The 61,424-nt window shown below is 42.6% G+C and overlaps 3 protein-coding genes across 3 annotated transcripts; all 3 read right to left on the minus strand.

Moving 5' to 3' along the window:
* Positions 1-6,017: 6,017 nt before the first annotated feature.
* On the minus strand, positions 6,018-32,753 carry smim24 (small integral membrane protein 24). The gene is made up of 5 exons (XM_073069491.1): positions 32,422-32,753; positions 20,962-21,073; positions 18,064-18,105; positions 7,969-8,016; positions 6,018-6,759 (listed from the first exon to the last, which is right to left on the minus strand). Exons 1-5 carry the CDS (start codon positions 32,483-32,485, stop codon positions 6,696-6,698), a joined length of 330 nt encoding a protein of 109 aa, XP_072925592.1. The 5' UTR covers positions 32,486-32,753; the 3' UTR covers positions 6,018-6,695.
* Positions 32,754-33,114: 361 nt separating this feature from the next.
* Positions 33,115-42,225, minus strand: LOC140740339 (small integral membrane protein 44-like). Its single transcript, XM_073069492.1, has 2 exons — positions 41,978-42,225; positions 33,115-36,065 (listed from the first exon to the last, which is right to left on the minus strand). Exons 1-2 carry the CDS (start codon positions 42,183-42,185, stop codon positions 35,914-35,916), a joined length of 360 nt encoding a protein of 119 aa, XP_072925593.1. The 5' UTR covers positions 42,186-42,225; the 3' UTR covers positions 33,115-35,913.
* A 5,300-nt stretch (positions 42,226-47,525) lies between these two features.
* On the minus strand, positions 47,526-60,706 carry dohh (deoxyhypusine hydroxylase/monooxygenase). Its single transcript, XM_073068144.1, has 4 exons — positions 60,379-60,706; positions 57,431-57,507; positions 52,511-52,745; positions 47,526-50,248 (listed from the first exon to the last, which is right to left on the minus strand). The coding sequence occupies exons 1-4, from the start codon at positions 60,650-60,652 to the stop codon at positions 49,935-49,937; spliced, it is 900 nt and encodes a 299-aa protein (XP_072924245.1). The 5' UTR covers positions 60,653-60,706; the 3' UTR covers positions 47,526-49,934.
* Between the last annotated feature and the right edge of the window lie 718 nt (positions 60,707-61,424).

A 61,424-nucleotide genomic window follows, 5' to 3' on the forward strand; every position in this document is an offset into this window, starting at 1 on the left:
CATCTCCCACCTCCTTCATCTCCCAACCTCCATCTTCTCCCACACTTCATCTCCATCTCCCATCCTCAATCTCCATCTCCCATTCTCTATCCTCATCTCCCACCTCCTTCATCTCCCAACCATCTTCTCCCACCCTTCATCTCCATCTCCCATCCTCAGTCTCTATCTCCCACTCTCTATCCCCATCTCCCACCTCCTTCATCTCCCAACCTCCATCTTCTCCTACCCTTCATCTCCATCTCCCATCCTCAATCTCCATCTCCCACTCTCTATCCCCATCTCCCACCTCCTTCATCTCCCAACCTCCATCTTCTCCCACCCTTCATCTCCATCTCCCATCCTCAAACTCCATCTCCCATGCTCTATCCCCATCTCCCACCTCCTTCATCTCCCAACCTCCATCTTCTCCCACTCTTCATCTCCATCTCCCATCCTCAATCTCCATCTCCCACTCTCTATCCCCATCTCCCACCTCCTTCATCTCCCAACCTCCATCTTCTCCCACCCTTCATCTCCATCTCCCATCGTCAGTCTCTATCTCCCACTCTCTATCCCCATCTCCCACCTCCTTCATCTCCCAACCTCCATCTTCTCCCACCCTTCATCTCCATCTCCCATCCTCAGTCTCCATCTCCCACTCTCTATCCCCATCTCCCACCTCCTTCATCTCCCAACCTCCATCTTCTCCCACCCTTCATCTCCATCTCCCGTCCTCAGTCTCCATCTCCCACTCTCTATCCCCATCTCCCACCTCCTTCATCTCCCAACCTCCATCTTCTCCCACCCTTCATCTCCATCTCCCATCCTCAGTCTCCATCTCCCACTCTCTATCCCCATCTCCCACCTCCTTCATCTCCCAACCTCCATCTTCTCCCACCCTTCATCTCCATCTCCCATCCTCAGTCTCCATCTCCCACTCTCTATCCCCATCTCCCACCTCCTTCATCTCCCAACCTCCATCTTCTCCCACCCTTCATCTCCACCTCCCATCCTCAGTCTCCATCTCCCACTCTCTATCCCCATCTCCCACCTCCTTCATCTCCTAACCTCCATCTTCTCCCACCCTTCATCTCCATCTCCCATCCTCAGTCTCCATCTCCCACTCTCTATCCCCATCTCCCACCTCCTTCATCTCCCAACCTCCATCTTCTCCCACCCTTCATCTCCATCTCCCATCCTCAATCTCCATCTCCCATTCTCTATCCCCATCTCCCACCCTCTAACCTTACCTCCCACTCTCCATCTCCTTCTCCCAATGTCCGTTCATATCTCCCACCCTCAATCCTTATCCCCCGCAACTCCCATCCTCCATCCCCATCTCGCACCCTCCAATCCCTTCTCCCACCCTCCATTTTCAATGTACAACAGCATCTCAAAGAAGAATACAGAACGGAAATTAAGACATTTAAGAGTGATTGAGTTATTTTCCAATGAAGATAAAAATAACTAACTTCAGCAAGCTGCAGTTCTTTGTGGCATGATCTCAGTTTCTGGAGGCTGTTTTACCAGACCGTATACAGGCCTTTGTTGTCTCAGCCGTGATCTTGTGACTGAATAGAGTTAAACATTGACCATAACACTGAAGGAATGAGCTGTATCTCAAAGTTCAATTAATAATAATCTAAGTTTGATTCTTGGCAACTGAACAGCAAATCAGTGTGTTTTGTTTCAAACATGAACGTCTGCTGACCTCTGCTGGTTCTGTTCATAAATGCGGGTAGTTTTCTCGCCAACTTTACAGAATAGTTCCCCAAAATGTAAATAGATTGAGTCCACCCACAAATGTCAAAGGTCATGGTATCTATGTTGGCAACAGGTAATTCAACGTACAAATTTCAAACTCTGGCGACTCAAATGAAGACCATAGGGTAAAGCTCTCTTCTCATTGCTACCATCAAGGAGGAGTTACAGGAGCCTAAAGACACACACTCAATGTTTCAAGAACAGTTTCTTCCCCAATGCCATCAGATTTCTGAATAGACAATGAGTCCACAAAAACTACCTCACTATTTATTTCTTTATTTGCTCTCTTTTTGCACTACTTAATGTAATTTATTTTGATATTTATCAGAATCAAGCTTAATATCACCAGCATATATCGAGAAATTTGTTTCTTTGAGATAGTACATCACAATACAAAATAATAAAAAACTATGAATTACAAAAATAAATATATATTAAGTGCTTGTTAAGTAGTGCAAAGGGAGGGGAAAAATAGTGAGGAAGTGTTCATGGGTTCATTGTCCATTCATAAATCCGATGGCAGAGGGGACGAGGCTATTCCTGAATCGTGGAGCGTGTGCCATCATCCCTGCTGATGGCAGCAATGAGAAGAGGGAACATCCTGGGCGATGCGGTCCTTAGAGACAGATGCCACCTTCCTGAGACACTGCCTCTTGAGACCAACCCCTGCAAGAACACCAAATGATAGCTTTCAGCAATCAGTCCCGCCTCTCAATATTTGCAGGAAAATTCAAAATCCTGAGTTTCTGAGTATTTCTAGTCCCTGGACTTTATGCATAATTATCAAACAAAAGATAATCAGATTACTTTAAGATGATAAAATAAAGGACCGGCAGAGGCTGAGGGGCGATCTGATAGAGGTTGAAAAGATTATGCAAGGCCTAAATGGAGTAGACAGGCAGTATCTTTTCTCCAAATGTCTTATACCAGAGGGCATGTATTTAAGGTGGGGGGGGGGGATTTCAACGGGATGTGAGAGCAAGTTTTTACACGGAGAGTGGTGGGTGCGTGGAATGTGCTGCCTGGGGTGGTGTGAGAGACAGAAGCATTGGGGTCTTTTAAGAGACATTTAGATAGGCACATGAATGTGAGGGAAATGCAGGGATAAGGACATCACATAGGCAGAGGGGATTAGATTAGTTAGCCATGTGATTACTAATTTAACGGGTTCAGCACAATATTGTGGGTCAACAGGCCTGTTCCTGTGCTGTACTCTTCTATGTTCTATAAGACTGAGGAGCAGAATTAGGCCATTCGACCCATTGAGTCTGCTCTGCCGTTCCATCATGGTTGATCTATTATCCCTCTCAATCCTGCCTCCTGCCTTCTCCCCGTAACCTTTGAACAGCCTGACTAATGAAAAACCTATCAACCTCCACTTTGAATACGCCCAATGACTTGGCCTCCACAGCCACCTGTGGCAATGAATTCCACAGATTCACCATCCTCTGGCTAAAGAAATTCCTCCTCAGCTTGTACTCTGAGGCTCTGTCCTCTGGTCCTGGACTCCCCCACTTTAGGAAACATCTTGAGCCAAGAGCCTTCATCAGGACTGGAAAGGAAGGGGTCAGAAACCACGATAAGAAAGTTGGGGGAGGAGTACAAGCTGGCAGGTGACAGGTGAGACCAGGAGAGGTAGAAGATAGGTGGGTGATGAGGGGAGATGAAGTGAGAAGCTGAGAGGTTCTCTGGATTTCCAGCATCTGCAGAAACTCGTCCTGTGGGCTGAGTGTGGAAAAACAGGTCACTCATGAACAACCTTCCCCTCCCATCAGATTCCTCTCGAGCCTTCTATGGGAGAAAACTTCCATTCATCAATCAAACTTATTTATTTATGTAGAGATGCCATGCAGAACAGACCCTTCCAGCCCAACAAGCCACACTGCCCAGCAACCCCTTGATTTTAACCCCAGCCTAATCAAGGGACAATTTACATTGACCAATTAACCTACTAACCACTGGGTATTTGGACTGTGGGAGGAAACCGGAGCACCCAGAGGAAATCTACGTCTACATGGGAAGGAAGGTACAAACTTACTGACAGAACTGAACTCCAAGCTCCAGAACACCCTGAGTTGTTCAAGCATTGCGCTAACCACTACATTTTCCATGGCATCCCAAACATCTTCAATCCCAAGCTCATGCAAAGGAGACCAAACAAGGAAAGGATGGTAGAGTTCTTTATCTGTAGAACGTTAATGGACCAGATGGATGGTTATAAGAGTCAGATGGTTGTGTGGCCACCACTAATTATCTCCTTAATTACAGATTTATTTAATTACCTGGTTAAATTCAGCCACTGCAACTCTGGGATTCAAACTCCCTGCTCTAGTGTTGTAGATGTTGATCTGGTAAATCAGCCACTACACAAACATGTTTTCTGTTCGCTGACACGGTGACAGAGACAGTTAACAGAAGAATTCATTCACTATAAACAGTGAGACCTGTTCATAAGAAAATCATCTGGGATTTAATGGCAAGTCAGCCCATGAGGGGGATTGGTTTAGAGAAGGTTCTATTAAAGAGCTCTTTTTCACAAACTGATCCTGATACGGTGACTCTCATTGTAAAACTTTAAGAACAAATGATAATAATCACACACCCACCTTCCACCTCATCTGTTTGTCCTCCTTCTCCTCCCCCACCTTCTAATTCTGGCATCTTCCCCCTTCTTTTCCAGTCCTAACAAAGTGCCTCGTCCTGAAACTTCAACTGTTTATTCCTCTCCATAGATGCTGCCTGACCCCCCACCCCCACCGAGTTCCTCCAGCTTTTTGTGTGTGTTGCTTTTGTTTAGCCATTTCAAAACGTTGTAGCTCTGGACTGTGACTAGTTTGAGCCCTGACGATCTGATTCCTCCCTGTTCCTTGTTTTCTGCCCGTTAGCCAGCTCTCAATCTGCCCTGATGTGCCTCCATTCCTTGTCTCTGGAAGAAGGTGCAAAACCCACAGAGACAGCAGTGGGTCTGCACTGAATCTTGGTGGATGGTGCTGTGAGACACCAGGTCTACCAAACTGTTGATTATGTTTTTATTGCCTGACCTGCTGAGGTCCTCCTGCTTTTTGTGGGTGTTGCTTTTGATGGCTGTTTCAAGCAAATTGTTGGTCCAGACTCTGAATAGTTATGGCCCAGCAGTGAGTAACATCACCCGCTGGTGTCATAGCAACAACCTTGCATTCAACGTCACCAAGGCCCAAGAATTGATTGTGGACTTCAGGAAGAGTAAGACTAGGGAACACACACCAGTCCTCATACAGGGATCAGAAGTGGAAATTGGGACCAGTTTCACGTTTCCGGGTATCAACACCTCTGAAGATCTCAGCTGGGCCCAGTGTATCAATGCAGTTATGAAGAAGACACTACAGCAGCTATATTTCATTTGGAGTTTGAGAAGATTTCCTATGTCTCTGAAGACACTCACAAATTTCTACAGATGTACCATGGAGAGCATTCTAACTGGTTGCCTCACCGTCTGGTATGGAGGGGCCACTGCACAGGATCAGAGAAATCTGCAGGAAGTTGTCAACTCAGCCCAGTGCTTCACGGCACCAGACTCTCCAGGACACCCTCAAAAGGCAATGCCTCATTAAGGACCCCATCATCCAGGACAAGCCCTCTTCCCATTGCTGCCATCGAGGAGGAGGTACAGGAACCTGAAGGCAAACACGCGACGATTTGGGAACAGTTTCTTCCCCTCTGCCCTCAGATTCATGAGTGGACATTGAACCCATGAACATTACCTCACCATGTTTTTTTCTGTTTTTGCACTACTTATTTAATTTAACTTTATATATATATATATATATATATATACACTTACTACTGTAAATTACAGCTTTTATTTTTATTTACTGCAACGTACTGCTGCCTCAAATCAACAAGTTTCACGATGTAGACCAAAGGTATTAAACCTGACTCTGATTCTGATCTTTGACATTGACATTAATGCTAAATTATTTTATTTTATTTATTTAGAGATGCAGTACGGAATAGGCCCTTCCAGCCCTTCGAGTTGCATCGCCCAGCAACCCACGGATTTAACCTGAATCTAATCACAGGACAATTTACAATGACCTACCAACCTACCAACTGATTCGTCTTTAGACTGTGGGGGGAAACCGGAGCATCCCACGGGGTCACAGGCAGAACGTACAAACTTCTTACAGACAGCACCGTAACTGAACTCTAAACTCTAGAACGCCATGAGCCGTAACAGTGTCATGATAACTGCTATGCTAGCGTGGTGCTAAATTGGTGAACGTGAGACATTCAAGTGGTTTCACAAAGAAGGAGTTTATTTTTAATAACACTGAAACAACAATCCACGATTATACAATCAAAAGCAGAGAAATTAGATTCAGTAGAAACAAGTTATTCTTACTCTTTGAAAGATTAGCTTTTACATCAATGCATCATTGTGTTGTATTTCATTAATATTTAATAGATGCAAATTAACACCGAATCCCAAATTGCCATCCATGTGATACAAGCCTTATTCAAGTGGTCTCATTATTAGTTCAGATTTCCATTATAATTTATCAGTAGCGTTTTAAACAGCCACACCTCCTGAAAAGAATAACGCTCATCAGAAAGTAAATTCTGTTTTAAATGCTCGCTGGTCTCTTGCTACCTACACAGATTTTATATTTTTTTGCCGTTTGTGTGATATTTTCTTTTTTTTTTGCGTGTTGGGAGTTTGATGTTTCTCTTTGAAAGAGTACCATGGCTTTTTTTACTTTGTTTTGTGGCTGTCTCTGGGAACACAAATCTTGCAGTTCTATGCTGCACCCATACTTCAATAGTAGATGTACTTTGAATTTCTGAATCTTTGAACTTATTACAGGAATGGATGGGTAAAGGCTACCATCACTGAACAGTTCCTTTATATTTTCAGAGGAAAATAATCTTCTCTCATTCAATGAATTCATCCATCAGATTCCAGCGACAGCATCTCAGAAGTTGGTCTCTGTGCTCTCGGTCATTGTTGGGTTAGTGTGACCCTTGAATGCTGAAGTTCTAAATCAAGATACACATGAAGTTAGAAACAATAAATTACATCCCTTTTTCTCCCCAATCTTGTGTTCTGTACTCAGTTGTTGCAATGGCCTTCCTTCGCAAGTCCTTCTGCTAAAGTAATGTTAAAATTGTACAAGGCATTGGTAAGGCCAAATTTGGAATATTGTGTACAGTTCTGGTCACCGAATTATAGGAAAGATATCAATAAATTAGAGAGAGTGCAGAGACGATTTACTAGGATGTTACCTGGGTTTCAGCACTTAAGTTACAGAGAAAGGTTGAACAAGTTAGGTCTCTATTCATTGGAGCGTAGAAGGTTGAGGGGGGATTTGATCGAGGTATTTAAAATGTTGAGAGGGATAGATAGAGTTGACGTGAATAGGCTGTTTCCATTGAGAGTAGGGGAGATTCAAACGAGAGGACATGATTTGAGAGTTAGGGGGCAAAAGTTTAAGGGAAACACGAGGGGGTATTTCTTTACTCAGAGAGTGATAGCTGTGTGGAATGAGCTTCCTGTAGAAGTAGTAGAGGCCAGTTCAGTTGTGTCATTTAAGGTAAAATTGGATAGGTATATGGACAGGAAAGGAGTGGAGGGTTATGGGCTGAGTGCGGGTAGGTGGGACTAGGTGAGATTAAGAGTTCGGCACAGACTAGGAGGGCCGGAATGGCCTGTTTCCGTGCTGTGATTGTTATATGTTATATGGTAAAGTGTATATACTTGAGGATTGTCTTCAAATAACAGATTTGTTCTTTCCTTTTACATGGGAAAACTCAGTTTAAAAAATACTACTGGTCCACAACACCAATACCCCACAAGCTGAATAAACAGGTATTTCATGTTTCCCTTACTGTAGCAGAAGGCTGTCGGGGCAGCACAGTAGCGTAGTGGCTAGCACAACGCTTCATAACCTACCATTACTTGTAAGGAATTTGTACATTCTCCCTGTGGCCATGTGTCTTTCCTCCGGGTGCTCCGGTTTCCTCACACAGTCCCAAGATGTACCAGTTGGTAGGTTAATTGGTCATTGTAAATTGCCCCATGATTAGACCAGGATTAAATCAGGGGATTACTGGCCAGCAGGGCTGGAAGGGCCTATTCTGCACTGTATCTCAAGAAATAAGTAAGTCTTAAAATGTCACAAAAAGTTCTGTAACTGAACAAGAAGTTCTAAACTATAACAGAAAAAATATAAAGATCTAGATCCCTACCTTTTCTCAATGCTTGAGTTAGAGCTAGAGTCATCGTTTCCTGTGTTCCTGTAAAATTCAACAACATAAATGAAATACTTTGATCCTTCTGCGGGTATGTCAGTGATACAGGTACAAACCACATCTCAGTGTTGACAATGCACCCTCGCAGATGGCCAACACCAAGTTAGAAGAAAAAACAAAGAAAATGCAGTGAAATATAATTCAGAAGATGGGAAAACAAAATCAGTTGCTAAACTTGGGAATTAACTTACAGAATAGAGATAACCACAAAAAGGTCACTCTTTAAAACCAGAATTACTGAGACAGAGTCCACGGTACTGATAGCAGGATGCAGGGAGATCGCAGTGTGTCAAGCAGGATCTATGGGGATCATGGACCATTGGCATCTGCTCCTCAAACCCTGCACGCAGGACAATCTCACTTCACAGAACTTCATGCGGTCTCACCCACCGGGCATGTCTATCCTTTCTGAAATCACCCAGAGTTAACACGCAGAACTGCAATGAATTCAACAATCAAGGTTGAAGAAAATTTTTAAAAAACACAAAATGCTGGCAGAACTCAGCAGACCAGACAGCATTTATGGGAGGAGGTAGTGACGACGTTTTGGGCAGAAACCCTTCATCAGGAGTGAAGTAACATGGGATGGTCGAGGGGGATAAGAAGTGGGGGGAGGGATGAAGTAGAGAGCTGGGAAGTGATAGGCTGGAGGGAAATGGCCGAGGGGGAAGGTGGAGAATTATGGGAAATAAAAGAGAAGGAAAGGTAGGGCTGGGGGGAGATTATAGTGAGGGGGGAAAAGAGAGAGAAAAAGAACCAAACTGAAATAATAGATAGGGATGGGGGTAAGGGGGGGGGCAGGGGTATCAACGGAGGTCTGTGAGTTGAATGTTCATGCCAGCAGGTAGGAGGAGTGGGAGTGGTCTGTGGAATTGAAGTGTGCGGCCACAGGGAGATCCCGCCACTGCTGGAGGACTGAGCGCCGGTGTTCGGCAAAACGGTCTCCCAGTCTGTGGCGGGTCTTTCCAATGTATAAATGGCCACGTCGGGAGCACCGGATACAGTATATCACCCCAGTTGACTCGCAGGTGAAGTGGTGCCTCACCTGAAAGGACTGTCTGGGGCCTGGGATGGTGGTGAGGGAAGAAGTGTGGGGGCAGGTGTAGCACTTCTTCCGTTTGCAGGGATGAGTGCCCAGAGGGAGGTCGGTGGGGAGGGATGGGGGGTATGAATGGACAAGGGAGTCGCGTAGGGAGCGATCCCTGCGGAAAGCTGAGAGTGGGGGGGAGGGGAAGATTGTTTAATGTCATTTCCAGTACAAGTGTAAAGGAGAACAAAATAATTGTTACCCTGGATCCGTCAGATGGAGCACAAAAAAACACAAAGGATAAAGAACAGAATAATAATAAAAAGCTAAGTATATATATATATATATATATATATAGAGAATAAATACATAAGATTGCTCATATACATAGATTGATTGCATATCCATAAAGTGACACTAGGCTGTACATAAGGTGACTGATGGGAAGTAATACAATACAGGTGGAGTTAGTGGGCCTCAATGGAGTTAGTTGTTCAGCCTCACTGTTTGCAGAAAGTAACTGTTTTTTGAGTCTGGTGGCCCTGATGTGGATGTTACGTAACCTCCTCCCTGATGGGAGTGGGACAAACAGTCCTTGAGCAGGATGGGTGGGATCTTTCATGATGTTACTGGCCCTTTTCTGGCACCTTTCTGTATATTTGTCCTGGATGGCAGGTAGGCTGATGCTGGTGATGCTTTGGGCAGTTTTGTAGAGCTCTCCCACCGCTGTGGTGTGGTTTCTGTACCAGGCAGCGACAAAGTACAATAGTAGTGTGGGAGGAGGTGTAGCAATTGTTCTGTTTGCAAGGACATGCCCTGCAGCTCCTCCCTCACTACCATTCAGGGCCCTAAGCAGTCCTCCCAAGTGAGGCGACTCTTCACCTGTGAGTCTGTTGGGGTCATATACTGTGTCCGGTGCTCCCGATGTGGTCTCCTGTATATCAGTGAGACTCAATGCAGATTGAGAGACCGTTTCACCAAGCACCTATGCTCCATCCGCCAGAAAAAGCGGAATCTCCCAGTGGCCACCCATTTTGATTCCCCTTCCCATTTCCATTCTGATACGTCAGTCCATGGCCTCCTCTACTGTCACGATGAGGCCACGCTCAGGTTGCAGGAGAAACACATATTCTGCCTTGGTAGCCTTTTCTCAAACTTCCAAAAGGGACCTGTACAAAAGGGATGGGTTGCATTTGAATCTGATGAGGACTAATATCTTTGCAGGCAGGTTTACTAGAGATGTTGGGAGTCACTTAAGCTAATATGGCAAGGAATGGGAACCAGGATGATAGAGCTGAGGATGAACCAGCAGGTTTACAAGTAGATGATGGGTGTAACATGAATGTAAGGAAGGACATGCCAATAAATGGGTACAAATCATAGACAGAGCAAGAAGTTAAATTGTACCACAGAGGCAAAATTCAAAAGAGCGAAGGAGGCAGGACTGAAGGTGATGTATTTAAATGATTTATATACACACAACATTCGGAATAAGGTGGACGAACTTGAGATTGGTCAGTATGACATTGTGGGCATCACTGAGTCGTGGCTGAAAGAAGGCCACAGTTGGGAGCTTAACATCAAAAGATATACTTTTTGTTTTGAAAAGACAGGCAGGAAGGCATAGGCGGTGGTGTGGCTCTGTTGGTAAGAGATGGAATTACATCTTTCAAAAGAGGTGACATAGGGTCAGAGAATGCTGAATCTTTGTGGGTGGAGTTAAGAAATTTCAAGGTTAAAAAAAACATGATGGGAATCATATATAGGCCTCCAAGTAGTTGCCGAGATGTGGGGTTCAGATTGCAAGGGGAGTTGGAAAAGGCACGTCATAAGGGCAATGACTCAATTGTAACAGGGGACTTTTTGGACAAACCTTTCGACTAAACCATTTGGTGGTGAGGAGCTGACTTAAGATGTCTGATGCCATTTTTCTTCATGAGCTGTCAGAATTTTTCTAATGTGTAATATGGTCGGATGTCACTCACAATTTGTTCAGGTAAGCCATTTCCGGAGAAGACAGTCCTCAGAGTGGACACACAGTCTTTGTTGAGGTGGTTGACTTCAAATGAGTATCCACAGCAATCAGAAACATGGAGTCCATGAAAGGCCCAGCAAAGTCAATATGCAGTCTTTGCCATGGTGACGATGGCCACTCCCACAGGAGTAATAGTGCCTATGGGGTGCATTTTGAAATTTTTGGCATTCCGAATAGCTTTTGGTCAAGTCTTCAATCTGCTATCTATTCCCGGCCACCACACATTGCTCCGGGCAAGACTCTTCAGCTTGACTGCACTCAGGTGTCCTTTTGTGCAGATTCTCTAACACACAGGTGCACAGTTTAGGGGGAACCACAACACAAGATCCACATATCAGCGTTCTTCAACATACCGACAGTTGGTCTCACCTCCCTGAGAATACTGGAAACATAGGGTTACCATGTTACCAAAGAGGAGGCCATCTTTGCATGGTGATGTCATAGACTTTTGATAATGTTGGGGTATTCCTTGTTTCTCTTTGTATGTCATAATTTTATTACCAGCAACTGATCCGCCAGTGCTGAGTGGAACTCTTCTGCTGGGTCACAGTATGAAGACTTTTCTTCTTCAGTTGCCAATAGTGAGAGACGTGACAAGCCATCAGTGTTGCTGTGTTGTTTGGTACCCTTGAACTCTATGTCATAAGAGTGGGCTCCTAGGAACAGTGCCACATTATAAACGGGTAGCAGTCATCACTGGAATTCCTTTCTGGGACTGAAAATGGACACAAGGAGCTGGTGATCTGTCACTAGCGTAAACTTTTGTCCATAGAGGTAGTGGTAGATCCTCTTTATTCCCCATACTAGACTAAGGGCCTCTCGGTTGATCTGTGTGTAGTGCTGTTCTAAGCTCATCAGTGATTTTGAAGCAAACGGGCAGAGATGGGTCAGAATTGGTGAGAAGTTATCAGATGTTACTCATCCCTTTGTTTCCTTGAATGCTCTTTCACATCTTTCTGACCATTCCCACTTTGCAAGGACAAGACCATTATACTGGAACAATCCCTTGTGAGTGTTGATTGTGAGGAACTTCCTGCTTGACTCCCCATTCTCAATTTGCAGATAGCCTTGTGACAAGTCAATCTTTGAAAACCTCTCCCTGCATGCTAAAGGTGCAAAAATGTCTTCTATTTGTGGCAGGGGCGACTGCACAGTAGGCAGCCCCAGGTTGATAGATAGATAGATAGATAGATAGATACTTTATTCATCCCCATGGGGAAATTCAACTTTTTTTTCCAATGTCCCATACACTTGTTGTAGCAAAACTAATTACATACAATACTTAACTCAGTAAAAAATATGATATGCATCTAAAACACTATCTCAAAAAGCATTAATAATAGCTTTTTAAAAGTTCTTAAGTCTTGGCGGTAGAATTGTAAAGCCTAATGGCATTGGGGAGTATTGACCTCTTCATCCTGTCTGAGGAGCATTGCATCGATAGTAACCTGTCGCTGAAACTGCTTCTCTGTCTCTGGATGGTGCTATGTAGAGGATGTTCAGAGTTATCCATAATTGACCGTAGCCTACTCAGCGCCCTTCGCTCAGCTACCGATGTTAAACTCTCCAGTACTTTGCCCACGACAGAGCCCGCCTTCCTTACCAGCTTATTAAGACGTGAGGCGTCCCTCTTCTTAATGCTTCCTCCCCAACACGCCACCACAAAGAAGAGGGCGCTCTCCACAACTGACCTATAGAACATCTTCAGCATCTCACTACAGACATTGAATGACGCCAACCTTCTTAGGAAGTACAGTCGACTCTGTGCCTTCCTGCACAAGGCATCTGTGTTGGCAGTCCAGTCTAGCTTCTCGTCTAACTGTACTCCCAGATACTTGTAGGTCTTAACCTGCTCCACACATTCTCCATTAATGATCACTGGCTCCATATGAGGCCTAGATCTCCTAAAGTCCACCACCATCTCCTTGGTCTTGGTGATATTGAGACGCAGGTAGTTTGAGTTGCACCATATCACAAAGTCCTGTATCAGTTTCCTATACTCCTCCTCCTGTCCATTCCTGACACACCCCACTATGGCCGTGTCATCAGTGAACTTCTGCACATGGCAGGACTCTGAGTTATATTGGAAGTCTGATGTGTACAGGGTGAACAGGACCGGAGAGAGTACGGTTCCCTGCGGCGCTCCTGTGCTGCTGACCACCGTGTCAGACCTACAGTCTCCCAACCGCACATACTGAGGTCTATCTGTCAAGTAGTCCACTATCCAATCCACCATGTGAGAGTCTACTCCCATCTCCGTTAGTTTGTGCCTTAAGATCTTGGGCTGGATGGTGTTAAAGGCACTAGAGAAGTCAAGGAATGTAATCCTCACAGCACAACTGACCCCCTCTAGGTGAGAGAGTGATTTGTGCAGCAAATACGTGATAGCATCCTCCACTCCCACCTTCTCCTTATACGCAAACTGAAGAGGATCCTGGGCGTGCCTGGTTTGTGGCCTCAGATTCTGTATTATCAGCCGCTCCATGGTCTTCATAACGTGCGACGTCAAGGCAACAGGTCTGAAGTCATTCAACTCCTTTGGTTGTGGTTTCTTCGGTACCGGGACAATACACTACAATACAATACAATACAATACCGGGATGCTCACTTTGAAGCCTCTGCATATGCGAATAGCTCCACTTTTCCTTTTCTTGATCACCGGGACAATAGGTATGGCCCAATTACTCCACTCAGTCTTGGAGAGAATGCCAGATGCCTCCAAGCACTGAGGTTCAACATCCACTTTAGGACGTAGTGCATAAGGCACTGGATGCAGTTTATGGAATCTTGATGTTGCTGTTTCATCCGGTTCAATTCTGGCCTTCATGCCTTTGAGTTTACCAATCCCCTTCTCAAACACCTTCTCATCAGCATTAATCAGCTGTGCCAGTTTCTGGTTAGTGGTACTGTTTGGGGTGCAGATATCTGTTGATGCCACACTGAGAGCTTTGATTGAGTGCCAGTCTAGTTGGATTTTTCTCAGTCATTCACGTCCAAAATGTGCTGACCCTCCACTTCTCAATACATAATCTCTAGCTGCTGTGTTTGGCCTCCATATGTCACATTCACTTTCAATTTGCCTTTGGGGGACACTTTTTCTCCTGTGTAGATTTTTAGCATCACTGAGGTCTTGTCTAACTTAGAAAACAATCTATTGTAGTCAGCCTTTGAAATTATAAGCAAAGCTGACCCTGTATCCAGCTTCATTTTCAGTTTTACACCAGACACGTCTGTTGTGATCCAGATGATTTTATGATCTGCTTCAGTAATGCTCTGCAGTTCTAGGCATGGCAGCTCACCTTTATCGGACTCTGTATTGTCTGATTCAGTTTCACTTTCAGTCACTTTTTTTCTGCATTTGCTTAGTTTTGCATTTTAAGATTTTCAGTCTGTGTGGTTTTTTCTCTTTGGTTGAGTTTTTTGTCTGACTTACACACTCTCTCTATGCGACCTTGTCTGTGGCACTTTCTACAACTTTTTTTTGAACCAGCAGTCATTTGCATCATGGAAGGATTAGTCACATCAATAATATTTTTGGCTTTTTGCACCATTCAGGGATGTATTGTGCATTCCACATTCTAAACTCTTTTTCTGTAGTTCTGGCACATCCTTTTCAGCTGTCTCCAACGATATTGCAACAGTCAATGCCCATTCTAAGGTTAGGTCTATTTCTGACAGTAGCCTCATTTGAGTGCTTTGACAATGCAAGCCACATACAAGCCTGTCCATTAGTGCATCAGAAAATCTATCTCTGAAGTCCAGATTTAGGAAAGTTGGCACAGTTCTGCAATGTATTCAGAAATACTTTCATCCTTTTACTGGTTCCTTTTGTGAAATCTAAATCTCTCAGCTATTACTAGCAGTTTAGGGCTCAAGTGATTTTGTAAAATTGCAACAATTTTGTCCACGTCTTGTTTGCTGGTTGTTCAGGAGTTACTAAGTTGTGTAAGAGACTGTATGTTTTAGCACCCATTAAGCTAAGAAGCGTGGAAAATATATTTTCCTCATCTACATCATTAGCATTACAATACAGTTCATCCCCTCAATATACGGTTCCCAGTCCTCAATAGAACTATCAAATTTGACAACTTCCCCAACTAAGGCCATCATCACGTTATTTTCACTTTAGCTTTGCTAACTGTGTGCCTCTCGCTGTGTACTGTGCACTGTCACTCATGCATCTCTTTGTGACAACTTTCTCCATACTGATTCACTCTTTCCCCTCACTGCCCCTCTCCCTTCCTCCAAATTCTGTCATCTCGTAACTGTCAGTGCAGTTGGTGATATTTACTGACAGTCAGGTTCGTACTCGTCACCAGTTCATTGTGTCCATACAACTACATTCTATTTTAAATGGAAGCACTCACACGGAGGTGAGGTTAACTGGTATATTCACTGTGCAGAGTGAGAGGATGGCAGAACAATGTGTAAGAGTAAGTTATCTGTCAATAAGTAATGCTAAGGGGGTCACTGCACTATAAGAAATACAGCCATATATTACAGTAGGCTTCAGGAGAGGGAAACCAGAGGTCCATTAGCCAGTAATCATCAGAGTTAGAGAGGGTAAGTAACTTTAAATTCCTGGGTGTCGCTATCTCAGAGGATCTGTCCTGGATCCATCATATAAAGATAATTGCGAAAAAAGCATTTCCTCAGGAGTCTGCGGAGATTCGACATGTCATCAATAACCTTGGCAAACGTCTTTGGATGTGTGGTGGAAAGTGTGCTGACTGGCTGCATTACAGCCTGGTATGGGAACACCAATGCCTTTGAGTGGGAAATCCCACAAAAGTTAGTGGATTCAGCCCAGTACATCGCAGGTAAAACCCTCCCAACATTGAGCACATCTACATGCAACATTGCCGTAGAAAAGCAGCATCCATTGTCAAAGGTCCTCACCACGCAGGCCGTGCTCTTTTCTTGCATGGAGCCTCAGGACTCACACCACCTGGTTCAAGAATAGAAACTACCCCTCAACCATCAGGTTCTTGAACAAAAATGGATAACTACACTCATTCTACTTCCGATGTTCCCACAGCCAATGGTCTCACTGTAAGGACTCTTTACCTTGTTATTTCACACTCGTTATTTATTGCTATTTGTTTCTATCACCATTTGCACAACTGTTGTCCATTGACGCTGTTTAGAGTTACTGTTCTATAGATAAGCTGAGTATGCCCGCAGAAAAAGAATCTCAGGGTTGTATGTGGTGACATGTATGTACTCTGATAATAAACTTTACCTTGACTTTGACTTTAGCCTGCTATCCGGTATGTGTTTAGACTGTGGGCTGAAACCAGAGCAGCCGGAGAAAACCTACGCAATTACAGGAAAGTGTACAAACTCCTTACAGACAGCGCCGAACTGCAGAATGCCCCAAGCTGTAATATCACCGCACTAACCACTACTCTATCACGCTGTCCCTTGTTGCCAAGGGATATTGAAGTTCCAAATCAGCATACAGATTGTTACACCTGTGCCCCAACTCTGAGGTGCCAAAGGGTCCAAAGTAGCCCCCTCCTTTTTGAGAATCGCAAGATCGCTATTAATTCAGGTCAGGAGACCCAGGAAATGAGAGAGAGACGCAGAATCCACAGGGGGTTTGGAATGTCCTGGCCCCTCAACGATACAAAGCCACGGGAAACGGCCATTGTCTCTTGGAGACAGAATTGTGTATTGAGCACTGTGCTACGCATCGACGTCCTCAAGGAATGAGCAACGTGGGCTGGTTGGGGGGGGATGGCATCCTCCCAACCTGATTGACATCTGAGACCCCGTGAGTAAGGATAAAAGAGGGTCTGGGGAACAACCCCTTTCAGACGCACCAGGAGAACGCTAGAAATCCCGTGACAGCGTTTAATAGCGTCAGCCGGTGGAGGGCCCACGTGTGTCCTTTCCCGTTGCCCCGGGATTGAGGCCCTACCACGGAAGACGGCTTAGCTAAAGAAGAGATCACCACCGACGACATTTTCGAAGGATCGACATCATAAAAAGGAAAACAGGCAAGTTCTAAACCTCCGTCTCTCTCTCCAACCAAAAGCTGCAGCTTGAATGAACTTGAGTGACTTTTATATTTCCATCGGACATCAATAGAACTATTTCTTATTGATTATTATTATACCCGCGCTTTTAGATTTAGTATTGATGACGTATATTATCTGTATGTTTGCATTGATATTATTTTTGTGTATTTTTATCAATAAATACTGTTAAAAATAGTACCATCAGACTTCAACGGACCTCTCTATCTTTGCTGGTAAGTGACCCAGTTACGGGGTACGTAACAAGATAAAGTTCGAAACAATAAATGAAAAGAGATTTTCTGCCCCAAAAATATTTCCCAATCAATTGTTGCCCTGGGACTTCCTTGATAAGTCCTTCTTCTGATGTGGACAGTCTCCAAAAAGAAAGTAATCAGTTACTTTACTGGTGTGTGGAAGAAAATTTTGAATATGGGGTGAAGAGAGTAGTGTGGCGCTAAGCGTTGTGACCTTGTGGATAGCCTGTGTTTTTCAGATTAAGTTGCAAGCTTGCATAACTAAGATTATTGTGAAGGCCAAAACCCTCTTTAGAGTGATAATACAGCTGCAAAATAAGATCAGATATGTGAAGGAGCATAATGAACCAACTCGTTTGTTCTGTTAAGGTCATTCACACTTGTCTGCTACTAAATATAAGAGCAAGCTGATTTACCGGTAACACGTAGTTCCAGACATGTGAACTCTCCATGATATCACGCTAAAGTAAACAATTTGCCTCTTCAAGTCTGGTATCAAGCTTTATTTTTAAAAGTTCTCTGACAAGGTGAAAAGTCAGATATAAAAAAGCTTGGATTCTCATAGCAATGCCCCACTAATCGAATAAACAGGTTTTTCACATTTCTCCTATTTGTGGATAAGGAAGAGGTGCTGAATTTCCAGAAACAATCTCAGTATCACTGAGTATAACAAGAAAATATAAAGATATGTACCTTCTACCTTTGTCTGGGTTAGTGCCGTGCTCTTCATTTTCCCTGTTAGTGTAAAATCCAACAAAATAAATAAAATAGATCAGTCCTTCTGAAAGTATTTAGTGACTCGAGCAATCTCAGAATAAATCACATTTCACATTGATGACACTCTCTCAGAAGGTGTCATCAGAAGGTTCTCTCATTTAGAACAGGGGTTCCCAATAGATAGATAGATAGATAGATAGATACTTTATTCATCCCCATGGGGAAATTCAACTTTTTTTCCAATGTCCCATACACTTGTTGTAGCAAAACTAATTACATACAATACTTAACTCAGTAAAAAATATGATATGCATCTAAATCACTATCTCAAAAAGCATTAATAATAGCTTTTAAAAAGTTCTTAAGTCCTGGCGGTAGAATTGTAAAGCCTAATGGCATTGGGGAGTATTGACCTCTTCATCCTGTCTGAGGAGCATTGTATCGATAGTAACCTGTCGCTGAAACTGCTTCTCTGTCTCTGGATGGTGCTATGTAGAGGATGTTCAGAGTTATCCATAATTGACCGTAGCCTACTCAGCGCCCTTTGCTCAGCTACCAATGTTAAACTCTCCAGTACTTTGCCCACGACAGAGCCCGCCTTCCTTACCAGCTTATTAAGACGTGAGGCGTCCCTCTTCTTAATGCTTCCTCCCCAACACGCCACCACAAAGAAGAGGGCGCTCTCCACAACTGACCTATAGAACATCTTCAGCATCTCACTACAGATTCTTTATGTCATGGATCAATACCATTGACTGATGGGTTTATTTGTAACATGTACATCGATAATTCAAAATATATAGTGAAATTAATCATTTGTGTCAACAGCCAACACAGTCCGAGGATGTGTTTAGAGCAGCCTGCAAGTGACCCATGCATTCTGCACCAACATAGCATGCCCACAACCTAATCATCCCATCATAGGTCTGTAACCAAAGACCCCTGAGAATATACAAACTTCTTACAGAGCGCAATGTGACCTGAGCCCCAGTCGCTGGGTCCAAAATCCCTTTAGAGTCATAAAGTCATAAAGAAGTACAGCACAGAAACAGGTCTGTCGGCCCATCTAGTCCATGCTGAAACCATTTAAACTGTCTACTCCCATTGACCTGCACCGGCACCATGGGCCTCCACACCCTTTCTATCCTGTACTAACCAAACGTTTTTTAAATGTTCAAATCGACCTTACCTGCACCACTTGCACTGGCAGCTCGTTCCACACTCGCACCACTCTCTGAGTGAAGAAGTTTCCCCTCATGTTTCCCTTAAACTTTTCACTTTTCACCATTAACTCATGATCTCTGGTTGTAGTCCCACCCAGCCTCAGTGGGATAAGCCTGCATTTACCCCATCTATACCCCACATGATTTTGTATACCTCTATCAAATCTCCCCTTCACCTTCTACAGGCTAAGGAATAAAGTCCTAATCTATTGAATATTCCCTTATAACTCAGGTCTTCCAGACTGGACATCATCCTTGTAAACTTTCTCTGTACTCTTTCAACCTTATTTACATCTTTCCTGTAGGTAGGTGACCAAAACTGCACACAATACTCCAATTAGGCCTCACCAATGTCATCTATATCTTCAACATGACATCCCATCTCCCGTGCTCAATACATTGATTTATAAATGCTGGCTCTCTTTGCTAAGGGGATTGAATTTAAGAGCAGGGAGGTTATGCTGCTACTGCACAGGGTACTGGTGAGCCTGCATCTGGAGTACTGTGTGCAGTTCTAGTCTCCTTACTTGAGGAAGGATGTACTGGCCTTGAAAGTGGTGTGCAGGAGGTTCACCAGAATGATTCCAGAGATGAGGGGTTAGACTCTGAGGAGAGATTGAGTCACCTGGGACTGTGCATGCTGGAATTCAGAAGATTGAGATATCTTATAGCAACATAAAATTATGAAAGAGATAGATAAGAGAGGCAGGAAAGTTGTTTCCAGTGGTAAGTGAGACTAGAACTAGGGGACATGGCCTCAAGATTCAGGGCAGTAGATTTAGGACAGAAATGAGGAGGAACTTCTTTTCCCAAAGAGTGGTGAATCGGTGGAATTCTCTGCCCGATAAAGCAGTGGAGGCTACCTCAGTAAATATATTTAAGACAAGGTTGGATAGATTTTACCTAGTTGGGGAATTAAGGGTTATGGGGAAAGAGCAGGTAGGTGGAGATGAGCCCATGGCCAGATCAGCCATGATCTTATTGAATGATGGAGCAGGCTCAATGGGCCAAATGGCCTACTCCTGCTCCTATTTCTTATGTTCTTATGAAGGCCAACGTGCAAAACCTTTCTTTACAACTCTATCTACTTGCGATGACATTTCAACAAATTATGGACCTGTATTCCCAGATTCAAAAAATTTCGATGCAGAAAATTTATTTAAGATCTCCCACATGGATTACCATTCTGATCTTCCAGAGGACCTATTTTGTCCCTTACAATCTTTTTGCTCTTAACATACCTGTAGAATCCTTAGGATTCTCTTTCACCTTGTCTGCTAAAGCAACTTCATGCCGTCTTTTTGCCATGCTGATTTCTTTCTTAGGTGTCCTCTTGCATTTCTTATACTCCATAAGCACCTCATTTGTTCCTACCTGCTACGCACCTCCTTTTTTCTCTTAACCAGGGCCATTCTTCAAACAAGCTTCAGAGAGTCACAGATTACTCCAATGCACCAGAGTTGAGGGTAAATTATCAATGGCCATCTCTGTTACTTGGTCTAAGGAAGAGCTTATTAGCAGCATCAGTTAAACTATCACCTCCTCTCCCCCTTTTTAACCACCTGTCTTTCAAATGTCTAGCTGATTCTTTGACCTTGGAAATCAGTATTTATCTTAATATAGATCTTTGACATTAAGCATGTTTACCTACCTTGCACAAAGGGTTCTCTTAATGATCATTGAAGCAAAGACAATAAAGAGGAACACGGTAACAGCAGAGAATCCCGTCAACCAAGGTTGCCAGGTCACGACACTATTTCCATCTGTTGCTCATTCAAAAAATAAAACTAAATTAAAAGATAGTTTAAGATTCTCATTATGTGTAACAAACAGCATCTCCGCAAACAAATGTTCCATTTCAACCTTTTATCTGAGTAAATTTTAAAGTGGTCATGTGCATGCAGAATTTATGAGTTATTTTATTGCTGTATTTTATCTCTTCAGGCAGATGGGGCTCATCAGCTGTGGTTGGCAGCTCATCTAGGAAAAGGAGAACTTTGATCTCAAACAGTCGCTGCCTTGTAGCTACACCCACCCATGGGGAAGGCTTCAGGATTAAATCCCAACGGAAAAATCCAGAACTGGAGTCCCTAAGGCAGTCCTGTACGCTAGACTAGTAGTTCCTGCGATGCTGCTGGCCTCAAACTGCATTGGTCTCTGCGTACCATTGCATTTATCAGCTGCACGGAGAGGGGGAGTCTGCTGCATGGGCTACAGCTCGCTCTTCATAACGTACGGCCCTGGCTTGCGTATCACGTAGTCAGCTGGGATGCAACATCCAGGGTCGACCCCTGCCAACATAGGCCTCCCTCTCTTTATTTTATATTATTGTTATTTTTATTTGATTGTTTTGTTTTATTCGGCATGATTTATGCCTGAACAATAGAGACTATGATGGGATGAGGGAGGATTTGGCTAATGTAGATGGGGAACACAGGCTATATGGCGGGACGGTTGAGGAATAGTGGAAGACTTTCAGAGAGATTTTTCACGGTGCTCAACAAAAGTATATTCCAGTTAAAAGCAAGGACAGTGGGGGTGGGGAGAGCCAGCCTTGGATAACTAAGGAAATAAAAGAAGGCATCAAACTAAAATCTCGTGCATACAAAGTTGCCAAGAGTAATGAGAAACTGGAAGATTGGGAAAACTTTAAAAAGCAACTAAGTACCACTAAGTGAGCAATAAAGAAAGGACAGCTAGATTATGAAAATAAACTAGCACAAAATATAAAAACAGATAGTAAAAGTTCTTATAATTATATAAAGTGGAAAAGGGTGGTGAAAGTGAATGTAGGTTCCTTGGAGGACAAGGAGGGGAATTGATATTGGGTAATGAGGAAATGACCGAGGCTTTGAATGACTACTTTGTGTCAGTCTTCATGGTGGAGGACACATCTAACATGCTAAAGAGAGATATTATGGATGTAATGGGAGATGAAGACCTCGATACAAAAGCTGTCACTAAAGAGGTAGTACTGAGCAAACTTGTGGGCCTGAAGATAGGTAAGTCCCCTGGTCTTGATAGAATGCTTCCCAGGGTACTGAAAGAAATGGAAGAAGTTATAGTAGAGGCTTGGTGATAATTTACCAAAATTCTCTGGACTCTGGGCAGGTCCTGGTGGATTGGAAGATGGTGAATGTCGCGTCACTGTTCAAAAAAGGATGTAGGCAAAAGGCAGGTAACGATAGGCCAGTTAGTTTAACATCTGTAGTTGGGAAATGCTTGAAGCTATCATTAAAGAAGAAATAGTGAGGCATCTGGAAAGAAATGGATCCATCAGGCAGATGCAGCATGGATTCAGCAAAGGCAGGTCCTGTTCGACAAACTTAATACAGTTCTTTGAGGATATACGAGCACAGTGCATAGAGAGGAACAGATGGATGTTATTTACTTGGATGTTCAGAAGGCGTTCAGTAAGGTATCACATAAAAGACTTATCCAAAAGATAAGGATGCATAGAGTTGGGGGTGATGTATTAGCATGGATAAAGGATTAGCTAATCAATAGAAAGTGGAGAGCTGGGATACATGGTTGTTACTCTGTTTGCTAATCAGTGGTGAGCGAGGTGCCGCAGGGGTCGGTGCTGGGCCTGCAACTGTTCACCATATACATTAACGATCTGGAAGAGGCGACCGAGTGTAATGTATCTAAGTTTGCTGATGGCACTAAACTGAGTGGAAAAGCAAGTTGTGCAAAGGATACTGAGAGTCTGCAGAGAGATAGTGAGTGGGCAAGGGTCTGGCAGATGGAGTGCAATGTTGGTAAATGTGAGGTCATCCACTTTGGAAGGAAAAGTGAAAAAGTAGATTATTGTTTAAATGGTAAAAAAAAAATTGCAGCATGCTGCTGTGCAGAGGGAGTTGGGAGTGATTGTGCATGAATCACAAAAGGTTGGTTTGCAGGTGCAGCAGGCTGTCAAGAAGGCAAATGGGTTGTTGGCCTTCATTGCTAGAGGGATTGAATTTAAGAGCAGGGAGGATATGCTGCACAGTGTCACAGTGGTGTCGTGGTTCATACAATCACTTTACAGCCCCAGCAATCACCAATTGGTGTTTAATGCCCGCTGCTCTCTGTAAGGAGCTTGTACATTCTCCCAGTGACTGTTTGCATTTCCTCTGGGTTCTCCACTTTCCAAGCAGTGTGAGCAATTTGGGTCCTTTATCTAAGAAAGGATGTGCTGGCATTGGACAGGGTCCAGAATAGGTTTACGAGAATGATCCTGGGAATGAAAGAGTTAAAATATGAGGAGCTTTTGATGGCTCTGCGCTTGTACTCATGGAAATTTAGAATCAGAATCAGATTTAATATCACCAGTATATGTCATGACATTTGTTAACTTTACAGCAGAAGTACAATGCAATACACGATAAGTAAATATAGAGAGAAAAAACAGATACATTAAATATATATATATCTATTAAACAGTTAAGTTTAAAATAAGTAGTGCAAAATGACAGAAATAAAAAAGTAGTGAGGTAGTGTCCATGGGTTCAACGTCCATTCAGGAATCGGATGGCAGAGGGGAAAAAGCTGCTCCTGAATCACTGAATGTGTCTTCCCAACATTGAGAAGAATGAGAGAAGACCAAACTGAAATCGATTGAATATTGAGAGGCCTGGACAAAGTGGATGTGGAGAGGACGTTTCCTTTCATTGGGGAGTCTGGGACTAGAGAGCACAGCCTCAGAATAGTGGGATGTCCTTTAGAACAGAGTTGAGGAGAAATTTCTTTAGCCAGAGAGTGGCAAATCTGTGGAATTCATTGCCACATATGGCTGTGGAGGCCAAGTTATTGGGTTGATGGGTTCTTGATTAGTTGCGGTGTCAAAGGTTATGGAGAGAAGGCAGGGGAGTGGGTTGAGAGGGATAATAAATCACCTGTGATGGAACGGTGGAGAGCTTTATCTTCTCTCTTCCTGCCTTGTACATCGTTATTACCTCCTTTGTACACAGAGTCATGGGCAAGGCTGAGGTGGATTAATGGCAGTGGGAATTACATCAGTGCACTAATTATGCTGGTCAAAAAGTGAATATTTATCAACTGGACTTTTGTCCACTCAGTGATAGGAATTCAGTCATAATCTCCATCTCACAGCAACACTTATTGGCCATGATGTTTGTACTTCCATTAAGCTGAATATAATTTAAATCTCAATCTCTGGCACTGAGTCTGTCTCTGTGACTCAGGAAGGAAGTGGGTAGAAGAGGCATGCTGTGGTGATATAGGGGATTTGTTATTTAGGGAAAAGGACGTGATATAGGGGATTTGTTATTTAAGGGTACGAACAGGGGGCTCTGTGGGTGAGAACAAGATTCCCGGATGGTATGTTGCCTCCCATATGCCAGGGCCTGGGATATCTTAAATCAAGTCTTAAGTGGGAAGGTGAACAGCCGGAGGTTGTGGACCATGTAGGTACCAATGACATGGGTAGGATGAGTGATGAGGTTCTGCATAGGGAATTCAGGGAGTTAGGTGCTAAGTTAAAAGGCAGGAGCTCCAGGGTTGTGATCTCAGGATTGCTGTCCTTGCCACAAGCTAGAGAGGCCAGAACTAGGAAGAACTTACAGTTTAATACCTGGCTAAGGAGTTGGTGTAGGAGGGAGGGCATAAGATGTTTGTATCATTAGGCCCTCTTCCAGTGAAGATGGGACTTGTACAGAAGGGACAGTTTGCACCTGAACTGGAGGGGGACCAATACCCTAGCAGAAAGGTGTGTTAATGCTGCATGGTGAGTTGCAGAGGGATGGGAACTAGAGTGCCAGAACAGATAGCGGAGAGATTGTGGAAGCAGATGTTGGTAAGACCTCAGACAAAGTTAGGAATCAAAAGGCTGAGCATGGTGCGACCAGTGTCCTGAGCTGCATTTATTTCAATACAACAGGTATCATAGGAAAGGCAGGTGACAGTGCTGAAGATGAGGTAGCTGATTCACAAACAGAGACAATGTGTAGTGAGGAGAGGCTGTTGACAGGACAAAACTGCAGTCAACAGGGTGAGTTGCAATGTAAAAAGCGGACAAAATTGAAAAGGCTTAATCCAGAACTGAAGGTGTTATCGCAAACACAAGAAAATCTGCAGATGCTGGACCTGCTGCGTTACACCAGCATTTTATGTCTGAAGGTGTTATATTTGAATGAGCACAGCATACGGAATAAGGTAGATGAACTTGCAGCACAGCTACAGATTGTCAGGCATGATGTTGGAGGCATCACTAAATCATCGCTGAAAGAAGATTATAGCTGGGAGCTTAATGTCTAAGGATACACATTGTATCGAAAGGAAAAGCAAGTAGGCAGAGGGGGTGGCATTGCTTTGATGGTTAAAAAAAAGTAAATTAAATCATTAGAAAGAGGTGACAAAGGGTCGGAAGGTGTTGAATCATTGTGCATGGAGCTAAGGAACTACAAGGGTAAAAAGGCCCTGATGGGAGTTGTATATAGACCCCCAAACGGTGGTAAGGATGTGGTCTACAAATTAAAAGAGGAGATTTAAAGAAGCATGCAAAAAGGGCAATGTTACAATAGTCATGGGATACTGCAGCAGGCAGGTAGATTGGTGATGCATTTCAAGAGAGGGAATTTGTAAAGTGCCTATGAGACGGCTTTTTAGAGCAGCTCATGGTTAAGCCCACTAGGGGATCAGCTATTCTGGAATGGATGTTGTGCAATGATCCAGAATTGATTAGAGAGTTTAAGGTAAAAGAACCCTTAGGGGAAAGTGATCATAATGTTGGATCTGGGATCAACCATGATGGAATGGTAGAGAAGACTCAATGGACTAAATGGCCTAATTCTGCTCCTATGTCTTATGGTCTTATAATATAGACAATAGACAATAGACAAAAGGTGCAGAAGTAGACCATTCGGCCCTTCGAGCCTGCACCGCCATTTTGAGATCATGGCTGATCATCTACTATCAATACCCGGTTCCTGCCTTGTCCCCATATCCCTTGATTCCCCTATCCATAAGATACCTATCTAGCTCCTTCTTGAAAGCATCCAGAGAATTGGCCTCCACTGCCTTCCGAGGCAGTGCGTTCCAGACCCCCACAACTCTCTGGGAGAAGAAGTCTTTCCTTAACTCTGTCCTAAATGACCTACTCCTTATTCTCAAACCATGCCCTCTGGTACTGGACTCTCCCAGCATCTGGAACATATTTCCTGCCTCTATCTTGTCCAATCCCTTAATAATCATATATGTTGCAATCAGATCCCCTCTCAATCTCCTTAATTCCAGCGCGTACAAGCCCAGTCTCTCTAACTTCTCTGCGTAAAACAGTCCTGACATCCCAGGAATTAACCTTGTGAATCTATGCTGCACTTCCCCCACAGCCAGGATGTCCTTCCTTAACCCTGGAGACCAAAACTGTACACAATACTCCAGGTGTGGTCTCCCCAGGGCCCTGTACAAATGCAAGAGGATTTCCTTACTCTTGTACTCAATTCCCTTAGTAATAAAGGCCAATATTCCATTAGCCTTCTTCACTGCCTGCTGCACTTGCTCATTCACCTTCAGTGACTGATGAACAAGGACTCCTAGATCTCTTTGTATTTCTCCCTTACCTAACTCTACACCGTTCAGATAATAATCCGCCTTCCTGTTCTTACTCCCAAGGTGGATAACCTCACACTTATTCACATTAAACGTCATCTGCCAAGTATCTGCCCACTCACCCAGCCTATCCAAGTCACCCTGAATTCTCCTAACATCCTCATCACATGTCACACTGCCACCCAGCTTAGTATCATCAGCAAACTTGCTGATGTTGTTCTCAATGCCTTCATCTAAACCATTGACGTAAATCGTAAACAGCTGTGGACCCAATACCGAGCCCTGTGACACCCCACTAGTCACCACCTGCCATTCCGAGAAACACCCATTCACCATTACCCTTTGCTTTCTATCTGCCAACCAGTTTTCTATCCATGTCACTGTCTTCCCCCCAATGCCATGAGCTTTGATTTTACCCACCAATCTCCTATGTGGGACCTTATCAAATGCCTTCTGAAAATCGAGGTACACTACATCCACTGGATCTCCCTTGTCTAACTTCCTGGTTACATCCTCGAAAAACTCCAATAGATTAGTCAAGCATGATTTACCCTTGGTAAATCCATGCTGGCTCGGCCCAATCCTATCACTGCTATCTAGATATGCCACTATTTCATCCTTAATAATGAACTCTAGCATCTTCCCCACCACCAATGTCAGGCTGACAGGTCGATAGTTCTCTGTTTTCTCCCTCCCTCCTTTCTTAAAAAGTGGGATAACATTAGCCATTCTCCAATCCTCAGGAACTGATCCTGAACCTAAGGAACATTGGAAAATGATTACCAATGCATCCGCAATTTCCAGAGCCACCTCCTTTAGTACCCTAGGATGCAGACCATCTGGACCTGGGGATTTGTCAGCCTTCAGTCCCATCAGTCTACTCATCACTGTTTCCTTCCTAATGTCAATCTGTTTCATTTCCTCTGTTACCCTATGTCCTTGGCCCATCCATACATCTGGGAGATTGCTTGTGTCTTCCCTAGTGAAGACAGATCTAAAGTACTTATTAAATTCTTCTGCCATTTCTCTGTTTCCCATAACAATTTCACCCAATTCATTCTTTAAGGGCCCAACATTGTTCTTAACTATCTTCTTTCTCTTCAAATACCTAAAAAAGCTTTTGCTATCCTCCTTTATATTCCTGGCTAGCTTGCGTTCATACCTCATTTTTTCTCCCCATATTGCCTTTTTAGTTAAGTTCTGTTGTTCCTTAAAAATTTCCCAATCATCTGTCCTCCCACTCACCTTAGCTCTGTCATACTTCCTTTTTTTTAATGCTATGCAATCTCTGACTTCCTTTGTCAACCACTGTGGCCCCTTTCCCCCCTTTGAATCCTTCCTTCTCTGGGGGATGAACTGATTTTGCACCTTGTGCATTATTCCCAAGAATACCTGCCATTGCTGGTCCACTGTCTTTTCTGCTAGGCTATCCGTCCAGTCAACTTTGGCCGGCTCCTCCCTCATGGCTCCATAGTCTCCTTTGTTCAACTGCAACACTGACACCTCCGAGCTGCCCTTATCCTTCTCAAATTGCAGATAAAAGCTTATCATATTATGATCACTACCTCCTAATGGCTCCTTTACTTCAAGATTGCTTATCAAATCCTGTTCATTACATAACACGAAATCCAGAATAGCCTTGTCCCTGGTCGGCTCTCGTACAAGCTGTTTCAAGAATGCATCCCGTAGGCACTCTACAAACTCCCTATCCTGGCGTCCAGCACCAACCTGATTCTCCCAGTTCACCTGCATATTGAAATCCCCCATAACTACTGCGACATTACCTTTGCCACATGCCAATGTGAACTCCCTATTCAACTTGCACCCAATATCCATGCTACTGTTTGGTGGCCTATAGACAACACCCATTAGGGTCCTTTTGCCCTTACTGTTCCTCAATTCTATCGACACAGACTCCACTTCTCCTGATCCTATGTCCCCCCTTGCAAAGGACTGAATCTCATTCCTCACCAACAGGGCCACCCCACCCCCTCTGCCCACATTTCTGTCCCTACGATAGCACGTATACCCTTGTACATTCATTTCCCAGGTCTGATCTCCCTGCAGCCATGTCTCCATTATCCCAACAACATCATAGTTACCCATTCGCACCTGAGCTTCAAGCTCATCCGCCTTATTTCTGACACTTCGTGCATTCAGATATAGAATTTTTAGCCCATTTCTCCTCTCTCTGTTTGAATCTCTGCCTATTGTGCTTAACCCAGCTCCCCGAACTCCCATCGGGCTATACGCCCCTGATCAAACTCACCCTGAAATTTGAAGAGAAGCTAAAGTCTGATGCATTGGTATTACAGTGGAATAAAGGGAATCACAGAGGCATGAGAGAGGATTTGGCCAGAATTGATTGTAAAAGAACACTGGCAGGGATGATGGCAGAGCAGCAATGGCTGGAATTTCTGAAGCAGTTAGAACACACAGGATACATACATGCCAAGAGGAAGAAGTATTCAAAAGGAAACATGACACAACTGTAGCTGACAAGAGAAGACAAAGTCAACATAAATGCAAGAGAGAGCATATTATACAGCAAAAATTAGAGGATTGGGAAGCTTTTAAAACCCAACTGAAGACAACAAAAAATGTCACCATGAAGGTAAAGATGGAATACGAAAGTAAGCTAGCCAATAATATTAAAGAGGATGCTAAAAGTTTCTTCAGATACATGAAGTGTAAAAGAGAGGCGAGAGTGGATAATGGACCATGGGAAAATTATGCTGGAGAGGTAGTAATGGTGAAATGGTGGATGAACTGAGGAAGTATTTTGCATCAGTTTTCACTGTGGAAAACACTAGCAGTGTGGTGGAAGTTCCAGGTGTCAGGGGTCATGAAGTGAGTGAAGTTATCATAACTAGAGTGAAGGTTCTTGGGAAACCGAAAGGTCTGAAGGTAGATAAGTCAGCTAGACCAGATGGTATACACCTCAGAGTTCTGCAAGACGTGGCTGAAGAGGTTGTGGAGGCATTAGTAATGACTAGTAAGAATCACTAGGTTCTGGAATGGTTCCGGAAGACTGGAAAATTTTAAATGTCACTCTACCCTTCAAGAAGGAAGAGAGGCAGAAGAAAGGAAACTATAAGCCAGTTAGTCAAATTGATGGCTTTGTTGCAAAGTTTGCAGACAATATGAAGATAGGTGGAGGAGCAGGTAGTTTTGATGAAATAGAGAGGCAAGAGAAGGACTTAGACAGATTAGGTGAATGGGCAAAGAAACAGCAGGTGGAATACAGTGTCGGGAAGTGTATGGTCATGTACTTTGGTAAGAGAAATGAGATGGTTGACTCTTTTCTAAATGGGAAAAAATACAAAAACTGAGGCACAAAGGGACTTGGGAGTCCTTATGCAGGATTCCCTAAAGGTTTATTTGCAGGTTGAGTCTGTGATGAGGAAGGCAAATGCAATATTAGCATTTGTGGTTTCGGATCCAGACTGACAATTATTTTGTTCTCCTTTACACTCGCCTGCTGAAGAATGACAATAAACAATCATGACTCTTAAAAGTAAATTGGCAAAGTTGAAATGGTTATTGAGACTTTATATTAAATACCTTTTCGCTGAACACTTTTTCCTTGTAAATACAAGGGGTGATTGATAAGTTCGTGGCACAAGATTGAAGGAGTCAGTTTTGGAAAACCTAGCACATCTATTTTTCCAACATAGTCCCCTTCTACATTTACACACTTAGTCCAGCAGTCGTGGAGCATACGGATCTTGGACCTCCAGAAAACGCCCACAGCAGGGGTGATTGATAAGTTTGTGGCCCAAGGTAGAAGGAGATGAGTTATACAGCTCTCGTTACATGCACGTGCAGTTCAACTCTTTGAGTGATTATGCAGAAATTTTGAAGTTAACAACTCATCTCCTTCTACCTTGGGCCAGGAATTTATCAATCATCCCTGCTGTGGACACTTTCTGGAGGCCCAAGATCCGTATGCCTCACGACCGCTGGACTAAGTGTGTGTAGGGTCCTCAGTAATATTACTGTAATGTTAACTGTTAACTGCTAACAATAAAATTGCTTCTCTGTAGTGTTATAATGAGATGACTTCTCTGTGATGTTTACTGATGAGGTAATGTTCTTTGTAGCTGGAATGTTTGGGTTATAATTATAGACAACAGGGAACTAACCAATGGAAGTCATGTTATTCTATCTGTATGTGTGGGAACCTGGGTGAGTGTGGGGGAAATTCAGCAAGGAGAGGCAAAGAGGAAGGATGTGCAGGAAGCGGTCTGGTAGACCACTGTGGTTGGTCCCAGTCCGAGGGTCGAGGAGTTTGGAGGAGATCGACTGGTGGAGAGAAAACTCCAATGATTGTGCACAAACTGAATAACTCTGATAAGTGTGGTGCCTTTTTCTTTTATATGTGTTTCCCTACTAACCACGTAATCACAGTAAGATTTATAAAGTGTAATTACTTAATCATACATTGTGTACTGTCTGATATTTTACGTTGTGGACTTGTACCGGGGTGCATTACACCAACAGAATCAACAAACTCATTCGTAAGGCCAGTGATGTTGTGGGGGTGGAACTGGACTCTCTGACGGTGGTGTCTGAAAAGTAGATGCTGTCCAAGTTGCATGTCATCTTGGACAATGTCTCCCATCCACTCCATAACGTACTGGTTAGACACAGGAGTACGTTCAGCCAGAGACTCATTCCACCGAGATGTAACACAGAGCGTCATAGGAAGTCATTCCTGCCTGTGGCCATCAAACTTTACAACTCCTCCCTCGGAGTGTCAGACACCCTGAGCCAATAAGCTGGTCCTGGACTTATTTCCACTTGGCATGATTAACTTATTATTATTTAATTATTTATGGTTTTATATTGCTATATTTCTTCACCATTCTTGGTTGGTGTGGCTGTAACGAAACCCAATTTCCCTCGGGATCAATAAGGTATGTCTGTCTGTCTGTATCTAACCAAACGTGAGACACAGTTTGGCGGGTAGACGGCAGTTTCCCCCTAGACGAACGTGAAGAGATAGTGCTGAGTGTTACATGTGTAAATGTAGGAGGAGACTATGTTGAAAAATAAATGTGCTAGGTTTTCTAAAATTGAATCCTTCGACCTTAGGCCATGAACTTACCAATCGCCCCTCGTAATTACAATTCAAGTTCTAGAGCATGTATGTCAAACTCAAGGCCCGCGGTGGAATTATCTTTGGCCCGTGAGATAATATCTAATTACTATTAAAGCTGGCCCCAGTAATCGAAGCGCCTATGGCGTATGATATGGCTAATGCTGATTTTATTCAGGTACCAGGTTTTCAGGGTTTTTAGTGTTTATTCGGCAGTCTTGCTCGGCAGTCTTCTTCATAAGAAACGGAATTTGTAAAGTGAAACACTTTGTAGTTATAGCAGAGACTGAGACACATGAGAGCAGGCTGAAAAAAAGGAGGCAATGAAAGCTGCGTTCGCACGCGTCCGACTGATCCGGCCCGCATGAAGCTGCATTTTGCTCAATCCGGCCCATGATCTAAAATGAGTTTGACACCCCTGTTCTAGAGTATACAGACCAATAAGAAAAGACCACTTACCGTTCTGCGCACTGACTGCACTGGTTAAAAGCAGAACAATAAGGATTCGGCTGGCAAAAGCCATCTTCTCTAGGCGTCTCCACAGCAATTTTAAACAATAAGCAGGGGTAATCAGAGAGTTCTGATCCACAGGGCAAGTCAAGGATCAAAGTTCTAGGCACTGCAGGCAATTAAGCAGTCTGCAATTAAACTACATGAACGTTTAGGAATATTAGATCATTTAAAACAGGATTGATTTTATGCAAATTGCTTGGAGGTTTTAGTGAAAACACATTAAAAAACATCAAGATTTAATGAATCAAGATCCATATTATTGTCTGGCGCAGTTGCAAACGAACTTTCGAGCAGAAATGGACTTTGAATTATTTTATGGCAGGGCCGGGTGACACATTTCTTTCTGGAGAGTGAGACACATGCCATGCTCACCTGCTTTTATGCTCAAAGTTCAAAGTAAATTTATTATCAAAGTATGTATATGTCACAATATACAACGCTGAGATTCAATTTTCTTGCAGGCATTCACAGAAGGAAAAAGAAATACAATAGAATCAATGAAAAACCACACACAAAGACTGACAACCAATGCACAAAAAGAGACAAACAGTGAAATAAATGAACTATGCACATAAACTTCAATGTTCAAAGTAAATTTATTATCAAAGTACATATATGTCACCATATACAACTGTGAGATTCATTTTCCTGCGGGCATTCTCCGCAAATCTGTAAAATAGTAACTACAACAGGATTAATGCAAGATCAACCAGAGAACAGAAGATAACAAACTGTGCAAATACAAATATAAATAAATAGCAATAAATAATGAGAATGAGATAATGAGATAGAGTCCCTAAAGTGAGATCATTGGTTATGGGAACATCTCGATGGATGGGCAAGTGAGTGTGGTTATCCCCTTTTGTTCAAGAGCCTGATGGTTGTGGGGTAGTAACTGCTCCTGAACCTGGTGGTGCGAGTCCTGAGGCGCTTGTACATATATAAAATAGCTAAAAAACTAGCTAAATAAATAATTAGATAGATAAATAAATATATCTGAGAACACGAGTTTTAGGGTCCTTGAAAGTGTGTCCATAGTTGAATCAGCTCAGTGTTGAGGTGAGTGAAGTTACCCACAACAGTTAGTTGGGGGTTAAGCTCATTTCAGTAAACCAAACTTTGCTTTTGTACAAAGACACTTGGAAAGCAAAACTACGTAAATCAACTCCCCAAATTCAAGGACAACTTTTGTACAGAACTCCAGAATATATTAATTTCATTATCAGGAACTTTAGACGAGCTCCATCAGCTTCAGTGCTCAGTATTTGGTGATACTTATAACTGGAGGCTGCTGGGAAAAATTCCTCTGTGATTCCCATTCAAAGGAATATTTTATCCCCAGAGACTTGAGATGAAATTTTAGCCTCACTTACTGATCCATAACGTTGGGGTAATAAATTAACCCAATATTTTCAAATCAGCACAAGTTCTGTTCTAGTAATGGATTGAAAATCAGCTGTGTTCTACAAAGGCTGAACAAAGGTGTTAAACCAGGTTACCTGCAGTAACCAGCAAACACTATTTTAAACATGAGAAAATCTGCAGATGCTGGAAATCCAAAGCAACGCATACAAAATGCTGGAGGAACTCAACAAGTCAGGCAGCAACCCTGGAAAAGAATTATCAGTCAATGTCTCAGACCGAGACCCTTTTTCAGGACCCCATTTTAAACTATTTTAGAACTAAAGTTCAAAGTAAAATTTATTCTCGGAGAACATACATGTCACCATATACCACCCTGAGATTCTTTTTCTGCAGGCATACTTAGCAAATCTATAGGATTGTAACTGTACACAGGAACAAACTGTGCATGTGCACATATAAATAAATAGCAATAAAGCATGAATTAACAAGATAATGAGTCCTTAAATAAATGTAGTTATTCCCTTTTGGTCAAGAGCCTGATGGTTGAGGGGTAGTAACTGTTAATGAACCTGGTGGTGCGAGCCCTGAGGCTCTTGTACCTTCTACCTGATGGCAGCAGTGAGAAAAGAGCACGGCCTGGATGGTGAGGATCTTTGATGATGGATGCTGCTTTTCTATGGTAACATTTCATGTAGGTTGGGAGGGTTTTACCCGTGATGTACTGGGCCAAATCCACTACCTTTTGTGGGATTTTCCACTCAAAGGCATTGGTGTTGCCATACCAGGCCATAATGCAGCCAGTCAGCACACCTTCCACACATATCTATAGATGCCTTTTAACGACATGCTTATTAAAGTGATTTTGAAAGTGAGGGATGATATGAGATTACAACTCGTGCACATTGATGCAACTGTGAGGAAGGCAGGCCAAGTGGCTCTGCTTCATGTTGGAGATCTGGTCTGTCACTAGAGACAGTTGCAAATTCCTACATTTATACTGTGGAGAACATTCTGACTGGTTCCATTGCAGCCAGGTTTGGATGCTCCAATGTCCAGGGTTGCAGGAGGCTGCAGACTTTGCCAGCTCCATCACAGACACAATCCTTCCCACAATCAAAGACAGCTTCACGAAGACGGTATCCATCATTAAGGTTCTGAATGCGGCATGAACTCATGGACACTACCTCACTATTTTGCATCTCTTTTCGCACTACTTACTTTTTATTTCTTATATCTGTATATAAATACAATACTGTACAAAAGTTTTAGGCATATATATATATATATAAGAGAGAGAGAGAGAGAGAGAGAGAGAAATAGAGAGAGATTGGGGGGAGCCTAAGACATTTGCACAGTACTGAAGTAATTTTATGTATTACACTGTACTGCTGCCACAAAGAAAAACAAATTTCATGATATATGTGAGTGATGATAAACTTGATTCTGATATGGGTCTCTATTGTGGACTGAGAGTGGGAAGTGGGCAGGGAGAGAGGAATCATCATTGGGAAAGGGGAGGGAGCAGGAAGCTCCAGAGGGACATTCTGTAATGATCGATTGTATTGTTTGGAATCAAATGATCTTGCCTGATATCTCAGGGCTGGGGGCGTCTGCACCCGAGCCACCCCCTTCTCTGTAACCGTGCACCTGCTTACTCCTTCTCTGCCACCTGTCCCACACCCCTCCCACGGAGAACCACTCTCACCAATCCCAACATCCTTTGCTCCCACTCTGCCACAAGGCAATGATTTCATGCCACATGTCAGTGATAATAAACGCTGTCTGGACTTTTAGTCTGATTCATTATGCTTTGTATTGGAAGTAAAGGCCAAAACTGAACTATTCAATTCCATTTACCAAGCTGAGTCTGGAGAGACAGAAATGTTCATAAGGAAAGGAATTTATTTTTGTTTATTCAGCAAAGTATCATTTGATTTCACAAGTATTCAGGATGACAGTGTGTAACAATAATATTGCTCACAAATCTTTGTCTTGTGTTGGAACGGACTGCACGTTTTCATAATTCTGTGAGGTTTCCAGCTGCGTTACATGCTGGAAAGGTTAGTAGGTCTCTTAGCTTGATGTAATACGGATTTCAGGAAGATCAACTGCAACGTTGACATAGTCTACTTGTTCTTCTGTTTCTTCAGCCTGCACCTCGAAATCTTCATCGGAGCTTTCCACCTTCCACTCCTCCAGATCAGTACTTGGTCCAAGGAGACAATCTGTGATGGGAGTTAAATACAACTGTTAAAATTAACATCATTCTATCTGCCTTCAGTCCCACACACCAGCTTCAGGAGCAGTTATTACCCTACGAACATCAGGCTCCCAAACCAATATGGATAACTTCAATTACTACCACTCTGAATAATTCCATAATCTACACACTCCACTTTCAAAGACTCTACATCTCGGGCTCTCAGTATTACAACTCTTTACAACTCATGTTAGTCCATAAGACCATAGGAGCAAAATTAGGCTCTTTGGCCCATCAAGACTGCTTCACCCTTTCATTATGGCTGATCTACAAAGTCTATTTCCCTCTCAACCCCATTCTCCCACCTCCTCCCCATAACCTTCACACCCTGACTAATCAAGAACCTATCAACCTCTATCTTAAATGCACCCGGTATTTTTATTTGCATAATTTGTCGTATTTTCATATTGGCTGTTTGTCTTTGTTTGTGCCACTACTTTCTTAAAAGTTTGTGGAGATTTGGCATGACATCTACAACTTTGCCAAATTTCTATAGATGTGCAGTGGAAAATGTAGTGACTGGCTGCATTATGACCTGGAATGGAAAAACAAATGCCTCAGATTGGAAAATCCTACAGAATGTAGTGGATTTGGCCCATCCATCATGGGTAATGCCCTCCCAACCATTGAGAACATCTACATGAAATGCTGTCATTGGTAAGCATCCATCATCGGGGACCCCCACCACCTAGGCCATGTTCTCTTCTCACTGCTACCATTAGGTAGAAGGTACAAGAACCTCAGGACTTACACACAGGTTCAAGAACAGTTACTACCCCTCAACTCTAATGCTCTGGAACAAAAGGGGATAACAACACTCACTTGCCCATCCATGGAGATATTCCCACAAGCAACAATCTCACTTTAAGGACTCATTATCTCATGCTCTCGTTATTCATTGCTATTTATTTATATTTGCATTTGCACAGTTTGTTTTTTTTCTGCACTCTACTTGGACTTTCATTGATCCTGTTATTGTTACTATTCTATAGATTTACTAAGAATGCCCTCAGGAAATTAGTTTCATGGCTATATATAGTGATATATATGTACTTTGGTAATAATGTTTACTTCGAACTTTAAAATTTAGAGATAAAAATTAGCTTTATTTGTCACATCAGAATCAGGTTTATTATCAGCAGCATGTGTCGTGAAATTTGTTAACTTAGCAGCAGCAGCTCAATGCAATACATAATAATACAGCTGGAAAAAAATAAATAAACTAATCAATTACAATAAATATATATATGCACATTAAATAGTTAGATTAAAAATAGTTCAAAACAGAAATAATATAAAAAGTAAAAAGTATTCGTGGGTTCAATGTCCATTTAGGAATCGGATAGCAGAGGGGAAGAAGCTGTTCCTGAATCATTGAGTGTGTCCCTTTAGGCTTCTGTACCTCCTTCTCAATGGTAACAAGAGGAAGAGGGCATGTCCTGGGTGATGGGGGTCCTTAATGATGGGCACTGCCTTTTTGGGGCACTGGTCCTTCAAGATGTTTTTGATACATCAGAGGCTAGAACCCAAGATGGAGCTGACTAATTTTACATCTTTCAATAGCTTCTTTCAGCACCCTCCTCCTCATACCAGACAGTGACGCAGTCTGTCAGAATGCTCTCCACAGTACATCTATAGAAGTCTTTGAATCTCTTCAAACTCCTCATGAAATATAGCTGCTGTCTTGCCTTCTTTATGCCTGCATCGATATGTTGAGACCAGGTTAGATCCTCAGAGATCTTGACACCCAGGAACTTGAAATTGCTCACTCTTTCCACTTCTGATCCATCTATGAGGATTGGTTCGTGTTCCCTCGTCTTACCCCTCCTGAAGTCTACAATCAGCTCCTTCGTCTTACTGACGCTGGGTGCAAGGTTGTTAAAAGGTTTATATACGGTGAAATGTGCCGTTTGCATCAGTGACCAACATGCAAGTGTCTGCATGCTTCTGGTGTGAACATAGCATGCCCACAACTTACTAGCCCTAACTATACCTGGTTAGACAGTGTGAAAAAACTGGAGTACATGAAGGAAATTCATGTGGCCAGAGGGAGAACATACCAACTGGTGGGAATTGAACTCCTGGCGTGATCACTATTGCTGTAAAGAGCTATGCTAACCACCGTGGTACCTTGCTGCTCCCTATGTACTGCAGTTACTCACCCAGGCTACTCTGTTAACGATCCGTCCCCCCTCGCACAGGCCATGATAAAGATGTGAGATAGCAGGAACGTTGGAACACCGTGACCCTGGGCCTTCCTCTGCAGGCCACACACCATCCACAGTCAATCACTGATCCCTCACCGTCAGTCCTAGAACCACCAACCCAACAGTTGTTCGTTACTGTTTACCTATGCTGCACACTACATTGGGTGTATAGGGTGTCCAGGGAGGGGTGGTACCTTTGTTGAAGGGGCTTATTGTGTCCATTCTGGGGAAGCTCGCTCACCTTTGGTCCACACCAGACCCTCAGCTCCAAGTAGCTGTTTGCATGTGACAGTGGCCACACGCTTCAGCAGGCAGGCTAAACCAGGTGAGTGCAGCCGGCAGCCTCACACCCCGGTGAGACAGGGACATGTCTGACCGAGCATGAAAAGTCAGCTCTGGCGGACTGGGTGGGTGAGATCCAACGGCCAGGAAGGTGGTTCTGCAACGCCCCTTGGAGAGCGAAGGGCATGACAGGGCACAGAAGACGTCATGGTTATTCATTGCAACCAAGCAAGTCCCCAGTCGGTGATGCTTGTTCATATCACTGGACCTGGGATTTGAGGTCAAGAGAGTGGAACTGCCCCAGTGGAAACGGCTTTTCCACTTTAAAAACTGTCCTACACGGGTTTCCTGTCATTGTTGGAAATGATGGACACCACCACATTACACGCATAATATTTTATTCACTTATTTATGGTAATATTTTGGGTTATGTGCTGTATACGATACATGAATTGTGGAGGCACCGTGGTCCAGAGGAAGGTTGTTTCGTTTGGTTGTATATATGTACAGTAAGATGACAATAAACTTGAACTTCCGCAGGATCTTCAGTAGGCTGACTTTGGTGGTTTAAAGTTGAAAGTTCAAAGTAAATTTATTATCAAAATACATATATGTCACCCTGAGATTCATTTTCTTGTGGGCATATTCAATAAATCTATAGAATAATAACCAAAATGGAATCAATGAAAGACCGCACCAACTTGGATGTTAAACCAGTGTGCAAATACAAAAAGAAAGAAATAATAAAAATAAATAAATAAGCAATAAATATCAAGAACATGAGATGAAGAGTCCTTGAAAGTGAGTCCATAGGTTCTGGGAACATTTCAGTGATAGAGCAAAAGAAGCTGAGTGAAATCATCCCCTCTGGTTCAGGAGCCTGATGGTTGAGGGGTAATAAGTGTTCCTGAACCTGGTGGTGTGGCAGCAGTGAGAAGAGAGCATGTCCTGGGTGGTGGGGGTCCCTGATGATGGAAGCTGCTTTCCTGCAACAGTGTTTCATGTAGATGTTCTCGATGGTGGGGAGTGCTTTACTCATGATAGCCTGAGCTGTATCCATTACATTCTGTAGGCTTTTCCATCCAAAGGCATTGGTGTTTCCATACCAGGCTCTGACGCAACCAGACAATATGCTCTTCACCTCAGAATTTTAGAAGCTTATCAAAGTTTTAGATGTCATGCTGGATATTCAAAAACTCCCAAGGATGTAAAGGTGACTCACCTCCTGCTTTTAGGGATAAACTTACAGCAGGCCTGGCCAGTATCACTCAGGCCCAAGTGTGTTTGAATATAAGAAAAGGTGGATAATGTACATATTAGGTGCAGTAATCCTTTAACGAAAGTTTCAATTGCCGCAGCTTAACTTAATAGACTTTCTACATAATTTTTATTCCCTTTGACTATGACATTCGGATGATTTCTCACTGAGAGACTTAGGTTGACTGACTTAATAACTGTATTCCCCCCACCCCACACTTTTTTTGTCATTTGCAACTCTCCATTCATTCAGTGTAACTTCCTTTCCAAAGCAAGACAAAGACAATGGCCAGAACCCATAGTGATTGCCCAACATGCCTTTCCCATCAATTTAAATTGTGCACAAATGGTTGTCACCCTCTACCTCATTGGCAGGTTAAGTGTATTTCACGATCATACACAATCACATTTCATTTTCCGGTTTCTGATGTGGACAGCGTGGCGACATGGAGTTTACGATGATTTGTGAGCAGGTTTTGTTGTTGTAGAGTGCTGTCAAGTCGTTGTTGACTCAAGTCGACCCTGTGGATAGTGTAGTTACATAGAAACATAGAAAATAGGTGCAGGAGTAGGCCATTCGGCCCTTCAAGCCTGCACCGCCATTCAGTATGATCATGGCTGATCATCCAACTCAGAACCCTGTACCTGCTTTCTCTCCATACCCCCTGATCCCTTTAGCCACAAGGGCCAAATCTAACTTCCTCTTAAATATAGCCAATGAACCGGCCTCAACTGTTTCCTGTGGCAGAGAATTCCACAGATTCACCACTCTCTGTGTGAAGAAGTTTTTCCTCATCTCGGTCCTAAAAGGCTTCCCCTTTATCCTTAAACTGTGACCCCTCGTTCTGGACTTCCCCAACATCGGAAACAATCTTCCTGCATCTAGCCTGTCCAATCCCTTTAGAATTTTATACGTTTCAATAAGATCCCCCCTCAATCTTCTAAATTCCAGTGAGTATAAGCCTAGTCGATCCAGTCTTTCTTCGTATGAAAGTCCTGCCATCCCAGGAATCAATCTGGTGAACCTTCTCTGTACTCCCTCTATGGCAAGAATGTCTTTCCTCAGATTAGGGGACCAAAACTGCACACAATACTCTAGGTGCGGTCTCACCGAGGCCTTGTACAACTGCAGTAGAACCTCCCTGCTCCTGTACTCAAATCCTTTTCCCAGTTGTCCATAGGATTTCTGTGGCAAGATACAGAAGTCGATTGCCAGGCCTTTCTTTGGCACAGATACTGCTGCTGCCCAGCCGGATTTGAACTGAGGACCGTCCACCTCAAAATCCAGTGCTGATGCCATCACACCACCAGACAGTCCTAATCTTAGAACCACAGATTTTACAACTGGTTTATTTACTCTGCTTTTAGTTAAGAAATTATTGACCCACTATGTCGAATTCCAAAGAAGCAAAGGCTATGAAGTGCAAAAACACAAAATGCTTAACGAAACAGTCGCAATTGCTACACTGAAAGCTCATGAGGTCAGGAACGCGCGGCTACGAGAAATATTTATGTACAATACAGAAACTGGTGTTACCTGCGTGTATTGTTGCAATGCAAAAGTTGCTGGAGAACTTACAAATGGGAAGAAGTGGAGTGATATTTCGAAACTTAACTTTTGAAAACGTCATTTAGCAAGCAAATCACATATGGACGGTGACCAAAAGCTCCAGTGAGAAAATCCTTCATTGCCCACTACAGGCCTGTAATGTATGTTTTGTGAGAGTGAGATGAATGAGGGTGAAAACAATAAAACAATAAAACCCAGAGGAGATCAAAGTTCTTATTGACAGTTACTATATTTCTTTTAAACAATGAACAACAAACTGGGGCTTGGTAGTTCATGGGACTTGGAATAGCTTCAGGTTTACTTCCACTTCAAAATTCAGTGCGCACTTGTTGTCGTCACAGGGCAAAAAACTGCACAGCACAAGATTTTTGTGCACACTGGTCACTACAAATTAGAGGGAACATTGCATTGACCCATGACCGGTTGTTCTTCCTCCTACATTCCAAAGGCACGCAGGCTGGCAGGTTAATGGGTCACATGGATGTAAATGGATGGCACAGGAAGGGCCTCCAAATAAATTAAAAATAATTTATAATTGGAGGTGTCTTATGAGTGTCTTACCTGCAAAGTCGTGAAATAAGTCCTTGATTAGGTGCCCAACAATGGCATATGCGACCGAGACAACAATCAGGCCTGCCAGAAGCAGGTAGAGAAGATATTTCGGAATGTGAATTGCATCTCTTGATGGTGGTTTGTAGTCTTTGTATATAACTGCCTCTCCAGACGTGTACTGGAAGGGATATTCTGCATGGTCTGGCATATTAGTCATGCTTTTAACTTGATCTGTGTATAAACAGTCCTCACATGTCTGGAGCTGCCTGATGAATTACAGAAAGACTGCATTGCTAAATACATATTGTGCAGATTAACCCCAGCTGACCCGCTTTATTAAATGATGTCCTTTATCCGCTCCTGCTCTTAATCCTCTAAAATCTCCATTCCTTCATGCCTTTGAATGGAATCATGGACATGACCCTGAACCTTTACAGACCCCCACCATCCAGGACTTGCCCTTTTCTCACATCGGACAGGAGGTACATAAGCCTGAAGACACACACTCAACATCTTAGGAACAGCTTCATGAACTAGATGGGCTGAAGGGCCTGTTTCTGTGCTGTACTTCTCAATCAAAAAAAATATATAAAGAGGATTGGCTATGTGGAAGCAAGATTCAGTGTTTTTTACCATTCTCCGTCAGATTTCTGAACAGGTAGTGAACCATTGATGGCTACCTCATTATTTTTTCCTGAAGAATCTCAGCTGAAACATCAAATCTTTATTCCTTTCTAAAGATGTTGCCTGGCCTGCTGAGTTCCTTCAGCATTTTGCATGTTATTAATGTTGTTCTCGAAGTACAGATGCCATATACAAACTTGAGATTCATCTTCTTGCAGGCAGCCACAAAATAAAGAAGCACAATAGAATTCACAAAAAACACACCATAAAGATAGTTAAACATCTAGAGTTCAAAGTTCAAAGTAACTTTTATTATCGAAGTACATATATGACACCATATACAATCCTGGCATTCATTTTCCTGCAGGGGTACTCAGTAACATCTATAGAACAGCAACTGTAACAGGATCAGTTAAACCAGAGTGCAGAAGTCAACAAACTGTGTAAATGCAAATATACATGAAATAACAAGATAAAGAGTTCTTAAAGTGAGATGCCAATGGATGGGCAAGTGAGTATAGTTATGCCCCTTTGTTCAAGACCCTGATGGCTGAGGGGTATTAACTGTTTCTGAACCTGATGGTGTGGGTCCTGAGGCTCCTGTACCTTCTTCCTGATAGCAGAAGTGAGAAAAGAGTGTGACCTGGGTGGTGGATGATGGACGCTGCTTTCCTGCGACAGTGTTTCGTGTGGACGTGCTCAATGGTTGGGAGGGCTTTATTTGTGATGGACTGGACCAAGTCTACTACCTTTTGTAGGATTTTCCATTCAAAGATGTTGGTGTTTCCATACCAGGTTGTGATGCAATCAGTCAATATACTCTCCACTACACTTCTTTTGAGGTTTGTCAGTGATTTGGATGTCATGCTGAATCTTTGCAAACTCCGAAGGAAGTAAAGGTGCTGTCATGCTTTCTTCACAATTGCACTTACTTGTTGGGTCCAGGACAGGTCCTCTGAAATAGAAACACCTAGGAATTTAAAGTTTAAAATCCAATGTGCAATAAAAGAAAGAACAAATCGTGTAAACAAGAGAAAGTAAACAAATAACACACAGAATATGAACCAGAGACCCTGAAAGTGAGTCAACAGCCACGGAGCCAGTTTAGCAGGTCTCGTTAATTTTTGAAATATATTTTTCATTATATTTTATGCATTGCACTGTACCACTGCCTAACTCGTTTCACAACGTATATCAGTGACAATAAACCTGATTCTGAGTCTACCCTTTTGGTTTTCACCTCTCAAAAGGACAGGGAAATATTTACTCTTAATTCAAGTCGATATATTTTCATCACCACAGGACTGGAAAGAGAAAAGGAATGAAGTATCAGGTAACAAAGGGAGAAGATGCCCAAGTAAAAAGGTGAGGGGAGAGGATGAAGGATAGCTAGAAGGTGATAGGTGAAGCCAGGTGGGTGGGAAAAGTAAAGGCTGGCAAACAAGCAATCTGATAGGACAGGAGAGTGGACCACAGGAGAAAGGGAACAAAGAGGGGACCCAGGGGAGAAATAATTGTCAAATGAGAAGAGCTGAAAGGTCAAAGTGGGGAATAGAAGATAAAGGGAGGTGGGGAGGGGTGAAATTTGAGGAGGGCGCATTGGAGCACCAGACACAATAGACAACCCCAGCAGATTCACAGGTAAAATGTTGTCTCTCTTAGAAGGACAAACTACAAAAGAGTGTGTAACAATGGTAATAGTTGATATAAATTTTTGCCCATTGTGTATGGAGGCTATTTGGAGGGAAGGGTTAGATTGATCTTAGTATAGGTTAAAAGGTAGGCAGATATTGTTGGCTGAAGGTCGTGTAGTGTGCCGTCATGTCCTATATTCTAAGGTGAAGAAGTACTAAAGTCTGTTTAGAATATGGGGTGTCCAGGGAAAAGTAGCATCTCTGGAGAAGGGGCTTGTCATGTCCATTCTAGGACAGCTCACTCATCTTTTGAGTCTCATCAGACACTCAGCTCTCACCTGTGGCTAAAGCAGCTGTTTTGATGTGACAGTGCCCACACCCCAGTAGACCACTTCAACTGGTGGGATACAGCGGGTGAGGGTAGCTGGCAGGCCTCACAACCCAGTGGGCTGGGGACACGCCTGTCCTAGCATGTGAAGTCATCTCCAGCGGATTGGGCAGATGAGACCTGCAGTGAGATCCAGAGGTGAGGAATGCGGTACTGCAGAGTGAGGTAGTCATGGTCATCCACTGCAACCAAGGAACAGCTCGTACCACTGGACCCAGACTTCCAAGGTCAAGAGAGTTGAACTGTCCCAGTGCAACAGCTCTTTCACTTCAAAAAACTCTCCTGCACAGGTTTCCCATCATCGTTGGATATGGCAGACAACCAATATGCCATTTTATTTAGTGTTCACCTTTGTATATTGACTAATTCACATCGATGGGCACAACAGACTTGATGATCTTAGTATTAGACACCGTTAATGACTGTGCCCATATATTTAAGATAAACAGTGATGATTTGCAGCCAACTCATAAAACATCTAGATACACTTTGAATTTCAAGCAGCAATGCATGTGTTCTACACCTGTACACAAGATGTCCAACTGCAAGATTGTGAGGATTGCTGACAGAATCATCATCTCTCTCTCCCACCGCACGTCCAGGACATCTATCAGAAATGCTGCATTTCCAATAACTTCTCCCAGGCTGTGAGACTTCTGAACACCCAACTACCACCCAGTAGACATTATGTATGACAGCACTAGTGACAGTATGTTTAACAATGCATTTTGTCAACTTGTACACCTGAAGAAATTTCTTTATTGTCTGCTAATATTATTTTTATGCGCTATAGGTTCTGTGCTTTGCACCTTGGTCTGAGGAATCTTGTTTCGTTTAGCTGTTTATAACAAACTTGAACTTGAGTCACATGGCATCTGTGCACACATGCTAGTGTTAACAGGAACATAAAGGGCATATGGGAAGAGATTAAGTTCCAGCCTTTCCACTGTACAACTTGATTACTTTCTTAACTCCACTATGCTTGCATTAATCTAAACATTTCTGACTGCAGCCACACCTGGCACTAAGCTTACTTCTTTAAATGCCATCCATTTATACTTTTATTGATTGAAGTATCCTTACTGCGAAAGCATTGAATTCAAGACTCAGATTCTTATGTTGCAGCTTTACGCACTCTGGGGATACACATCGGGAGTATTATTCAATTGTGGTTGCCCTAATATCCTAAGAAGATGGAGGCTCTGGAGAAGGTACCGAGATTAGAGTATGTGGTATTAGGAGAGGGTGGACAAACTGGAGTTGTTTTCTGCAAAGTGCTGGAGGCTGAGGGGAGACCTCACACATGTGCATCAGGTTATGAGAAGCATAGATAGACAGACAGTATCTTTTTCCAAAGGTTAATACTAGAAGGCCTGGATCTGTGTTGGGTGGGTGGGGGGGTTGGGGAGAAGAGACCAGTGGCATGTTTCATATTTTACAGAGTGGTAGGTACTTGGAAAGCACTGGCAGGCAAATACCATTCAGATTTTTAAAAGAAGGGTCTTTCAATTCTTGTCTGGGGGATTTTCATCCATTCTTCCTTGCAAAAGGCTTCTAGTTCTGTGAGATTCTTGGGTCATCTTGCATGCACTGCTCTTGAGGCCTATTCACTGATTTTCAATGATGTTTAGGTCGGGGGACTGTGAGGGCCATGGCAAAAGCTTCAACTCGCACCTCTTGAGGTAGTCCATTGGGGATTTTGAGGTACGTTTAGGATCATTGTCCTGTTGTAGAAGCCATCCTCTTTTCATCTTCAGCTTTTTGTTTTATATACAGTGTGGTGTTTGCTTCCAGAATTTGCTGGTATTTAATTGAATTCATTCTTCTCTCTACCAGTGAAATGCTCCCCGTGCCACTGGCTGCAACACAAGCCCAAAGCATGATCGATCCACCCCCATGCCTAACAGTTGCAGAGTGTTATTTGATATTTTATATTTATTCTTTAATTGGTCAAATGACAATATACCTCCTTCAAAACAGTCTCCTATATATCTAATCCCTTCATGAAACCAGTTATATAAAAATTGATTATCCATTGTAAAAGGGTTAAGTTTATTTTGAATTAAAGGTCTCTTTGCTAATAAAGATTTATCTCAACATCATTTATCTTATTCCATAAATCAATCAAATATTTTAGTTTAGGAGATTCTTTCTTTTCCCGTATCCATTTAGATTCCCATTTATATATAAAAGCTTCTGGTATATTGTCTCCTATTTTATCTAATTCTATTCTAATCCATGCCCGTTTATCTTCATCAAAAAAAGATGCAATAAATCTAAGTTGATTTGCTTTGTAATAATTCTTAAAATTTGGTAATTGTAACCCTCCTAGGTCAAATTTCCATGTCAATTTTTCCAACGATATTCTTGACATCTTACCTTTCCAAAGGAATTTCCTCACACATTTATTTAACTCTTGAAAGAACTTCTGTGGTAATTGTATTGGTAGTGTTTGGAATAAATATTGTAATCTAGGGAATATATTCATTTTTACAGCATTGACTCTACCTATTAATGTTAATGGTAACATCATCCATTTATCAAGATCCTCTCAAATGTTTTTCAATAATGGCAAATAATTTAGCTTATATAAATTCTTTATATCATTATCAACTCTTATACCTAAATACTTTATACCATTTATTGGCCATCTAAATTGAGTTATTAATTGACATTGACTATAATCTCCTTTAGTAAGGGGTAGAATTTCATTTTTATCCCAATTTATTTTGTACCCTGATATTTTCCCATATTCTTCCAATCTAGAAGATAATTTATGCAACAAATGCAATGGGTTAGTTAGATAAATCAGAACATCATCAGCAAATAATTAAATAAATAATATCAAATAACACTCTTTTCTGTTATTTCCAATTAAGGGCTTATTTAAGAGATAAACTGGGTCAAACAATGTTATTGCCAAAACCTAATGAAATAGAAACTTTAATTCATAAAGGAAAAACTTTAAAAATTATTTCTGGTATGTATAATTTGATTCAAAAACAGGCAATTAAACAAGGAATTCATAAGACAAAAATGGGAAACTGATTTGAATATTAAAATTGATGAAACAAGTTGGTCAAGATTATGTCTTGACAGTATGACAAATACAATAAATGTTCGACTAAGATTAGTACAATATAACTTTTTACATCAAATATATATTACACCACAAAAAAATAGATTAAACTCAAATTTATCTGATCAATGTTTTCGATGTAATCAAGAAATTGGTACTTTTTTTTACACTCTACTTGGTCTTGTTTTAAAATTCAACCTTTTTGGACAAATTTAAGTTTTACTGGAACAAATTATTGGAATACAACTTCCACATAATCCAACATTATTTTTACTAGGCGATATTGAAGGGATAAAATTGAAATCCAAATTGAATAAATATCAGAAAGAATTCATAAAAATTGCATTGGCAGTAGCCAAAAAGGCTATTGCAGTTACTTGGAAATCAGATTCATACTTAAGTATAGATCATTGGAAGAATGAAATTTTTAGCTGCATTCCATTTGAAAAAATTACTTATAATTTGAGATAAAAATGAAATATTTCTGAAAATTTGTCGCCCTTATTTACAAAAGATAGGATTAAATATATAGGTGCTCCAAAGATATAATTATTGGTTATCTGGGGAAAGAAATAAATATATATTAAAGCTATTATGAACTCCATGGAGCATGTGGGGATCTTCCGATATCCAGGCATTCTCTTTTTTTCTTCTTTTTTCTATAGGGATATGTTGGGGGGGAGGGGTTAAGGGGAGGGAGGGAAGGGTTGATATTTTTCTTTCTGTAACCTATTTGAAAATTCAATTTAAAAAATAATAAAAATTTAGAGGTGTTCTTTTCATGAAATTCTGCACCCTTTTTTCTCCAAACATACTTTTTGCTCATTGCGGCCAAAAATTTCTATTTTAACTTCATCAATCCACAGGACTTGCTTCCAAAATGCATCAGGCTTGTTTAGGTGTTCCTTTGCAAACTTCTGATGCTGAATTTTGTGGTAAGCAGGAAAGGTTTTCTTCTGATGACTCTTCCATGAAGGACAGAACACAGAACAATGCACCACCACTCCAGAGTCTGCTAAATCTTCCTGAAGGTCTTTTGCAGTCAAACAGGGGTTTTGACTTGCCTTTCTAGCAATCCTACAAGCAGTTCTCTGGGAAAGCTTCCTTGGTCTTCCAGACCTCAACCGTTCCTGTTAACTGCCATTTCTTAATTACATTACGAACTGAGGAAATGGCTACCTGAAAACACTTTGCTATCTTCTTATAGCCTTCCCTGCTCTGTGGGCATCATTTATTTTAATTTTCAGAGTGCTAGGCAGCTGCTTAGAGGAGCCCATGGCTGCTGATTGTTGGGACAAGGTTTGAGGAGTCAGAGTATTTATAAAGCTTTGAAATTTGCATCACCTTGCCTTTCCTAATGATGACTGTGAACAAGCCATAGCCCTAACAAGCTAATTAAGGTCTGAGACCTTGGTAAAAGTTATGAGAGCTCAAATCTCTTGGGGTGCCCAAACTTTTGCATGGTGCTCCATTATTTCACTCTAAAATTGTACAAAAGTACACTAATCTTGCTTAAAATGTTGAAAAGAATGTTTCATCTTTAATTTTATGACTTTTGGAGATCAGTTCATCTTCTACTCACTTAACTATTCACAGTAACAGAAATTTTGACCAGGGTGCCCAAACTTCTACATGCCACTGTATATCGTGCATTCCATAAGCTAACAAGATATCTGTTGATTAATAAGCAGGCCTTGGCCTGTTGACATGTATTACTAAGATTCAAGCCAATTCCACATTTTATTTCAACATAAAACACTACAGCACAAGCCCTTCAACCCACAATATTGTGTTGACCTTTTAACCTACTTTAAGATCAATCTAACCTTTCCCTTTTACCCACCCATCATTTTTCTATCTAAAGAGTTCTTTGAAAGCCCCAAATGCATCTGCCTCAACCACCATCTCTGGCAGGATGTTCCATGCACTTACCATTCTGTGTATATAGCACATAATGATGACAGCAGGGAAGTGATTAGAAATAGACAGAGCCAGAATAGACTTGATGGGTCAAATGTCCTCGATCCATGTTGTAATGAGACACACACCAGATAAATAACCCTCGATGTATTGTTTTAAATTCTATAACATAATTCAGGAACTATATTTAAAAATACATGCCTCAAACTGGAGAAAGTTTAAGTTCCAAGAATTGAGTACTCATTACATCAAATCCCAAGAAGCTTCAACAGTCTTTTAGCTGATTAACAGAAGTCCAATAAAGATGTTAGAGTCTCCAAATCAGCTTCTCTGTAGTTTGACCAAGCCATCAGCATACTGAAAGTCAGTACTGATTTCATATTCAAGCATGTCCAATGCCACCTCACAGCTCTCTTTCACAACACGCTCCTCGTCGTACAAGTATTCTTTCAGTACTTCCATGCAGGTGTCTTTGGCAATGGACCCCAAAGCCTCCGCACACTCATGACGTACCATGGGATTTTCATCCATGTTTCTCAATGCTGTTATCAGCGGAGGAATACTGGCATCATGTTGCATCTGACCAAAGACATAGCCAATTTCATGTCGAAATAAGGCACTGCTACACTGTAAACCTAGACAGGAAAATGCATATTCAATTAGACATCACAAATTATATTTAGAGGATCCCACATGCAAGACCTGGGGTACATCCAAGTCTGGAAACTCATCAAGGCTATAAATAATGAACAATTTTCTACTTCACAAGGGGCATCTTTTTCTGAACTGCATGGAAACAGCTTTCTGGTGTAATTTATGAGGTACAACCCCTTATTAATGCAAACACCCAATTGGCAACTCGATGCATAAAAGCATGCAGACATATTCACGAGGTTGAGCTGTTGTTCAGACCGAACATCAGAATGGGGAAGAAATGAGATCCAAGTGACTTTGACCATAGTTTGAGCATCTCAAACTGTTGATCTGCTGCGATTTTCATGCACAACAGTCTACAGAGATTGGTTTGAGAAACAAAAACCATCCAGTGAGCAGCAGTTCCCTGAGTGAAAACACCTTGTTAATGAGAGAAATCAGGAGGATGGCCAGACTGGTTCAAGCTGACAGGAACTCAAATAACTACACATTTACAACAGTGGAGTACAAAGCATCTCTGAACCGAGAAGTGGATGGGCTTCAGCACAAGACCACGATCGTACTCTCAGTGGCTACTTTATTAGATACAAGAGGTATCGAATAGTGGCCACTGAGTACATAGTAAACAGCATCTGATGTACAAAAACTGCAGCTAAAAACCATTTAAATTAAAATCCATTGCCTTTATTTGTTGTTATTTTGGGCAGAGAGAGCACTAGGTTTCCCATCCCAAAAAGCCTTAAGACTAATGTTGACTTCAAGTGGATAATTTTTTAGTAATAGCAATGAGATGCCTCCCCTCCCTCTTCCTTTCCAGTCCCGATGAAGGGTCTCGGCCCAAAATGTCGACTGTTCATTCCCCTCCACAGGTGCTGCCCGACTTGCTGAGCTCCTCCAGCATTGTGTGGGTGTTGCTCTGGATTTCCTGTAGAATCACTTATGAGATGCCTCAGTCACTTTCTATTGGCTACCATCATTCAGTTTAGAATGGTTTACTTTACAAAGAGCTTGGTTTAGATTTAATATTGCATGTGATATCTTGAATTAACTTTTAATTTTAAAAATGATCCACCTTCTCCTCGAGCTGGCTTTGCTGTTCAATAAGAACTTCTTAAAAATTATTTAGAGATAGTGTTGAATAGGCCCTTCAGGCTGTGCTGCCCAGCAACCTCTGACAACCCCAATTTAACCCTAATCTAATCACTGAACAATTTACAATGACCAATTAACATTTGGACTCTTTGGACTTTGTAGCTCTTTGGACTGTGGGAGGAAAACAGAGGACTCAGAAAACCCACGATATATACAGAGACTCCTTACGGAATGGCACTGAGATCGAACTCCAGAAGACTGAGCTGTAACTGCATCGCTGACTGCCATGCCACCAGGGCACCCTTTCAATCCTGGCAAAATGCTTCTATCCAAGTGTAAACACTAGAGATTCTGCAGATGCTGGAAATCTAAAGTGCTGGAGAAACTCAGCAGGTCGGGCAGCATGTATGGAGATGAATAAACAGTTCTCAGGACTGGAAGGGAAGGAAGAAGCAGCCAGAATAAGGAGGTAGGGGAGGGGAAGGAGGACAAGCTGTCAGATGATGGGGAAGGTGGGTGGGTAGGGGAGGGAGACTGACGTGAGAAACAGAGGGAATAGCTGGAGAAGGTAAAGAAATATAATAGGAGAGGACAGTGGACTATTGGAGAAAGGTGGTGGGGTACAGGGAGGTGATAGGCAGGAGAAGGTGAGGAGAAGAGTGAGGCAGGTGAGAAGAGGGGCAATGCTACTTAAGATATGATTATATAACATGGGTGATATCCAGCTCTTATATTATAGGTTTTCATTGCATGACAAGACACTAATCACTTGTATTCCTTGCCTTACTAATCACTTGGGAATGTGGACCTTCCCAGTTCCAGTTTAAAGACAAGCTGGCAGATTGATAGGTGAGACCAGGTGATGGGGGAGATAGGTGAGTGGGGGAGGGAGCATGAAGTACGAAGGTGGAAGATGTTAGGTGGTAAAGGGTTAGTGAGAAGAATCTGATTGGAGAGGAAAGTACAGCACGAAAGTACTTCCCTTTAAGTACCAAAAGGGGTGATGGGCAGGTAAAGAGAAAGGGTAAGACGGGAGCCAGAATGGATATGAAGAGAGAAGGGGGAATAAATTACCAGATGTTGATAAATCAGGTTGGAGGCTACCTGTCCATGACATTAATAGTGTGACAGGAACACAATAAAATTCATACCATCTCCCAAAGCCAATACTGCTTCTTTGCTTCCGATGTTCCGAAGGGCAAACATTGCTCGGTATCTATCAAACAAGGGCAAGGATTCATCCAGGAGTATTCCCCTCAACCTGTTGACGTCTTTCTCCGAGGCTGGTGGAGCAGGATCAACGGAACAGTATTGGCTTTCACTCTGATCTTTGTTGTTCTGTAACCACTCAATTCGTTTCACTGCTAGCTGACAGGTTTCAGCCACCTAAAAAAAAAATAAATACAGAAATTAAATTTCTAAGTGTAGGACAGCTATGAGTGATCAAATTCAAATTAAAACTACCCAGTCTCTCCAAAGCCACAGCTTCCCTCTTTCATTTAGATTCCATTACAATCAGCTAGAAGGAAAACTCTGACAGACGGGCATTCAGATGGAAGATGAAATAGAACTAAAACTAGTGCATTATGCTTGAACAAGGGAGACTATAACAGGATGAGGGAGGAATTGGCTAATGTGGATTGGGAGCACAGGCTATTTGGTAGGACAGTTGAGGAACAGTGGAATACTTTCAAAGAGATTTTTCACAGTGCTCAACAAAAGTATATTCCAGTCAAAAATAAGGACAGTAAGTGTGGGGAGAGCCAGCCTTGGATAACTAAGGAAAAAGACAGTATCAAATTAAAAGCTCATATGTACAAAATCGCAAGTAGTAGTGGGAGACTGGAGGATTGTGAAAACTTTAAAAAGCAACAGAGAACTGAACAAGAAATAAGGAAAAGGAAGGTAAAGTATGAAAGTAAATTAGCACAAAATATAAAAACAGATGGCAAAAGTTTTTATAAATATATAAAGCTGAAGAGGGTGGCTAAAGTCATCATAGGTCCCCTGGAGGACGAGAAGGGGAAATTGATATCGGGTGATAAGGAAATGGCTGAGGCATTGAAGAACTAGTTTGTGCTGGTCTTCACGGTGGAGGACATGTCTAATATGCCAAAGAAGGATGTTGTGGATGAAATAGGAGGCGAGGACCTTGATAAAAATCACTGTCACTAAAGAGATAGTGATGAGCAAACTAGAGGGCCTGAAGGTAGACAAGTCCCATGGCCCTGATGGGATGCATCCCAGGGTGCTGAAGGAATTGGCGGAAGTTATAGTAGACACTTTTGGTAATCATTTATCAAAACTCTCTAGACTCTGGGCAGGTCCCGGCATATTGGAAGACAGCAATTGTCACGCCACTTTTGGAAAAAGGATGTAGGCAAAAGACAGGCAACTATAGGCCAGTTAGCTTAATGTCTGTAGTTGGGAAAATGCTCAAAGCCATCATTAAGGAAGAAATAGTGAAACATTTAGAAAGGAGTGGTTTCATTAGACAGACACAGCATGGATTCAGAAAAGGCAGGTCCTGTCTGACAAACTTACTGGAGTTCTTTGAGGACACAATGAGTACAGTGGATAGAGGGGAACAGGTGGATGTCATATACTTGGATTTCCAGAGGCATTCAATAAGGTGCCACACAAGAGACTTGTAAATAAGATACGGATGCATGGAGTCGGAGGAAGTGTATTGGCATGGATAGTGGATTGGTTAGCCAATAGAAGGCAGAGAGTTGGTATAAATGGGTGTTTCTCCGGTTGGCAGTCAGTGGTGAGTGGGGTGCCGCAGGGGTCGGTGCTGGGCCTGCAGCTGTTTACCATTTACATTGATGATTTGGAAAGGGGACTGAGTGTTGTGTAGCAAAATTTGCTGATGACACTAAACTGAGCAGAAAAGCAAATTGTACAGAGGATGTGGAGAGTCTGCAGAGGGATATAGATAGGTTAAGTGAGTGGGCCAAGGTCTGGCAGATGGAATACAACATTGGTAAATGCAAGATCATCCACTTTGGAAGGAATAATAGAAGAGCAGATTATCATTTAAATGGTGAAAGACTGCAGCGTGCTGGTGTGCAGAGGGACTTGGGAGTACTTGTTCATGGATTGCAAAAAGTTGGCTTACCACAGGTTATTAAGGCAGCAAACAGAATGTGTGCATTTCTGGTCTCCATACTTGAGGAAGGATACACTGGCTTTGGAGGCAGTGCAGAGGAGGTTCGCCAGGTTGATCCCAGGGATGAAGGGGTTAACCTATGAGCAGCAATTGAGTCGCCTGGGACTATACTGTGGAGTTCAGAAGAGGGGATCTTATAGAAACATATAAAATTTTGAAAGGGATAGATAAGATAGAAGTAGGAAAGTTGTTTCCATTGGTAGGTGAGACTAGAATGAGGGGACATTGCCTCAAGATTCAGGGAAGAAGATTTAGAACAGAGATGAGGAGAAACTGTTTTTCCCAGAGAGAGGTGAATCTGTGGAATTCTCTGTCCAGGGAAGCAGTTGAGGCTTCTTCACTAAATATAGTTAAGAAACAGTTGATAGGTTTTTACATAGTAAGGGTTGTGGGGAAAAGGCAGGTAGATGGAGCTGAGTTTACAGACAGATCAGCCATGATCTTATTGAATGGCGGGGCAGGCTTGATGAGCCGGATGGCCTACTTCTGCTCCTATTTCTCATGTTCTATCTCAAACCTCTGTTGCCTTTCAGCTATACTCAATCATGGGGAAGGCTTCAGGAGTAAAGCCCAAGGAAAAATCCTGAGTTGGACTCCCTAAGGCAGTCCTATATGAGGACAGCTCCTGCGACACCGCTGGTACCAAACTATCGATCTCCGCTGTTCACAAACAAGAGAATATCTGCAGATGCTAGAAATCCAAGTAACACACAAAATGCTGGAGGAACTCAGCAGGCCAGGCAGCTTCTATGAAAGAATACAGTCTTTTCAGGACTGCTGCAGGGTCTTAGCTCAAAACCTCAACTGCTTTGTCCATAGATGATGCATGGCCTGCTGAGTTCCTCCAGCAATTTGTGTGATCTCTGCTGTTCCTTTGGAATCATCAGCTACGTGGAGAAGGCCAGCCTGCTGCAGGAGCAACAGCTTGCTCTCCATATCATACTGCATTGGCTTGCATAGACTTAAGACAGCCAGGATGCAACATCCAAATGATCGACTGTACTCTTTTCCACAGATGCTGACTGGCCTGCTGAGTTCCTCCAGCATTTTGTGTGTTGCTCAGATTCCAGCGTCTGCAGATATTCTCTTGTTTGTGAACAGCAGAGATTGATAGTTTGGTATCAGCGGCATCCTACTACCTATCAAATGCTCCCAATGGCATGCACCTCAAATAGTCTAGGGCAACCAAGCCCAGCTCCTGGCCATCACACTTGGCTTAGCTAATAAACCAAGTGGAATCATTTGTACTGACAGAATGGGCAAAGGCAGGTCACTGACACCTTAAAACCAGTCGCTTTGGCCAAATGAGGCTCATTAGTCGTGGTTGGCAGCTCATCTGGAGGGAAAACTGATCTCAAACCTCTGCTGCCTTGTGGCTATACCCACTCATGGGGAAGGCTTTGAGGGTAAATCCTGATGAAAAAGTCCACAGCTCGAGTCTCTAAGGCAGTCTCTGTCGAGTTCAATGCTGATTGGCAACTCCTACAATGCTGCTGGTGGCAAACTGTATCAGTCTCTGCCGTTCCTTTGCATTCATCAGCTGTACGGAGAGGAGAGGCTGCTACACGGGCAACAGCTTGTTCTCCATATCATACTGCCCCGGCTTGTGTATCTAGACACCCAGGACACAACATCCATGGATGACTCTGACCGACAGAGGTCTCACTCAGGCTAGGGTGGGAAGCTAGGCAGCGCATCTCGTCAGACTGGAAGGGCCTGTTCCACTATCTCTAAATAAGTAAAGGTACCCAATGATAAAGTGCAAATCCTACTAAATGAGCAACTCAAGACTAACTACCTCAGTGATTCACAACCCAGTGAAAGTGACTGCATCAAGAGGGCATCAGTGTTTAAACGGTGAGGCTTCAATGAGAGGCGACTTAGTCACAAAAAGTAGCCAACAATAAACATACTGTACTGTACATTCTGCAAGACGGCTACCTAGCCTAGTGTTGCCAGCAGTCTCAGGGAGAGTTGGAACACTGATATTCTCAGGCATTGATGGTAACGTTTACTGTATATTTTACAAAGGTGAAGAGTGGAGTCAGGATTTATGTTCAAAAAGACCAGAAACTAGTGGACTAAGTAATCCAAAAACCAGCAAGTCAGTTCAATTACTGAATCTATTTCTCTGTGATCACCACTGTGACTCCTTTGCAAAGGAATGATTTATGCTCCCTAATAATTTTGTTACCTTTCCCAAACACAAATTGGAACTTAAAAGGGCAAGAAACGTGTGCAGCACCCTCCCACCCACAAACAGATATTTGTTTTCCAGGGGAGAAAATAACCCCTTAAATAGATAAATTCTACACCAACAGGAACCATGTGGTTATATAATGAAACAAAAGCAGCATTGGAATTTAATAAATTAATCCACAATTTCTGCTTTATAGAAAATTTGAAGATATTACCACACATTTACCAATAAATTAATTTTCCCATTCAAAATGGTGGCACAATAGCACAACACTTTACAAGACGGGCAACCCAGATTCAATTTCAACTGCTGCCTGTTAGGAGTTTGTACGTTCTCCCTGTGATTGCATGCGTTTCTACCAGGTACTCTGGATTCCAAAGATGTACTGGTTAGTAGGTTAATTGGTCATTGTAAATAGTCCTGTGATTAGGCTAGGGTTAAGGGATTAGCAGCTGGAATGGTTTGAAGGGTCAGAAGGGTCTATTCTGCACTGTATCTCAATAGAGATTAGGCTAGGATTAAATTGGGGTTAGTAGGTAGAATGGCTCGAAAGACCAGAAGGGCCTATTCCGCACTGTATCTCAACAAATAGATAAATCAAAATTATACCATACAATGAAAAGTACACCTTTCAAAATCTTTGAACTGATACAAGGCACACTATCTATGATCTGTAAAATTCTATTAAGAATACCTTACTTCTATCACTGGATCATGTGAATATTCTCTTAATAATTCAAGGACCTCTGGTTTTCCGATAGCTCCTAATGCCTCTCCTGAAATAACATTACAAAAAAAAGAGACATCAGTTCAAATGCAATTCAGGAAAAGAAGTTCTTTGAATGTTTAATGGTAATCAGTCCTAAATTGATTAGAAACATACACCATGACTGCAAATAGAAACAAAAGGCAATCAGTTTGAAGTTGCTTTAAGACCAGTTATGAAGATTACAACTTCAGTGGAAGAACTTGCTGGACAAGGACAATATCCCATGCACCATCAATCTACAGGCCGTGCCATTCAGGGACTTGGGTTATTTATATATTTTTGTGATTATAAGACCACGAGACAGAGTAGCAGAATTAGGCCATTCAGCCCTTCGAGTCTACTCTGCCATTCCATAACGGCTGATCCCAGAACCCACTCAAGCCCATACAACTGCCTTCTCACCATATCCTTTGATGCCCAGACTGATCAACTTCTGCCTTAGATATACATACAGTCTTGGCCTGCACTGCAGTCTGTGGCAGAGCATTCCACAGACTGGCTATAAAAAAATCATCCTTCCCTCTGTTCTAAAAGGTCACCCCTCAAGTTTGAGGCTGTGCCCTCTAGTTCTGGATACCCCCACCAAAAGAAACATCCTCTCCACATCCACCTTATCTAGTCCTTCCAACATTCAAAAGGTTTCAATGAGATCACTTCCCTCCTCCCCCAGCATTCTGTGGGTCATATCTATCCTGCGCCTTGTGAACTATTCCCAGAGACTGCTGTCATCCCCGTCAGTATCCTCCTCCAATCCATCTAGGTGAGCTCCTCCTGCATGCCTCTGTAATTCCCATTATTCCACTGTAATACTGATACATGGGACTTGCGCTTCTCCCTCTCAAACTGCAGTACGAATTCAATCATATTATGATCACTGCTTCCTAAGGGGTCCTTTACATTAAGCTCCCTAACAAAACCTGGGTTATTACACAACACCAAATCTAAGATAGCCTTTCCTAGAGTAGGTTCAAGCTGCTGTAAAAAAAAACCATCTCAGGCTTTCAATAAGTTCCTTCTCTTACAATCTGATATCAACCTGATTTTCTCAATCCCCTTGCATATTGAAGTCCCCCATTACAATTGTGATCTTACTCTTATTACATGCCTTTTCCAGCTTGCTTTGAAATCTTAACCCACCTCTTGGCTACTATTTAGAAGCTTATATCTAATTCCCATAATGGTTTCTTTACTCTTGCAGTTTCTTAGGTCGCCCTACAAAGATTCAACATTCTCTAACCTGTCCTGACGAAGGGTCTCGGCCCAAAACGTCGACAGTGCTTCACCCTATAGATGCTGCCTGACCTGCTGCGTTCCACCAGCATTTTGTGTGTGTTCTCTGACCTTATGTCACCTTTTTCTAAAGATGTAATTCCTTCCACACCACCACCTATGCCTTCCTGCCTGACCTTTTGATATAAAGTATATCCTATGATGTTATGCTCCCAATTATGGGCTTGTTTCAGCCACGACTCATTGATGCCCACAATTTCATACCAACCGATCTATATCTGCACCACTAGTTCCTCCACCTTATTCCAAATGCTACGCACATTTAAATACAGTACCTTCAGTCCTGCACCTGCACCTTTTTCGAATTTTGCCTGTGGTACAATTAACTTTGTTCTGTCTGCATTTGTACCCAATTATTGGTTTGTCCTTCCTTACATTCATGTTACACTCATCAATCTCTTGTAAATCTGCTGGGTCATCCTCAACTATCATACTGGCTCCCATCTCCCTGCCATATTAGTTTAAACCACTCCCAACAGCTTTAGTAAATCTGCCTAAAAGAATATTGGTCCCTCTTGGATTCAAGTGCAACTCGTCCCTTTTTTGTACAGGTCCCACCTGCTCCAGAAGAGGCCCCAATTATCCGGCAATCTGAATCCCTGACCCCTGCTCCAATTCTTCAGCCACACATTTATCTGCCACCCCAATCTATTCCTACACTCACTGACATGTGGCACAGGCAACAATCCCATGACTACTGCCCTCGAGATCCTGTTTCTTAACTCCCAATATTCTTTTTTTTCAGAACCTCATCCCTTTTTCTTCCTATGTCATTGGTACCAATATGTAGCACGACTTCTGGCTGCTGACCCTTCCTTTTCAGGATAATATGCTTTCTGCTATCATACCATATGTGCTATGTGCTGTTGGTAGCATGCTTTGCCCCTTGGACCCACAGGAATTCTGTTTTGTTTGGCTGGATATGACAAACTTGAACCTAATATTCCCAGTTATGAATCACATTGGGGGGGGGGGAGGGGAATAATCCAAAACATCAGGTTATGCAAGTATTAAAACTAACTAAAAACAGATATAGAAATGCTGTAAAATGCTTCCATACATTTTCTTTGGAAAATTATTTCTCATAACATTGGAAACAGCCATTTGGCCTATCAAGTATGCACCAGCACCCTGACACACATCAGTCCTGACACAGTTGCATGACTATCAACATCAACTATCATTTTGCCTCCACATATGCTGCCTGACCTGCTGAGATTTTCCTTGTTTTTTTTTTAAACCAGCGTTAATGACGGAAGGAGTTAACTTTCTTACGAACTATCCACCTACCTAGCACTCCAGCCTCATATGATAACACCTACGGATCTGACACCTTCCACGACAGTCACCTTAGAACAGAGCACCTAATGAGTCCATTTTAATCAAAAAGTTGGACATGGCACTATCACCCCAACAACATTTACCCTCCACAAGTGCCAGTTATTAACTAATCATTCACCACAATGCCGTGTTAGTTTCCAACATGACGACACGCAGCACAAGTCAGTGGCAATGAAGCCGACTCTGTGACTAGCGTGTCAGACCCTCGGAAGCTAGCGGAGGCGGTACACCTGCCGATGCTGCCCACCTGCTTCGTGCCGGACCATAGGATCCTGGCTACTGTCCTGAAGCACCCGCCTGAGCACCGGAATAGCCCGTTCGTCCTGCATCTGACCCAGGCAGTAGGCCAGCTCATGCTTCAGCAGCGCTGACTCGTCCGTGAACCCCTTCGAGATCCACTCGATGGCAGCCAGTCCACCCAGGTTGCGGAGAGTAAACAACGCCCGGAACCGCTCCTTCAGCGGCCTCGACACGTCCACCAAAACCCTGCCGATCGCCTCCACCGTCTCGGCGTCCGCCATCTTTCACCAGCCGGAACTACGTGACTCCGCTCGTGAAACCTCGCGTCTGTCCGAAACCACGTGACTCCGCTCGTAAAACAACGCCTCTGCCTGAACTCTGAACCACGTGACTTCGCCGTGAAACCGCGCCTCTGCCTGGAACCACGTGACTTCGGCATTGTGTCCGGCCAATTGGAATCGGGTCATGTGCGCTTTGAAGTAGGTTGCTTGTTCGATGTTTGAAAAGCCGTAAAATGTCATGTATTTCATCAACTGTTTAAAAAGCCATAAAGTTATATGTAAACAGGAGAAATTCTACACCACGAGAGAACCGCAGATGCTGGAAATCCAAAGCATCATACAAAATGCTGGAGGAACTCAGCAGGTCAGGCAGCATCCATGGAAAAGAGTAAATTCTGAAGTTGCTGTAAATCTTAAGCAACACACATATAACCAAATCTGTGTTTGAAAAGACCATAAAGTTGTAGTTCAATCTCGTGTAGCTCATTTATAGCTTAAAAGCTGGAAGTTTAAGTTGTATCTCAGACTGAAGTTAGCATTTTTCACGTAGGATCGTGAATATAAAAATACAATGCTGGATGTATTTGCAGGTCAGGAGGTAATTGATGTTTTGAGGCAAGGACTTCTTAAAATGGAGCGTCCCTCCGGCTAGGATATCTTCAACAGACAATGCCTCAGTTATGGTAGGGGTCCATGGCGTGAAATATGTCGGGAACCCCTGAACAGGGAGGAGGTACAAGACTGAAGACCCACATATAATTCAGAAACAGCT

The sequence above is a fragment of the Hemitrygon akajei genome, chromosome 16 (genome assembly GCF_048418815.1).
Source record: "Hemitrygon akajei chromosome 16, sHemAka1.3, whole genome shotgun sequence".
NCBI lineage: Eukaryota > Metazoa > Chordata > Chondrichthyes > Myliobatiformes > Dasyatidae > Hemitrygon > Hemitrygon akajei.

What these genes read in the sequence shown, in the direction of transcription:
- smim24 (XM_073069491.1), bottom strand. Translation starts at nt 32,485, where the DNA reads ATGGCTTTTGCCAGCCGAATCCTTATTGTTCTGCTTTTAACCAGTGCA. An exon ending in TGCAGTCAGTGCGCAGAACG is followed by an intron (nt 21,074 to 32,421) that starts GTAAGTGGTCTT and finishes AATGAGCAACAG; the next exon opens with ATGGAAATAGTGTCGTGACC. An exon ending in AACCCAGACAAAGGTAGAAG is followed by an intron (nt 8,017 to 18,063) that starts GTACATATCTTT and finishes TGAATTTTACAG; the next exon opens with GAACACAGGAAACGATGACT.
- LOC140740339 (XM_073069492.1), bottom strand. Translation starts at nt 42,185, where the DNA reads ATGACTAATATGCCAGACCATGCAGAATATCCCTTCCAGTACACGTCT. An exon ending in CTTATTTCACGACTTTGCAG is followed by an intron (nt 36,066 to 41,977) that starts GTAAGACACTCA and finishes CTCCCATCACAG; the next exon opens with ATTGTCTCCTTGGACCAAGT.
- dohh (XM_073068144.1), bottom strand. Translation starts at nt 60,652, where the DNA reads ATGGCGGACGCCGAGACGGTGGAGGCGATCGGCAGGGTTTTGGTGGAC. An exon ending in TATGGTCCGGCACGAAGCAG is followed by an intron (nt 57,508 to 60,378) that starts GTGGGCAGCATC and finishes ATGTTATTTCAG; the next exon opens with GAGAGGCATTAGGAGCTATC. An exon ending in AGTATTGGCTTTGGGAGATG is followed by an intron (nt 50,249 to 52,510) that starts GTATGAATTTTA and finishes TTTCCTGTCTAG; the next exon opens with GTTTACAGTGTAGCAGTGCC.